The 72,089-nt window shown below is 32.3% G+C and overlaps 2 protein-coding genes across 3 annotated transcripts; both read left to right on the top strand.

Annotated features, from left to right (window-relative positions):
- The first annotated feature begins 17,723 nt into the window (after positions 1–17,723).
- LOC134722794 (macrophage-stimulating protein receptor-like) lies at positions 17,724–53,352 on the top strand. The gene is made up of 17 exons (XM_063586453.1): positions 17,724–18,005; positions 22,451–22,579; positions 24,085–24,252; positions 25,459–25,595; positions 27,727–27,859; positions 28,337–28,473; positions 29,485–29,703; positions 30,406–30,499; positions 30,886–31,116; positions 32,383–32,532; positions 38,846–39,089; positions 46,811–46,894; positions 48,049–48,227; positions 49,377–49,486; positions 50,375–50,534; positions 51,328–51,464; positions 52,917–53,352. The coding sequence occupies exons 1-17, from the start codon at positions 17,724–17,726 to the stop codon at positions 53,029–53,031; spliced, it is 2,709 nt and encodes a 902-aa protein (XP_063442523.1). The 3' UTR covers positions 53,032–53,352.
- Positions 53,353–57,917: 4,565 nt separating this feature from the next.
- Positions 57,918–68,544, top strand: LOC134726224 (uncharacterized). Of its 2 annotated transcripts, none has more exons than XM_063590635.1 (4): positions 57,918–58,020; positions 60,530–60,868; positions 63,626–63,736; positions 64,105–68,544. In XM_063590635.1, exons 1-4 carry the CDS (start codon positions 57,999–58,001, stop codon positions 66,771–66,773), a joined length of 3,141 nt encoding a protein of 1,046 aa, XP_063446705.1. In that variant the 5' UTR covers positions 57,918–57,998; the 3' UTR covers positions 66,774–68,544. The 2 variants fall into 2 exon arrangements, with proteins under 2 accessions (XP_063446705.1, XP_063446698.1); XM_063590628.1 differs by lacking the exon at positions 57,918–58,020 and adding an exon at positions 58,475–58,580.
- Positions 68,545–72,089: the final 3,545 nt, after the last annotated feature.

Below are 72,089 nucleotides of genomic sequence, written 5' to 3'. Positions count from 1 at the left end.
AAACCACGCTCGTTGTCCTAATATTCAACATACTCTTTTACCTAGAGGTTTATAACAACGTTTCAATGATGATTCGCTTAGATCACAAAAGCACTTGTAATTTTCGATTTATCAACGAGGAAACTACTCGAAACAATTGATTACAATATTTTCAAGTTATTTGATCGAAGGTGATTTATAAAACATTCATACATATATTGAGAAAAAGCAATTCGTGAATCAATATAGTTTCACATTTTGATCAGCGAGTAAATGTTACGAAATCTATACGTAGATAACCCGAAAGCGGATATACTCACTATATAACTGTTTCCCAAGAAAAAAAAACAGTGGAATAATGCTGCAAGGTGAGTTTATACAATCAATCTATACGACACTAAATTATGAGCCTTTTGTAGACGAAACGCTCGTGTTGCGTAAATACAAAATTTGTATATGGTATCTATGATGAGTTTCAAATCAAATGTCTGCCTCACTACACACCTTTGCTTTCATTGCAACTCATTATTTTTACTTTCCATGTAAAAATGCACTCATTGTCGCCCTTTATATCTTTTAATTCTGTATGGTATTTTCTTTGCATCATTTTTTATTCTGTATTAAAAACCAACGACTTTGAAATTGGTTTTTGGTCTAGATTGGCTTAAATAAATATGATAGTTAGTTATGGTCATTACTGACATATATATATAAAAAAAAAACATCTGTAGGATTCAAAGATCTATATAATAGTTATTTCGAATGTAAGTTCGTGAAATTGATTAAATTAGTGTACACGGCTGTTCCTTTATATATATATATATATATATATATAATTGATGATAATAATTAACTATGGTACCTTTACAAAATCAATCAAAGTACTGAAGTACTGAACAAAGGATGACCGCAAGTTCTTGTGGATGGTCCGACAAGCACTTGTCTCAGAAAAAAGTCACATCTCTTCACCTTAAAGTGAGGTTAATGTACAGATATGATTTTTTTCTGGGACAAGTTCGTGCGTGGATGATAAATTAATGACAGGGAATTCATCCTCACCGTAATGACTATTATATTGTAGTGATACAAATCAGTATACTCTGGTTTATTGTTATATATTATAATAATACTTGTATATTACAGTTACATGTATATATAATGTTCATGCATTTGTATATCATTCTATTCTACTATATTAATAATAGTACAGTGCAAGGGCATGGTGGACATGTCACTCTTTTTTAATATTAATTATTCGATTTTTCTAATAGAATGGATTTGAGTAGGCATTCGTATTTTCCCGCAGAAAATATTTGATCACCCATGCAGAGTTATCGTTCCTTAAGATTGCAAACGTCAGTTCCGCATGCGTGTGCATAGATATTAATGTTTTTTCATTTATATGTATATACATATAACAAAACATTTAAATATTATTAATTTATCTTCTTTAAAAAGTGTTTGGCGAGTATTCATTGAAAAAAATGAATTTATAACAAGCGATAAGGAATGTTTCTAGTTTGCACTTGATGATGTCTACGTATTCATCATGTGTATAGATCGGTTAAAAACCCAAAACGAATATTAGGCGATAGCAATACAACGGAATGTCCTTGCGGTCATCCACTGTAAAATTGATTCACACTTCCACCTTAACAAATCTAGTACTATGTCCTGTAAAATAAGATTTTCAAAAAATGTAATGTCTTGTTCATAATTATTCCGACATCCGTTATTTCCCCCATCTACTTGTTACTTTAGTTAACAATTGTTACGGTCAGAAATCACCTTGAAATTGTAGCCAACAAAAGACACAAATCGATAATAAAATTTAACAAGATTTTTTATACAATACTTTACAAAAAGTATTACACAAATATTACTGTCAACTTATCTGTCAAAATATGAGTCCAATCCTTTATTTTTATCTGTATCCGGAAATCTTTCGGAATCCAATCTGAATATTACATTCACTACTGAGGTCACAATCCAGTATGATGTTGTTTGTAGAATAAAAGTGTTAATCCAAATGCTGTGAATACTTATGTCTATCAATGTCTAAGTCTAAGTCTTTAACTTTAGTGTCTGTATATATATATAGTTGTCATGGAAAATTCTAGAACACTCTAGAATGGAACGTCCTAGAAAGTTACAACGAAAGTAACTGGTAAAATGTAGAAGTTTATATAACGCATCTTTTATTAGGTTCATTCTGGAATCATTATGTAAGTCAAATGGAAAGTTCCAATTATTCTGTGATTGTTCCAGTGATTTCTAAACTGCACAGTTCTAAGATTATTGTGTAAACAACTATCAGGCCATACAACACAAATTAGGCATTAATAAATATAATAATTACAATATCATAACACCCCCCCTCTTTAAAGAAGTTTTAGTGTGACAAAAACTTATCATGAATAATATGAACAAAAATACATAGTATATACAAAGTGTTTTAATAAGCTCTAGATAAAGCATCTGCTATTACATTATCTTTACCCTTAATATGTTTTACAATTACATCATATTCCTGTAACAATAAACTCCACCTAGTTAACCTCTGATTATTGTTTCTCATTTTATGTCTGAAGGTGAGAGGATTATGGTCAGTACAAACAAGAATAGGATATACAGTGGGATTCAAATATACATCAAAATGTTGAAGTGCTGACAACATTGCAAAACACTCTTTTTCAATAGTTGAATAATTTTTCTGATGTTTATCTAATTTCTTAGAAAAAATATGATATAGGTTTCTCAACATTATCATCTGTCTCTTGATATAAAACAGCTCCAATTCCTTCATCGCTTGCATCAACGGCAAGTTTAAATTGTTTTTCAAAGTCTGGAGTAATCAGAACTGGACTATTAATTAAAAGTGATTTGCTATTTTCAAAAGCGTTTTGACAATTTTCACTCCAGATAAATTTAGAATCTTTCTGTAAAAGATGAGTCAATGGTTGAACAACAGTAGCAAAATTTGAAAAAAAATTCTGTAAAATCCAATTATGCCTAAATGTCTCATAAGTTATTTTCTATTTGTAGGAGGAGGAAATTTGGAAATAGCTTCCACTTTAGACATAATAGGTTTCACTTGACCTTGGCCAACTGTATGCCCTAAATAATCAACAGTGGCCTGACAAAATTCACTTTTACCAAGATTAACAGTTAAATTTGATTGTGTCAATCTACCAAAAGTATCATACAAATGTGTTAAATGCTGTTCCCAGCTATCACTACATACAATGAGATCATCAATATAAGCATAACAACAGTCTAAGTCTTTTATAACATTATTGATCATTCTTTGAAATGTAGCTGGAGCACATTTCATGCCAAACGGCATTACAGTATATTGAAATAAGCCATTTGGTGTAACAAAAGCTGATATTTCACGAGATCTCTGTGTCAATGGTACTTGCCAGTAACCTTTCAACAAATCAAATTTGTTCACAAATTTTGCTTGACCAATGTTGTCAATACAATCGTCTATCCTTGGAATCGGAGAGGAATCAGATTTTGAAACTGAATTTACTATTCTGAAATCAGTCACAAAACGAAAGGTTTTATCTGGTTTTGGCACAAGGAGACAAGGAGAGCTCCATTCACTGTTACTCGGCTCAATAATATCATTGTCAAGCATATATTTAATTTCTTTTCTCATAATTTCAAGTTTGAGTGGATTGAGCCGGTAAGGATGTTGCTTAATTGGAGAAGCATCTCCTACATCAACATCATGACAAACAGCAGTTGTTTGGTTTGGCACATCTGGAAAAAGATTTTTAAAAGAAAATACCAAAGCTTTTATTTCTTCTCTACGATCAAAAGACAGATGTGCAAGTTTTGAATCTTAATTTGACAAAATTTCTGAATTTTTCAATCTAAATGTCTCTTCCATAGTTTTAGAATTCAAAGGTGGTTCAATTACATCTGGTTTGTCATGATTGTTCTCCAATTTAACCATGCCTAAAGTGGCAACTGGTTTACTCTCACATACATTAGTACGCTCAAAATATGGTTTAAACATATTAATATGACTCACTCTATTTTGTTTGCGCCGATTTTACAATATAATTACAATATAATTCAAATCATTAATTTTACTCTCTATTGTATCAGGACCACAATATTTAGCCTGTATAGGATGTCCAGGTACTGGCAAAAATACAAGTACTTTATCACCAGGCTCAAAAACTATGTCTCTGGCATCTTTATCATACATACCATATTTTCATCTTGTTCTGTTCCTTTCTTAAGTTTTTCTGAGCAATTTGACAAACAGTATACAATTTTTCTTTAAATCTAGATACATAGTCTTAAAGATTCAAGTCAGTATTTTCAGTAAGCCACTTTTCCTTAATCAATTTTAACGGTCCCCTTACAGTATGGCCAAATACCAACTCAAAGGGACTAAATCCAAGGGATTCTTGAACAGCCTCTCGGACTGCAAAAAGTAGAAAGTGAACTCCATCATCCCAGTCTCTGTCAAATTGAAGACAAAATGTTCTAATCATGTTTTTCAATGTTTGATGAAAACGTTCTAAGGCACCTTGAGATTCTGGATGGTACGCACTTGATCTATACTGAGCAATCCCTAATTGGTACACGACTTGCTGAAATAAACCCGACATGAAGTTTGATCCCTGGACGGACTGTATAGACTTAGGAAGTCCTACTAACGTGAAAAATTTGATAAGAGCTTTGACAATAGTAGGTATCTTGATATTTCTTAGCGGAATATCCTCAGGAAAGCGAGTAGATGTACACATGATCGTCAATAAATACGCATTTCCGGTCTTGGTCTTTGGTAAAGGCCCAACGCAGTCAATTAGTACTCTGCTGAAAAGTTCGTCATAGGCTGGAATAGACAGAAGTGGTGCTGGTGGTATTTTCTGGTTAGGCTTACCAACAACCTGGCATATATGGCATGATTTGCAGTATTCTGCGACATCATTTCGAAGTCTGGGCCAGTAGAAATGCTGCAAAATTTTAAGGCAAGTCTTCCTTATACCTAAGTGTCCAGCCAAGGGGGTGTCATTGGCAAGATCAATAATTTCTTGCCTATAAATTTTAGGCACCACCACTTGGTATACCACTCTCCACTCCTCATCTAGGGTAGCATCAGGAGGCCTCCACTCCCTCATTAAAATGCCGTCTTGATTGTAAAAGCATTCGGCCACTTTGTCTGCTTCCTCCTATGGTTGAGCCCTCTGGCTAAGCTGAAGAACCTCAGGGTGTTTATGTTGTTCTTCGAATAAATTCTTTCGGTCTAATGAATGACTGTTTACGTCTTGCCATGGCATAATAACATTCTTGTTAACACTAGGTGGTCTTATTATGGCCTTTTCTGAGCTACCAGGACCTTCAATGTCAGCTAGGAAAGTGTCAGAAAGGTCCATGTAATCAAACTGGTCTTCTTGCAAATTCTCATCTTGTTGTCTTCTTGCCATCGCCCTAGTAACAACACAAGCTGGATACAATTCAGCATCATCTTCAGGTGATTTAACATCCACCACCGGTTCACTGGTAATAATTGGTTCAGCAACCACTTTGTTCCTAGCTAGATCATTTCCTAGCAATAATGTAACACCCTCAACAGGGAGATAAGGACGAACACCCACAATAACTGGTCCAGTTATCAAATCTGACTTCAGATAAATACGATGGAGAGGAACATCTATACAACCTAACTCTACACCTTGTAACAAAACGGAGGCACCAACAGAAGTCTTCACGGACAAAGGCAACACACCTTCTAACAATAAAGACTGAGAAGCTCCAGTGTCCCGTAAAGTCTTAATAGGCTGAAGAGTAGTATCATCAACAATAGAAACAAACCCATCAGACATAAAGGGTTTATATTCCTCCATGTAATCACAAAAACTGGACTTAAAAGCCTGACTCGCAGGACATTCCAACGTACTGGTAATAAAAGGTGTCGTACAAGCACTGGACTTCGGCTTATTATCTCGTTCATTCTTCTTCTGGAGTCTAAAACAATCAGCCATCAGGTGACCATTCTTCTTACAATAAGCACAAATCAGTGACTTCTTCTCAAAAGTATCAAATTTTGGACTAGACATATTATAACTGGACTGACTCTTATTCTGTGCAACAGGCTTACTATCAGTACGCTTCAGTGCTTTGATTTTTGTAATTTCCACTGGATGTATTAACATTTTGACCCTTGAAACTTCTTTTATGTGAAAGAGTATAGTTATATGAAATAACAGTTTGTTTGTCTGGACTTATTTGTTGTAGAATGTTTATTTGAGTCAAAATTAATAAATAAAATAAAAATAAAAATGAAAAATAATCATTTAGCAATCTATTCAATATACTTTTACAGCTCTTTGTAAGAACCAGGCAGGGTACCATATACATGTGATTTATGAGGGTTTCAGATTTTTTTCTATAAATGGCCTAGAGGAAGCAGTAACTGAATACTGCTCAAAAAATAAATATGAGTGGGAAAATATGAGTGGTTGCCATGGTAACGGACACTCTATTTTTGGTTGTGAAGCATAGTAAAATCTTTCTAAAATCAGCTAAATCACTACAATTCGGAGCCTGATTAGGAAAAGAATCAAGCATTTTTCATTAATTTTCATATGTAACATTGATACAACTAGGTTTTAGCATCATTTTAGTTAAGATTGCATGTAAACCAAATTTGTAGATTTTTTGAAAATTTTTGCCAAAAACTGCATATTTTCGACTTTTCTGAATTTGAGATTTTTGCGATATTATCAAATTTTCTATGGTGTTTTTCAGAAAAGAGCAACTGTGTATAGCATAGTTAGCACTTTAGTTACGAAGTTTGGATACTACTTTACCAAATAAAATAGAAAAAAGCTTGGGACTTTCTTTAGTTTTATCACCATAGCAACCGATTTTTTCCTTAGAAACGGAGTTATTATTTGCAGAATATTGCAGTTTTAGAGCTTAAATGTACTAAATTGTTTCATAACTGTTAACAAAATTACATTTAAGCATGACCTTACTCTTAATTACCATCGTTAATAGTTGCTGACTTCAATAGTTACCATGGAAATACATATTAACCATAGCAACATCTATTTTAAAATGTATCAAATTTAGAAATTTAGGTAAAAATACATATATTACAAATATAGACGGTGTTAATATTCAAATTGGAATATGACTGCATGCTTTGCTTCACTCACGGTCTTGTCTGTTCTTTTCAGAAGGTTTAACAAATGTCATATATAATGAAACATTGGGATGAGAACAAAAGGTTAGGAAAAAAAGGGGGGGTAGATTTATTTAAAAAATCAAAAAAAAATCATACATGTAGATTCTTGAAAAGATGACGTTTGGTCAGAGAGCCTGATTATGAATAGAATCAATTTCATTTTCAGAAATTTCATATACGTGTTTAACATCGATATAACTTGCTTTTAGCTTCAGAGCTTAGTTGGTATTGCAGTTCAACCCAGAATTTTAGATTTTGTTAAAAAATACTAAAACACATTCATTTTTTCCGGAATCATAAAGTTTTGTTAAATTATCAAATTTCCTCGTGTGTTTTTTCCGAAAATTGAAAATATGTAAATCATAGCTAGCATTGTAGTAACAAAGTTTGAATACTACCTGACCAAAATAAACAAAACATTGCGTGGGGCTCTCTTAAATTATATCACCATGTTAACGTATTTTCTCCTTGGAGTTATTATTTGTTATTATTTGTTGAACTCTGTATTGGGAATTCAATGTTCTCAATTGTTTCCAAAGACCTGCATTGGAGCATATATAAGCTCTAAACTAGATCAGGATCATGCACAGCTAAGGTGTACATTAACTACCTCAGATATACTGCAAAGTTCAAATGTACTCTTAACTGATCCTAGACTTTGAAAGGGGTGCAATTCCATAAAATAAAAATAAAAACAGATGCGTCATGTTACGCTTGTCGATTTTGCAAAGAATAATTAAATTTTAATAACTTCTCAATGTCATATCACAAATTCATAAAAAAAAAACTAAAGGGGGGTTAAGTTAATAGATATAAACCCGTCACCAAAGTTCGTAACTGCTCAAAGCATTGTCTGAAAACTGGAATATTCCACCTTTTTAGCTCACATGGCCCAAAGGGCTAAGTGAGCTTTTCCCATCACTTTGCCTCCGGCGTGGTCGTCCGTCGTTGTTAACTTTTACAAAAATCTTCTCCTCTGAAACTGTTGGGTCAAATTAAACCAAACTTGGCCACAATCATTATTGGGGTATCTAAATTGAATAATTTGTCCGGTGATCCGGCCAACCAACCAAGATGGCCGCCGTGGCTAAAAATAGAACATAGGGGTAGAATGCAATTTTTGGCTTATAACTCAAAAACCAAAGCATTTACATCAAATCTGACTGGGGTAAAATTGTTTATCAGGTCAAGATCTATCTGCCCTGAAATGAATCGGACAACCCGTTGTTGGGTTGCTGACCCTAAATTGGTAATTTTAATGAAATTTTACTGTTTTTGGTTATTTAGGCAACATTTAGATTTCAACAGTAATAGTAGTTATAGGTGTCTACACAATATGTCAAATTCTAAATCATTACTAATTTATCTATATAAAGATTTTCTTGAGGATTAATTAATATATAGTTGGGATCCTGCTAACATATTTAAGTTAAATTGCACAGGCTAAAATATTTAAGCTAAATTGGGCCAGGCACATACATAGAGAATGTGGCGGGGTTAAAATTAACCCTGCCACATTCTCTATGAATGTGCCTGTCCTAAGTCAGGAGCATATAATTTAGTGGTTGTCGTCTGCTTATGTGTTACATATTTGTTTTTCGTTCCCTTTTTGTAAATAAATATGTTTTCTTGTTTGAAGTGATTTACATTGTCATTTCGGGATCTTTCATAGCTGACTATGCAGCATGGGCTTTGTTCAATATCGAAGGCTGTTTTGGTCTCTTGTATGTGAAGAGTTGTTTCAATTTGGCAATTATACCACATCTTCTTTTTTATATTAACAGAAATGATCAAAAATAAATACATGAAAGTCGAAAAATATTATATGGCATGTATGACAGAAAAAAAGGGCTCCAGAAACGTTTTCCTTAAAGGTCAAATGGTCCCTTTTAAAAAGGAGTAGGTGCGGTAAGGGCCGATTTTGGCCTCAAATTTCAGGTTCATCAAACGAAAGTTTTTGGACACTTTTTAAACACTCAAGAGTCTATTTCAATTGATTCGATTAGTTTAAGTGAAAGATTTTAACTGATTTATTCATTAAAAACGCTCTGATTCAAGCTTAAATATGAAAAATCTATCAAATATGCCAAAAAAACGTATTCATCCTCAACCTTTATATATGTTATATGTATTATCATCAAATACAACTTACATTTCAATATTATGAATGAACACGAATACGGCCACTTTTATTTTAGACGGAAACCGTCTATAGATTAACCAAAATGCTAAAATTTTGAAGATTTCAGTAATTTAGCATAACGTTATGATGCTAGATCGCGATATTTGTGCATTGTATTTTTAAAAACAGCTCATATTTATTTAGAAAAGGCATTTTTCTTTCCAAAATATAGCTTAAGGATTAAATTTTCACAATTTCCTAAAACTGCTATTTTTGGGCCAAAAAGGGGTCTTACTGAACCTACTCCTTTCTTCACTTAACCAGGTCATTTAAGGTAAACTATATATACAGTTCTAAACTCAGTGGCAGATCCAAAACTTTTTGTAAGGGCTGACACTGACATAAAGGGGGGCTGCTCCAGTCACACTTCAGTGATTCCCTATATAATCAACCAAATTTTTCACACGAAAGGGGGGGCGGGCCCCCCAGGATCCGTCTATGAAACTGATCTGGTTCTCGGTTTTAACAATTTTTAAAGTATCATACAAAGAAAAGTCTCGCAAAACGGGCATAACTCGGGAACAGTTAAATTGACATCAACTAAATTCAAACTTGATCTCTGTTTTGTGGTAATAAGCATTGTTTATATAATGTTTCATAACATTTGGTTGAGGCAAACTAAAATAAGAAAATAGAAACAAACTTCCTGACGACTAAAGTACTGACGGACATGGGTGAAACTTATGATATGAGACAAATCTTCACAAGAAACGAATTGAAACAGAAATAAATAACCATGTGTCACCCTACGACCTTCAACAGTAAGTAAAGCACATACCACACAGTACCATATGAAGGCTTTGTAAACAGATATCAAACTAGTTGAAAAGCAAATTACTTAGAATAAAAGATCATGATTTTTTAATCAGTAACTGTTGTTATGTTATTTGGCATCTGTCAATCAGTTCATTGATTTTTTTCCGCATATCAAAGAAAAACAGGCACATGTCTTAATGGTGTCTTCCTCCTATTCACACTTTTTAAAAATCACGATTTCTTCAATAAATGTTTTGATTATTTATAAATTGTTTTTATAACAATCAAGTTTAATTTAAAATTCACCTAAACGAAGTTTGATACACTGTTCATTTACAAACTGGGTTTACTGAGACTACACATCATCTAAAGGGATGGCAAAGCAAGTCGACGAAACATTCCAGCACCCGCGACCAAACATTTTAAACAAATAAAACTACTGAAACATGAGGAATCTAGGCCTCAACCATTATTCACTATGCAGCATTAATACTCCACCAAGAAGTAACAACAGTAGAGTTTGGCAATGCAGCCACCCACCTTATTCACGTTGAATAGAACTACTCAAGCTAGCGAACAATAAGCCAGCGATAGATTAAAAAACTTTAATAGACTAATATACGGTGAACTTCTGATGTGTGTGCTACAATATTAGTATTGTTTGTTTCATCTTATAATGCTTGTGTGACTTTACTTTTGAATTTGTGTTATAAAAGAAATATAAGATATTTTGCTACATTTCTTTATTTCGATTGTTTATGCTATATGGTCACGTTTCTATCTCTTTCACTTATTCATTATTTCCATTCTCAATTTTCTTCCATTTCTTTCATTTTTGTTTGAATTAAAAATACAAAATTCAAACATATACAAAATGACCTATTTCTTATCCCAAAAAACATTGGCCAATTAAAAGTTGATTAAGGATAATCCTTTGTTTGCATATGTTTTCCTCCTATTCCCACATGAAATTTTAAATTTTCTTACCAGATTTATAAAAAAGCGGGAATAGGAGGAATGAACCGTCTAAATAATGTTGAATATCTTATTTATTTATGATTATTTTTTTCTATAAAATTCGATTTTTTTGCATTAAATATCTATCTTTACCATAATATGTAAAAATAAAATATATAGCAGCACTCCTTCTAGTCTTTAGTGGCATTATATAGGTCTTTAGTGCACTAATGAGTCCTTAGCAGTGTTTAGACGTACCATTTACTTTTACGATTCTAGACCAAAATAAAATTTGAATTTTGAGATATTAAGAAAAATCCAGGAATACAAATTTTTAAGGAAACCATGCACCAAATTCAGCAGTCCTACATTATTAACTGTCTCTCCATCTAAAATGTCTATGCCATACTTAGTTATTACAATAACCAAATGACCCTTTCATGAAATCAAGAGATATGAGTTGAAAATATAGAGAAATATGATTGTTTGTTGAAAGAAGTCCATTTACAGGGCTGCAAAACAGATATTATAAAGTTCAAAATAGTTTGTATCAAATCTGAACTTTTTTGTTCCCATGGTAACCAAAAGCAGATCAATTGTAAATTAACTATTTAACTGTTGAGTATAAAATTCAAACTCCATTATTTATATGTATCTAATACCTAGAAAACCATGTATTTGATGCTGATTCTGAATTAATTCAGCAATTTCAGACCGGTTGCTAGGGCTTTTTTTGGTTGCTATTATCTTTCAGCCACTTAAATTAAAGCTTATATAATTTTTTATCATTTTCAAACAAATCATAAGTTTTATTGTATGTTAAATAACATTAATATAATAAAAATAGCAAACATTCAATGACATTTTGATAATGAACCAGTATTGTGTTTTGATATTTTTATGAATTTTACCAATTTTTGTTGCCATGGTAACAAAAAATTTCAAAAAAACCCAGATGTTTTTTTCCTGTTTTTTATTATTCAATGTATCAACTTTAAGATGCAGTCATAGTTTATAATGAACTTGTCTGCTCAATGTCATTTTTTTTTTAATTTAATATATGATATTAAAGCTATTTTCAGAAAATGTCAAAATACGGATTTTTGCACCTTTTTAAATACCATTTAAGCCCTATATCCAAAAAAAAATTTCACAACTTCAACATCAAAATATAAACTTCAAATAATGCCTAATAATATGTTGAAATTTTTTTCTTCTTGAAATTGTCATTACCATAAAATTCTTGCAACCAAAAAGTAGACATTTTCCAATTTTCATGTCTGATTTCATCAGAAATTCCTCAAAAAAATGGCTGCATGTTTCCATAGCAACCGTTCAACAAAATTTAAAAAAAAAGCTTGCAAACTTTATTTCAATCTTAGCTGCCTATTATATAAAATAATAAAGCAGTTCTGAGACATGACATGAATCATCCCCTGCCTGGATCTTACAAATAGCTGTACTTTAAAATAATAGTGTTTACAAAAATAGTTTCCAAGAACCGTAAAACTCGTGAGTGAGGACGTTCATTTTGTGTATCTCTAATGGTCATTTCTAATTTGCCAAATATATAATGAGACTTTAAAACAAATGGTTCCAAATGGTCAAGTTTAAACGTCCCTTCGTATATGTGTGGATGTCATCATGAGTTGATTGGCTGTAATGGCATATCTGTTCTATAGATGACGACGGATATGTTCCAATTGACGTAACCACAATCCCGCCCTCTTTTCCTCGAATATGATCTACCGAATTAAACTTCTCACGGGATTTGTACTTCCATGACCAACATGACGGGTGCCTAATGTGGAACAGGATCTGCTCACCATTCCGGGCACCTCAGATCACCCTTTTTTGGTGGGTTTCGTGTTATTCAGTCTTTCTATGTCGTGTTTTTTTATATTGTTGTTTGTCTTTTGGTCGTTTTCCTTTTTTTTTGTCATGACTAATCTTTGTCAGTTCGTTTTCGACTAATAAGTTTGATTGTCCCTTTGGTATCTTTCGCCTTTCTTTCACTTGGTTACTGGTCACTTTTGTCGCTATTTTTAAACGCAGTTATGACCAAACGCAACGCTTCGAAACCGGTATTTGCAGGAAGACTGTCCCTGTTTGTTTTTTGGTTTTTTTTTTATTTATAAGGCTTAAGTGATCAGTTATATTTACAAATCAATATAAAACCTGCTTATACAAAACATCAACATTCAGAGCTGTAACAAATTTTATTTTCTGAACTTTATAAAGCAATCTTTTTAAGTTGCAAAAATTAGGTATTGTCGTTTGTTGCTGTAGATATAAAATATTTGTTTTTAATTCATTATTTTGTACATAAATCAGGCCGTTAGTTTAATTTGTCGTTTGAATTGTTTTACATTTGTCATTTCGGGTCTATTTATAGCTGACTATGTGGTATGTGTTTTGCTCATTGTTGAAGGCCTTACGGTAACCTATATTGGTGTTTTTTTGAATTTAAGTTTGTTTGGAACCATCTGGATGTAAGTATTATCTAACTGTGTTTAGTGGTGTTATGATCAAATGTAATATTCATAATACTCATAAGAGGAAAGCTGATACATTTTTCTTTAGACATGTGAATAGAAAAAAGAAGATGTGGTACTATTAGTTACATAGTGTGCTAAATGACCTAATGCGGTATATTTGGGGGAAGTAAATGCCACATTGGGTGAGAGTGCAGCTCGAATCTCCATATCGAATTTACTGACTCCATATATACCGCATTACGTCACTAGTACAATATGTAACGAATTTATCTTACCGACTATTTTAACGTGTTATATTTAGACTATAGTAGTGATCTATTAAAATTAGCAAGTCTTCAATACCGTTACTAAAAGCAGTAAGAAACTACTTCTATTGATCATACAAAACAGATGCCAACAATAACAACTTGTTAGCTTTAAATGTGTTTTATAAATTTATTTCAATCTTCATTATCACTTTCTTCGTGTGTTGAAACCTTTGAATCTTTTCTCAGTCCCGTTATATTTTACAAAGGGACATAACACCACTACTTACCGTGTATTGAAATACGCCCCGCCTCCCTACTAACCTAATATGGCATTTACACGGTCTCCACGCGTACGCTTTAAACCAATTATATTCCTAGAAATGTATAGGAGGTAAGATAATAGTATTTACTAGTATGTGCACCACATTATTTATGTTATTTCGAATAGGCAGAAAAAATATTACAGTCATTTCTTATAATTTAATTCTTAATTCCATTTTAAACCGGGGTAAATCATGAAAAAAACGTTGATGACGTCACGATCACATGACAAAATTATGTCTGTGAGCTGATAAACAAAACGACGTCAGCCACGTTACATCCAATATTAAACTATTTGTAAATGTTCACCATATAATTATACGCTTTCCATATAAATCAAAATACAAATCAAATATAAAATTATTTTTTACGACTAGCCTGTCAAGTACGTTGGACGCCGAAAATTATTATTCAATATTCAACATATAATAATAAAAAATATGCATTGTTTGTGTAAACTTTCATACTTTAGTTCACTAATCATTTACAAACATTTAATAAAGCTCCTCGCCGTTCCAACAACTGAGGCACGCTCAGAAAAAAATCAGAGATAAAACCTTATAGAATGCAATGGTCATAAAAGCTATGGAAACCTGTGTTTACTATCAAGATACCTTTCGACACACTATCTCAGGAAGACACCGCGAGAACGTGCGTTGATTGTGAATAAGTATGCAAAAATATACACTTAGTATCTGGACTGGGTTGCACAAATGTCATTTAGTTAAACGTTATTTAAAAAATAAATGATACTTTAAAGTTGAAATTCGGAAATTAAAAATAGTCTACGCCTACAGCTTTGTAATATTAAATCTTTTATAAGAAATGTTATTTTGATGTGTACGCTTCAAAGGACTGCTAGAAATTAAATAACACGCACTTGTATACATTTTTATTTACAAAACTGTCCTGGTTGGACAAAAATCCTTCTTTACAAACCGTTAATACAGATATTTATCCGCCATTACTAGCCAAAACGCGGGAAAATTTATTTATATAATGAATGTACAAATATTAAAGTTGAAAAATTATTAGTTATACGGATCAATAGAGGGTTAGTAAAATACATAGGGGTTGAGTCCAAAGGGGTCAGTAGTGAACCGTATAACGAATTAATCGCACTCGGGACTTTTCCTGCTAAGTTATGTATAAAAATAAGCAATGAAATACAAAAACATTAATCGATAACTTTATATGGTTCGCTACTGACCCCCTACGGATCCATAGAACGTAAGTAAAATAAATAGGGTGTGAGGCCGGATTCCAAACCCCAAAGGATTTTATTCACCCTCTATGGATCCGTAGGGGTTAGTAGTTAACCGTATAACGAATTTATCGCACGCTGGACTTTTTCTGCTGCGTTTTGTTGAAAAAAAATAAAGGATGAAACTGAACAACATTAATAGATGACGTCACTATTAACGCGTCATGAAATTTACTAACCCCTACGGTCTCAATGGGGGTCACCACGTGACGGCGTTAAACCAATCACAACGTGATAATTTACCCGCGGTGCGATACTAATAGTTAACGTGACATAGGAGTCACCACGTGATGGCGTTAAACCAATCATAACGTAATAATTTATCAAAGGTGCGATAAAAGACAATATCATTATTTTCCCATTTATTATTCCAAAAGAGTAAGGTAAAATCGACGTGAAAACCACTAACTTCATTATGCATGGACCATAGTCTTATTAAATCTAGGTTTAAGTGATTCAATGTATGGCATGCAAACAACTGACTTGTTTCATGAGCGCGAGATCTTCTTGGATATAACGCATATTTATCTATATTGGGTATCGCATCTAGGTCTAATTTAATGAAGGTTGAAAAGAAAGGTCTAGCCAACGCCACCTTGTTCGCTTAACATTGTACCTAAGTCGATATTTATCAGCAACATGGAACTGTTATCCGCCCATATATCCGATAAATGTTATGAATATAATCCATTCTGTACATAAGCCTGAAACTCTAATGGTCATTTAAGCTGTCGCCGATACGTTTTCTGCCATTTATCTCGAATATCAAGGCTTTGTTTTGTCATTGTACACATCAAAGATCAAACATTTCTATAGATATGCTATCTTACTCTAGATCATATTTGATGAGGATTGAAGGTCTAGCTAACACCCTGGGTGATTTACTCTGTACGTTCGTCGATTTTAAACAGGAACGTGACATTTAAGACCCCCTTCCCCGTACATACCGAGAATATGCTTATTTTTAAAGTATCTGTATCTATTTCCATCCTAAGTGCAAGTGTTACGTTATAGACTTTGAACGATCCGGAAGGTATGATGGTTATTTCAGCTGTAACTGGTAGTCTTTTGCAATGTATTTTGAGTATCAGAGAAGATTGAAAATCTCTTATATCGTTATATATTGTTTAATATGTTACTAAATTGACCGTGTATTATTCTATGCATTTTTGGAGTGGTCATGTTGTTAAAATAGTATATTTGATTCTAGTTTTATTGATAAAGATTTATTTACTATAAAGAGAGATTTATTATCTTATTAACTTTAAAGAGAGATTCACAATGCGCACATAGACCATGGTGAAATATTTATAGAAAATAAAAAATGGTTGCTTATGTAGACAAAAACATTTGTAACATCATAACGGATTAACGCATGCATAATTACGTTTATTGCGCTGACGCTCGCCACTGAAAAGAAGACTTAATATATAACGTTGGAATTATTGTACAGGGATGCTGATTTAAATCAAGATAATGATTATTAGTGATAGTTTAAATGTAATGATTTTTTTCACTTTAGATGAATATTCGATTAGCAGTCACGTTTCTGATTGTCGGAAACCTAACAACGCATGTTTTTAACCAGGACTATACTCTTCCCACAAAATATGGTCCATTATCCAAAATTATTATAAATGAAGAAAGAAGAAGTTTATACATTGGAGGAAAAAACACTCTTCTCCACTTTGACTTGGACCTTAGACTCAAGAAACAAGATACCATAGGTCCTGTCAATGATAGTAAACAATGTAGACCTTATGATAATTCTTGTATCGACATGAGATACCGAACAGTCAATAACCATATTAGTATATTGAAGTCCTTTCGAAACTCCCTGATCGTCTGTGGAATAGCGCGTCAAGGTATATGTTACATGTACAATGCATCTGATATCAATCTTAAAAATCATTTTGGTGAAAGAAATGAGAGGAATTATCTTGGAAGTGTAAATTCATCCGTCATGCTCGTCACAAAGGACAAAGATGGTACTGATATGTTTTTCATTGGTCAAAGTTATGATGGCAGAAAAGAAGATTACTTTAACAATGAGTTTGCAACACTTTATATACCTGGAATATGGAATAATTGGATTTTTTATGATTATAGCGCTTATACTCGTCTCTCAGTATGTGATACCAAAAGAGAAAGCTTTACATTGAAGTTTTTGCAAATTTTTGAAGCTGAAAAATACATTTTTCATGTTTTCATTCGATCAATAAACGATTCGGGAAGCATTTCATATGAAACAAGAATATCAAAATTATGCAAAGAAAAAAACGATTACGGTTCGTATGAAGAAATGCCGATTTCCTGTAAAACTCCTTCGAAGTATGACATTGGAATAGCCGCTCACTACGACGTCGAGCGACAAAAACTGTATATGACGTTTGGTAAAAGGGCATACAATGTTGACCACATTCAAGCCGACAATACTCAAGGTTCAGTCGTTTGTGTCTACCCAATTGATGAAATGATAAAGAAGTTTGTAAATGAAGTGTTAGTAAAATGTTTTAAAGGAACACCAACATGGAGGACACCATCTTGGCAATGTAATATTAAAGCTTGCCCTATGGCCACTGCGGTAAGTTTATTTATATTTATAATATACATTATACATATTTATGCAATACTACCTTACCCTTGTAGAGCATTCAAAAGTGTGAGCTGATAAGAAAAGAAATTAATGGCCTTAGGCCAAACTGTGCACACGTTTGCCAATACGTTGTTGTCTTTGTATTAATTCAAACAATACAATAAAAATACAATAGATAATCAATTGTAAGTCCTTTGCATGAGGGAGTTTAAACCTTAGTTTCTTATTGTTGTCTACATTTAGAATGGTTTGTCATAAATCATGTCATACAGAAATGCAGACTACTTCTGAGGAGATTACTAGTATATCATCTGGGGCTTAGAGTCTCCAAGCAAGCGGTATCGACCCACAGCAGTAAAGAAATAAATTCCATTAATCTGAAGCTCTTTTCAGGATTTACCTTTATATATCAGGTGTCTCTTTCATTGTTCTGTACTTAAGACTCCTTTCAAACAAGTTGTTCATGGACCAGTAATATCTACAATTAAAGTACAGTAGAGCTGATTATTTTTGCGGGGTGTAGATTTTAAATTATTTTCGCGGATAGAACAAAATCGCCAAAATAATTTCACAAATTAAAAGTGTATATGCAAAAGTATAAAGGTTTTGAACCCGCCAAAATATTTCGTTAACATTATTCAAGGAGAATCTCGCAATTTTACACACGAGTAAATAACTTGCTAAACGGTAATTCATAGTTATGGCACTCTCAATGAAGTAAGTGGGACTTGTTATTTTTCTACGTTTCAATTTTATTTTTTTTTTGTCTTTTTGTTCCATTTTCTTTTGTCCAGCTTATATTTTTGGAATTTTATGAAACATTTGTTATGGAAATATACCATAATATTAACAAGCAGGTTCAGATTAGCAATTGAGGTATGGGATCGTAATGATGGCTGCCATTGTTATTTTTTTTATTTTCTTTTTAGACTTGAAATACATTTATTGAAAATCACCTGAATATAATTTACCGTGTATAACCCAGGGAAGTATACACAAGGGGCCCTGTGTTTTCAATGATCCATCGTCCAGGGATAAACGGTGGACTCTAGAAAAAAAATCTATTTTATATTTTGTGCATACATAAGTTATACACTCATATTAATTACACAGACAGAGTTTGCGTATAAAATATTAATAACATTCTACAGTAAATAGAATATATCAAAAGTCCCCAAAAGACACACTACAATCTACACAGTAATTTACTTTTACTTTTAATTGACATTTATTTTTTTGTACTTTTAACACCTGGATAACATTGTTATGTGTCGGTCAGTGATTTTATAGGTCACATGCTCGACATTGTAAATGCGTATATTTAATATTCCTATTGTTCGATGTATAATGTTGCCATTGTTATTGAAACTTCTAAAATGTGGAATAGCATGCAAATTCGAAATCGTTCGTCATAAATTTTTTTACAGAAATGTTACACTTTATTTATGGTTGAAAAACATTTTTTTTTTTGTATGTATGAGTGTCGGTTGAAAACAAAACTTTACGACAAAAGATGATTTCAGCTTTCCAATTGTGAACTTTCCATTTCTAAGTAGCAACATTCCAGCAGCACCTGCATACGGGGTATATATCTCCCAATTGTTACGTTATTCCCGTGCTTGTATTTCCTATCATGATTTTCTTGATATAGGGTTGCTGCTCACAAAGAAGCTATTAATCCAAGAGTTCCAAATGGTGAAGTTGAAATCATCCCTTCGTAAATTTTACGGTCGCCATTACGAGTTGGTTGACCGTTATGAAATAACAGTTTCACAAAATGTTCCTTACGTCGTAACTACAATCCCCTTCCCTTTCATGAATGTGACCTACCGAATTAGACTATTTAACGGATTTGTTATCCCATAAGCAACACGACGGGAGCCACATAGGGAGCAGGATCTGTTTACCCTGAGATCACCGTTAGCTTTTGGTGGGGTTCATTTTGTTTATTCTTTAGTTTTCTATGTAGTGTCATGTGTACTATTGTTTGTCTGTTTGTATTTTTCATTTTTTGCCATGGCGTTGTCAGTTTGTTTTAGATTTATGAGTTTGACTGTCCCTTTGGTATCTTTCGTCCCTCTTTTAATATTAATGATGATTTCTTTTTTTTTCTTTAAAATTTGAAATATTCTCTTGGTGCCAAATTAATTATCAAAATATCACCCCATTGAAACGTGAGCTACACTATCTCAGTACAGAGCTGAATACAATAAATAAGGTTTACTGGAAGATGAATTTCTAATGTGTGTAAACTTTTATGAGTCCTGCACCAATCCTATAAATTATCAAATGACTGAAACAATTGTCTTTCAGGGATTCTTAATTGACAAATAAAATGACAAAATGTTTGTTTTACTAAAACTCCTTTCAAGCGGCATACAGTTTCACAAACTTTACTCTCTTAAGGCACATTCCAAACCCGAATTATGCATTTACGCGCGTCTGGCGTATTAGCTTTTAAACCTGGTTCCTTTTGTTGGCTATTATCGTGTGTTTCTCTGTTCTTTATGTTAATCCATTAACAACCTACTATTTCTCTCTTAAAATGTCCTGTACCAAGTCAGGAAAATGTCCGTTGTTTTATTATTTTTGTGTTACATTTTAATGTTGCGTCATAGTTCTCCTATTATATTTGATGTGTTTCCTTCAGTTTTAGTTTATAACCCGTATTTGTTCTTTTTTTCAATCGATTTATGAATTTTGAACAGGGGTATACTACTGTTGCCTGTATTTGAGACACATGAGCTGATCTGAAATAGTTGCTACAATTTAAAGGTCAAGCAGATTTCGTACCAGATTTATTTAAATTCTTCCTTTGCAGGATGAACACAGATAGGTTACATCTTCATTTTACAAAGCTTTCTAATACTTATAAAATATGATTTCACGATGTAAATGTTCCTGAAACAACTAGCACTAGCATGGATTTTTATATATTTCAATTTAAACTTGTTTATATACACATAACTTAATTAACAATGAGAATGTAATACTAGAACTTGATATTTTAACTGTAAAAAAACTAAGTTTGTTCTTAAATATTGCCAATATTGTTACTAAAATACATGTTTATAGCAAAAACTAATATATTTATCAATAGACCATCTAGAAAATTAATTCAGCAAGCTGTAATTTGACTCTGTAATAGTTGTTCGTTGCATAGGATTTTTTTTTTTTTTATATACATACATTTAATCAAATTGAACCATTCTCATGTTCAAACGCTTTTTTGGAATTAGTGGAAATAAACATTATTTCAGATATAATTATAGACAAAATAAAAAGTTATGCAGTTTAAAAAAGTATCTTTTTTTCGTCATTGATCTTCGTTACAGCAACTAAACACTATATTTAAGGAAGAATATCAACACATGAACGAACTAACAGCACAATATAAATTGTTTTTTTATGAAACATACTTATTTTGTATCGTGATAACCGAAATTTAAAAAAAAACATTACTACTGTCAAAGTTAAAATGTACGTAACATGCTGCTGATAACAAAATCTTGCCTGTTTTGTGTATCTTACGGTTTTTCTGTGATTCGTAAGTATTTATTTTACTGGTAATAAACCTACAAAGACCTTGAAAAGAAAATGAAAAAAAAATCCATGGAGGTAAAATTATTTGCATTTCATTTCATTAACACAATGTTGTACCAAAGTTTAATTAATGAATCAATACATTTTTTAGAAAGAAATGATTAATTCATGTAACCAGAGGAAGATGGAAACAGGAATCGAAGCTCGTGGTGAAGGTTTCAGTAAAACAGCCGTTTATGAGATTTCTAATGAATTGTTAACCTCTGTTCTGCCTTTGAAGAACAGTTCTGCAGACATAATTCTTGCTGGAAGTTATACAGGATTTTAAAGAAAGGTATATGTCCTCAGCTGTGAGAATTGAATATGATAATTTTGAAGAGCGCACCATAAAATAAGAAACTCGAGTTAAAAAAAAAAATACTGTATTCAGTTTTAAAGAAAATACTGTTGCTATTTACTAATTGATTCCGTCGGATACATACAGTAAAAGAGGGACGAGAGATACCACTGAGATATTAAACTCATAAGTCAAAGACTAAATCACAACGCCATAGCAAAAAAACGACAATTCAAATAAATCGATGATCAGTCATGATGCGATATAATGTAAAGTCGCTTAAAATGTCGTCCTAATTTTTTTCACTATCAATATCCAGAATATCTGAAATGTTTTACATTTGTGGGAGAAGGAATGAGTTTTGGTTAATCCAAATAATTACTGAAAACAAATTTTCCACCACGAGACCAAGAAAAACAAAAAACAAAAAAGTTCTTTGTTCATTTTAAATTATGTCTTTTACACTTTTTTTTACAATGGAAATAGTTCGATAATTCTGTTATTTCAATTATGTATTTGTACTTTTTAAAATAATTTCTTATTGTGTTTCAAGATACTGGTAACTTCGTCACAGGGTAGATCGTACGCCAAATTTGACGTTAGTGGTGACAGAAATATTCCAGTTGCTAATGAAATGGTTCTAGATACACCCAGTAACCTTTACCTTTTGACTGGAAACAAGGTGACTAGCATATTTTCAATTTGAAATAGTAAATCACCAAATAGGATTTAAGAGGGTTCGCGGGTATAAATCTTTTTTTTTTAATATAGGATTTCGCTATTTTTTTCTGTAAATAAACATTATCCTATTCTTAAAAGAAAAAAATAAATAAAAACATGGGATCACCGTTCATTTAAGCTCACAATCAGTCTTTTAAAGATGCATGCATTTCTGGTAAAGTACATTTTTTTCTGTTGGCCTAATAGGAGAAAAATTGGTAAAATCGAAATAGTTTTTTTTTACAGAAATCGCTTAAACTTACAATAGTTTAGTTTAAAAAACAAAAATAAAAAAAATTAGTTAACCGATGATTTAAAAAAATTATTTCAATTTTTATGCAAAAATGGTATTTTTCACCAAAGGGAGATAATTTTGAGCATTTTCAATGATATAAACATTTTAAGAGCAATCTGGGGCCAAAATGAATTTATTTTTTGGGTTGATTTTTGTACCATATTACAAAGTTACGACTGATAGTGTAATAAATAAAATTTGAAATGAAAAACACGAATGTTTCAATTTTTGCTGATTTTTTGGGACCCTCGAGCCTCCTTAAAAGAATTGAACAGATTGAACGATTGCGATATACATGCTTGATTGCGAAATATTTAATACTCTGTGTTATGAATGAAACCAGTAGAATCTATCTAATCTTGTCCACTTTATAATTGTAATTGATTTTTAATAATGTTGAATATGTTTCATTACATAAGTTTAATTTTATCAGTAAATACAATAAGTAACAAAAACTAAAAGATGAAAATAAATTTCCAGTGCCAGATTTATCTTTGCGTTGAAGACTTGCATTGGTGACCTTGCTGTCTGACTCTCTTTGGTAGGGTTGTTGTCTATTTGACACATTCATCGTTTTAATTCTTAATTCTACGTTTCAAATGGCTTTAACTTTAAGCTATTTTGTAAATCTTTAAGAAAGTGTCAAACGACACGAAAACACAAAACTCCAAGGTAAATTAGATAATGTAAAAACTGACAAAATTAAATGTTATTAAGCAATAATTTAGTTTTGGATGTAACGCTTCTTCTGATTGGCTGACGTTGTTATGTTAATCAGCTCGTAGACACAATTTGGTCATGTGACCCTAAATGTCATCAACGTTTTGTCATGGTTTATTCCGGTTTAAAATGGAATTCAGAATTAAATTATAAAAAAATACTGTAATATTTTTCTGTCTTTTATAAATAACATAAAAAATAAGGTGCACACTTTAAAATAATTTATAATTAAAAATTATTCAGTGTTCACCACATTTTTTTTAATGTTTTTTCTGCATAGACAGACAAAATATTACAGTCATCTCTTTATGGATCAATTGTGAAAGAAATAACCAATGTTTTCAGAGTTATATTCATATTTGTTCCAGTATATGATTTTATAATTCCAATCGAGAGTTACGTGGTTTTTTTTATGAATAATTGCTTTTTAATGCTGTTTGGTTTCTTTCTAGGTTACAAAATTGTCAATGACGTCATGTAAATTACACAAAACGTGTGGAGAATGTGTAACCAGTAATGATCAACTTGGATGTGGATGGTGTTTCGATCATTGTTCCATACGTACTAAGTGTCAAGATGATATGTGGCATGATCAATCATGTCCGCCATTTGTTTGGGGTGTAAGTTATGATTTATATAGAAATATATCCTCCTATTTTCAGCATTCTAGCTTCGACACTTCGATGCGCCTTTTCTACACACTAAAGAGTAAAAAACATATATTATTTGCTGCTAATCACGTATGCTATCGACAGTAGCAATTTAAAAAAAAGTCAAAAAATTGTGTCAAAATTAAGTATGACGTCTTCTTACAAGTCTATTTCCTAGAAAAACCTGTATGTGAAATATACAAATAAACTCATCATAGATACCCGGATTGTAAGTTTGTATTTGCGCCAGAGGCGAGTTTTGTCTACAAAAGACTAAACAGTGAGGCTCGAATTAAAAAAAAATTAAAGGCAAAACAAGGTGCGATTTTCCAGTTGAAGAGCATTGAGGATCTAACGATCCTAAAAAATTGACAAATACAGCAAAGGTCATCCATTCATGAGGCAGAAACATCTCTAGTGCGTCGGTATGTACTGTTTGTATTACTTTTGTGATGCATTTTGTCAATTTAAGTTGACTATCTCTTTATTGCGAATGCAAACTCCTTCATCAAACTAGTTAACAGTAGATAATTCACACACATTTTTTTATGGACATGAAAGGATTTTGTGTTACATTAAATCGTACTAGAATTAGGGCTACGGTTGAGCACACACTAATAACTTTTACCCTGCCACATTTGGTATGAGCCTGTGCCAAGTCAGGAGCATTCAGTGGTTGTCATTTGTTACTGTTTTGCATATTTGATTCCGTTCATTATTTCGTACTTAAATTAGGCCGTGGATTTTTTAGTTTTGATTCTTTTAAAGTTGTGATTTCGGGGTCTTTTATAACTGATTATGCGGTGTCATGGGCTATGTCTATTCTTGAAGTATCTACGCTGACCTATATATGTTAATTTGTGTGGCATTTGTTCTAACTGAAAGAGTTGACTTATTTGCAAGAATATCACATAAGTTTCTTTTTTAAAAAGCAAACGCACAATAAAGCCTTCAACACGGAACAATAATTCACTATAGATACAGGAGGATACCACTTATCACTCCTGTAGACAAATAATCCCGCTGAACTTGTCAAGCAAATGAGCTCGCAGTAAATGAAGTAACGAGAAAGGGACATTCAATTATAACTCTAGAATGTTTTTTGTCTGATAGTCATTTCAGCTTTGATATTGAAATGTTGATATGTTATTGTGTATGTGGTCATTTGTTTTCTAGATCAGTCCATCAAATGGACCGCTTGAAGGGTCAACACAATTAACTATTACAGGAGAGAATTTCGGTTCGATGATAAACAACGCTACCGCATCCATTGGAAATGCATCATGTTCGATCCAGGACATAAATGACACAAGGTACACTTTATTTAATCTTCTTTAAAGTGTTTACTTTACATTTTTAGTGGATAGAACTAATGGAAGGAGCACGATTTTTAAAATCACTGGAATGTTTTTCAACTTTTCATTATTCGATTTTAAAATTGAATGAAACAATACTTTGTAACCCATGTTAACAAGATGGTGACAATAACAACACAAACAAGCTAGCATTAGAAAAGTTAAAATACATAATTAACACAAATCATACATTTGAATAATAATAAGATAGTTTTGTAATTTATTTATTATCAGAGTAAGTCAGTTTTTGTTACAGAAAAAATATGCCAATTTTATTATACAAATATGCAATTACGTGGGATAGAGTTTCGTCGATTTTTCCGAATTTTTAAAGAATGATAAGCATCATAACTATTTAAAGGGCATTTGTTGATGTATAAACTGGACCAAGTCATTTACAAACTTATTGTAAAAATCAAATGTTTAAACGGAATTGGTCCGGTTTATACATCATTAAATACCTTTAAAAGAAGGACGAAAGATACCAAAGGGACAATCAAACTCATAAATCGAAAATAAACTGACAACGCCATGGCTAAAAAATGAAAAAGACAAACAGACAAACAATAGTACACATGACACAAAATAGAAAAATAAAGAATAAACAAGACGAACCCCGTCAAAAACTAGGGGTGATCGCAGGTGCTCCGGAAGGGTAAGCAGATCCTGCTCAATATGTGGCACCCGTCGTTTTGCTTATTCGATAACAAATCCAGTAAATAGTCTAATTCGGTAAGTCACATTTATGAAAGGGAAGGTGCTTGTAGATACGACGTCAGGAACATGTCCGATATCATTTGTGAAACGGTTATTCCATAACGGTCAAGCAACTCGTGATGGCGTCCGTAAAATTTACAAAGGGATGATTTCAACTTCACCATTTGAAACTCTTGGTTTCATAGCTTCCGTGTAAGCAGCAACCCTCTATCAAGAAAATCATGATAGGAAATGCAAGCACGGGAATATCGTATCAATTGAGAGATGTATACCCTGTATGCAGGTGCTCCTGGAATGTTGCTACTTAGAAATGGAAAGTTCACAATTGAAAAACTGAAATCATCTCTTTTGTCGTAAAGTTTTGTTTTGTTTTCAACCGACCCTATTGTCAATTTCTGGATGTAGGTCAAGATATGAGGTCGATTTAACTGTATCTGTAGTATCCTTTATCTCTAGTTCGATGGGATAGATGCGTTCCGCATAGTCACCAAATTTTTGAATTATTTAGTGAAATAACATCATCTATAGCGGAAAGTAGAGTTAAAGGATATCGCTAACTTCTTATCTTTCTTCCTTAGAAGTTTCTGCATGAAGTCATACTAATAAAGAAACAAGTCGGCAAGTAGAGGGACACAACTTGTTCCCATTGGAATGCCAACAGTCTGTTGAAAAAAACGTCCTAAGAACGTAACAAATATGTTGTCAATCAAAAAATCCAGCATCCAGATAATATCAGTTTTAGAGAATGATTTGTATGAATCAGAGTGATCCTTTACAAAGTAGGATTTATCACTCCCTATGACAAGATACTTGTATCTAAGTTGGCCATTCTTTTTTATGAAGCAAAACAATACCAACTCTTTCAATTTGTCTTTTAGTTTGGAATGTGGAATACTTGTTTAAAGAGTAGAAAAGTCAAATGTGTTAATACAATTACAAGATGAAACAGAGTTAAATTGTATGTACTCTATAAGATCTTTGGAGTTTTTAAGTATCCACAAAAGTGCATTTATATACTATCCTTTTAATCTGTACCAAGTAAATCACAAACATACAATAAAAGTCCTGCGGACTGTTATTTATTTGTGAGTGAAATGGTCTGGTTTGTACACCAAAAAATTCTTAATTTTTATATAGGCGTTGAATCCTTTAATATCCTCGGCTGAAATAAGAACATTTTTTTCAACTGAGCATTTAGTTTTTTTGTCATTTTTTTTTAAGACAATATGGATTTAATAAATTAATTATTTCATCTTGTGGAAAATCTTTATAAATGATGATGATTATCATACAGGATTGACTTTGAAAAATGTATAAACACATTACGTTCTCGTTATTTATATCATGTTTTGTTCTCTTTATCAAACTTTAGAATAACTTGTCTGACAAGTCGAGAAGGATTCCCTGTCAATGCAACTGTTACGATGAACGTGACTGATTCGGCCTCCAAAACATTTAAAATTCATGGAATTTCTGAACAAGTGGACATATTATTTGAATATACGGTATGTGAGAACACTATAATGGATGTTTATGAAAAATTTTCTCTATTCAATTGAAGAAAAATTCGTTTATGTCATGAAAAAGGTCTTGTTTTAATATATGGCACTTGTATGTTCAATTTGTATATTATAGCTGTTTTACGTGTTACAACAGCTATAACTCAGGTACTGACATGAAATATATTTCCATTTTATAAATAAATGTTCTTAAAAATTCTAGAACAATCAAACTTCTATGGTTTTCATACCACAGAACTCAATGGTTATATTTTGAATATCGTTATATAGTATAAGCTGTTATAATGAACATGTGTTGGTACATACTTTGAAATGAAAGGCTGAAAATACTTTTATCGTCAAGCGGTAGTTATTCCACAGAAATACGGTTTCTTCTCATTTAAACGGTATAATTAATTTGTAATTTTGGTATCTTGACTTACTTATTTTATTTTCTTGTTTATATTTTGTATTATTTTTCAGCAATCTTGTATGAAGAGTATTTTCCCCACGAAGGGACCAATAGAAGGCAAAACATTGCTTACCATCAAGGGCGATAATTTTGAAATTGGATCTAACCTTTCTGTGAAGATTGGTAAGACTCATTGTGATATTCAAACGTAAGTTTACAATACAATACAATACACATATGTTTATTATAGTGACATTGTGTATAACAAAAGAGGGATGAAAGATACCAAAGGAACAGTCAAACTCATAAATCTAAAACAAACTGACAACGTCATGGCTAAAAATGAAAAAGAAAAACAGAAAAACAATAGTACACATGACACAACATAGAAAACTAAAGAATAAACAACACGAACCCCACCAAAAACTAGGGGTGATTTCAGGTGCTCCGGAAGGGCAAGCAGATCCTGCTCCACATGTGGCACCCGTTTCAATTAAATAACAATGGACCTATAAGTCACTGCAAATAGATACTATAGTATTATTTCAAGTTGGGATCAGGAATTTCAGTATATTTATTTTTCTGTATAATGAATTTATATAATCCGACAAAATGTGACAGTTTATTTTGTTTCATTCCTCTTTCAACTCGCGCGGGAAAAGATGACCGTGTTATGCTTTTTAATATTTTTAAAATTTAAAAAAAAGATCCTTTTTGGTCATGTTGCTTCTAATGTTTCTCTGCAATAATACACCGCAGCGGTCAAATACTTTGATTTAAACATAAAGTTGATGATTTTATCTATTTCGCTCAAAACTTATACATTGTAATTTTCATTTTAAAATTTTCATATTTACAAAAGGCATAAGTTAAATGTCCTCATTTATAGCATTGTGTCTCATCTTTTTTCTTTGAGACTTTAAATATGTTGCCTTTGATGTTTAACCCTCAAAAAAGTTGTATGCCAACATACCTAGTTTTTGAGGTCTTATTCTTAATCAAAATATAAGTAATATGAAATTGTTACGTATGTTTTGTTTCAAAAATGGTAACATATCAAAGAACCTGTTTTTATCAAAAACCATTGTAGTCGGTTGAATTGAGTTTGACGTGCCATTTATACAGGCATTTAAATATGAAGTTATGTATTTGTTTTCTGACAATCAAAACATCAAAATCTAGCATCAAAACTAATTATAACGAGCATTCTATATTTTAGAAAAAATGACACAGAAATTATGTGCCTCACACAATCTTGTGAAACATGTGAACAAGCGTTTGAAGGAGGAAATATTCAAATGTCTCAGTGTAGGTTGAGCGTAGATATTGTCGTAGCGATTGATGGTGCATCATATCAGTCAATAGAAGACAAGACGTTTTGTTACATGTCAAACCCGGAGATTATTCACAAACCATCAAGAAATAGTTCTATGATGAGGTATTTATATATTAATATGATTATAGTATTCAAAATATGAACTGACACTTACGCTGCGAGAGCTGAAGAAATAATGGTGGTCGTCAGAACCTGAAATAAAAAGTAGTAGCACAGAAAACAAAAATTTGGGATTGGAATGTACAATTTTTCTTTTTTTAACAAAACACTGCAAATATAAGGTGTAAAGCCTTTGATGTAAAGAAACTCATAGTAGATACCAGGACTAAATGTAGTATATACGCCAGACGCGCGTTTCGTCTACAAAAGACTCATCAGTGACGCTCGAATCCAACAAAAGTTAAAAATTCCAAATAAAGTACGAAGTTGAAGAGCATTGAAAAAAAAAGTGTTGCCAAATACAGCTAAAGTAATCCATGCCTGAGGTAGAAAAGCCTTAGTTAAAAAGAAAAAGAGACAATAAGAAACCCCTTTATCGAAAAGAACTCTTTTCAGGTTTGGGCAGTGATAATCATATGTCGGGAACATTTAACTTATGCGACTGAAGACTCAAAGATAAAGATAGAAACAATGAGAAATTATACTTAGAAATTCTTAAGTGTCAAAAATTCATTTGTTGATACAAATATAAAAACAAATCAAGTTAAAGCGGTACATGCAGTATGTGACGATTCCATTTTAAGAAAACCAATTGTCACTGTTCTTTTTATAAACCTTGATTTGTTCAACAATAATTTTTTTCAGCGGAGGTTTAACCATTAAAATTTTTGGAAATTGGTTTAATTCTGTTACCAACCATGGTATACTATTAAGTGTCGGTGACGTTAATATAAGTTCGGTAAGTGTATACATTAATCAGTTCATGATTGCTCTCAATTATAAAAAAAGTTTAGTGACAGCTAGGTATTCAGCATGTTCAGTTATGATTTTGTTTTTAAGTGTATAAGTTATAAGTGTATGCTTCCTGCTGATTTAATGAGTCAGGTCATTTTACCGCGCAATATTATCTAATATCCTGAGTCTTTAATGCAATAGTAAGTGTTGAATGCTGCCTGTCATATTGTCTTTGTTGTTAACGCTATGCGGCAAAGGGGAAATAACTATATTTTAGAATTTGTTTATTACAGTTGATGGTCAAATCTTCGTATTTTCTGTTGAATGGAATATTGAATAAACCATTGTGAAAATGAAATAAGTAGTAATGTGTATTGACATTCATTCCAGTCTTGTAGAATGAAGAATTCCGGACAACTGTTAGTGTGTTCAACTCCTGATTTGAAATCCGTATTGAACAAATCTGAAGAAGTTATCGAAGGCCGCTTGACTGTAATACTAGACAACAATCCAGTCAAATCGTTCTCACTCATGATTTATCCTGACCCAGAATTAGACTACCTAGATATGGACACACAACTTAAAGATATTGAAATGAAGGACAAAATGTTAGAGCTAAAGGTAACTGAAAACTCGTCAAATATATCTGGCCGTAAAGCCATAAAACCAGGTTCAATCTACCTTTCCTTCAATGTATTGTACCAAGTACAATTCTTATCAAAACTATATATTTTAAATCACGCATGTTGTCTGTTCGGTTTCTATAATACTATACAAATTAGAACAATCAAACTGATAAGTAGAAAATAAACTGATGACGCATTTGAACTTTAAACACAACATAGAAAACTAACGACTAAGTAAAACGAACTCCATCAACACTGGATATTATGGCAGGTGCTCCGGAATTGTAATCAGATCCAGCTCCATATTTGACACTTGTCGTGTTGCTCATGTTAGTAAACAATATCACATATTCCTTCTTTACTAGATATTTCTTTTTTGAAAGTCACGTATCATATATTGTTGATACATAGTCTAATATGTATTACAGTGATTAAAGAATGGGGTCCTTAAGGTTGGGCAGTTTATAAGAAAAGAAGTTGGCAGTATCCTTTAATTGTACTTTCCGCTATATATATGATGTTCTTTCACTAAATAATTCAAAATTTGGTGACCAGGTTGAACGCATCTATCCCATCGAACTAGAGATAAAGTATACAACAGATACATTTAAGTCTGTCTCATATCTTGACTTTGTTCTAGAAATTGACAATTATGGTCGGTTGAAAACAAAAGTAATCGACAAAAGTGATGATTTCAACTTTCCTATTGGGAACTTTCTATGTATATGTAGCATCATCCATGCGGCACCTGCATTGAGCGTATATATCTTCCAAATGATACAATATTCCCGGGCTTGTATTTCCTATCAATATTTCCTAGATTGAGGATTGCTGCTTACAAGAAAGTTATTAAACCAAGGGTTCCAAATGGTAAAGTTGAAATCATCCCTCTGTAAACTTTACGGACGCCATCGCGACGTTTTACAGATGATAGTGCAAATGTTCTTTATGTCTTTATATAACTACAATCCCTGTTAACGAATGTGACCTTCTAAATTTGACGTATTACCAGATTTGTACAAACATGAGCAACACAACGGGTGTTAGATACGGAGCAGAATCTGCCTATCATTCCGGGTACCTGATATTAACCCAAGTTGTTCGTGTTGCTTAGTCTTTATTTTTCAAAGTTACTTTTTGTGTACCATTGTTTGTTTGTCTTTTTTTAGCCATGGCGTTGTCAGTTTTTTTTCGATTTATGTTTGAATGTCTCTCTTGTATCTTTCGCCCCCTTTTATAGCATAACATATTGTTTTTTCAGGGGCGATATCTGAATTCTGCAGCAAGAAAGGAAGATTATATAATAAAAATAAATGGATCGAGTTGTCCTGTTATGGATCTTCATCAAACGTATCTGATATGTAACCTTTCTGACACAGTTCATATCAAAGATGTGTCACTACTTGTAGAGGTAAATATTATATCAAGATAATTTCAAGAACTCTGCTAGCCTTGTGATTATAATACAAGATGTCCTCATAAGAAAAGTTTACGAATTGGCGATAGAAAAGTTTTGTATTAAATTTTCTCCTGAAACATTGACCAGGGTTACTTTAAATAAAACAAGGATGTCCACTAGAAAAGAAATTCATTAACCAGATTAAAATATTTCCCTGAAAACATTTTTTGCTGTATCATTTTTATGTTTTTACATGTGATGTCTTTACAACTTAAGATGCTCGGATATTTTAGAACCATGATGCCGTTTCTGTGATTTTTCTCAAATTCCAGTCGCATGTGAACTGTGGAACTCAATTTTGATGCTTAGGAATACAGCTTTTCCAAAGATTTATATTCTAAAAAAAATTAAAAAAATAAAATAAATAAATATGACGTGATCTCGCAAATAGAAATACCATACACAATAGACCAAAGAACATGAGTGTAAGAAACTATTTGAAAACTTGCGACATTCAAGGATGAGTAAACAGTGGTGAGCTATATGAGTCCAACTATAAAAATGTAAAAAAAAAAAGGAATAAAACAAACGGTCATAATCATAAATTACAAACACACACAATTTTAACAGGTGTCAACATAGTTTAGAGCATTCATCCTTCCTCGTGCTTAAAACGGTTTCAAAATTCTATGTTTCTTGAAAACTATTAAAACATATTGAACGTCCTTAGTAAAACATCCATTTTGGACACTTTCCTGTTAGGTTTTTTAGACACTCAAATCAATCCATGTGTTCGTAGATAGTAGATGTTTTTGTGTCCTGTTAAATTGTTCCTTTTAAAAGTTTTGGATTTTCATAAATTCTATGTATAACTTTTGGACTAGTTTGAATCTCGGTCTATTTCTGTAATTTATTCTTACATACTTTTGATTTTTTAACCCTGTATGCGTACATTGCCTATGTAAATTTTAAAATTGTTTGTATGCACATTGAACGACAAATTTATGTGACGTATATAATTTTTCTGACGTCAGACACTCAAATCAATCCACGTGTTCGTAGATGAAGAAAAATGTGAGCTTTTGAACAAGTATTTTAATTTAATCTCCAAATTAAATGAAGAAAATATCAACTTACCACAATTTGAAACTAAATCTAACAATAAAATTGGTGACATACATGTCACTATTCAAGAAATTATAGATATGATTAATATTCTTGAACCAAATAAAGCCTCGGGACCAGATGTGATTAGCCACAGGATGCTCAATATCTGTCCAGATAAAGTTGCAATACCTCTTCAAATTATATTCAACAAGTCCCTAAGTCAATGTATATATCCAACCAGCTGGAAAATTGCAAATGTAATAGCTCTTTTCAAAAAGGGGGACTCTTCTTTGCCATCTAATTACAGACTAATATCTTTAATTAGTTGCGTGGGGAAAGTAATGGAACGAGTTGTGTTTAAACATGTATATAATCATCTATTTAATAACAAACTAATTTATGAATACCAATCAGGTTTTTTGCCAAAACATTCAACAGTGCATCAATTAATAGAAATCTATGATTGTATCTTAAATGCACTAGAAACAAAAGAAACTTGCTGTTTTGTTTTTTGTGATTTTTCGAAGGCCTTTGACAAAGGTTGGCATATTGGCTTACTACATAAAATGAAAGCATATGGCATTGAGGGAAATCTTTTAAATTGGTTCACTAGCTACCTATACCAAAGAAAACAAAAGGTTATCATTAATGAATCATCCTTTACTTTTTGCAATGTTTCAGCTGGTGTACCCCAAGGATCCGTTCTTGGTCCTTTATTGTTTATCATATATATTAACGATATTGCTGAACAGTTAACTTCTTTATGCAGACTATTTGCAGATGACACTTCGTTCAGCTACTCGGGTCATGACGAGGAACTTATACAGTCAGTTGTTAGTCGTGACCTAAGACAGCTGGATGAATGGTCAAGAAAGTGGCTTATGTCTTTCAATCCTGAAAAACAGAAATTATGATGTTCTCAAATAATGAGATAAAAGACCCTAATTTTACTATGAATAACAAAAAAATACCAATTGTGCGATCTCATAAGCATCTAGGGGTTACATTTAGAAGTGACGCAAAATGGAAAAACCATGTTGAAAACATATTAAATAGTGTTAAAAAAACATCTGAATATATTGCGAAAACTCAAATATCAACTTAGCCGACAAAATTTGGAAAAATTATATTTAGTATTTATTAGACCAATTTTTGAATATGCAACTGAAGTATGGGACAATTGCGGAAAAGGTTATTCAATTAAATTAGAACAGCTACAACTTGAAGCTGCACGAATTGTAACAGGTTTGCCTATTTACACACACTCTGAGACTGTCTTAAAAGAGGTTGGTTGGGAAACTTTAAAGGAACGAAGAAAGAGAAGAAAACTACAATTATTTTATAAAACTCAGAATAAAAATGCCCCTGAATATTTATGTAAACTTGTGCCCCCTAAAATTCAAAGTACAACACAATATCCCTTGCGAAATGGACAAGATATCATTTTACCATTTTGCAGGCTGACACTGACTTCCCAATCCTTTATCCCATCAACAATTAAACTTTGGAATAATTTGAACATATCAGTTCGAAATGTAGACTCGTTATCAAAATTCAAAGTAGAATTAAAAAACTACGAAATTCGAAATGAGAATCAATCTATTTTAAAACATTATTTATATGGTCCAAGAAAATTGAACATAATATTAACCCAATTTAGATGTTCGGCATCGTTCTTGAATTGTGACTTGTTTAGAGCTAACATTATATCTGATCCAACATGTAAATGTGGTTTGGATATTGAGGACATGCACCATTTTTTCTTCGATTGTCCTTTCTATTTAAATGAAAGGGCTATTCTGTTTAATGGTCTCAGCTGGCTTCCCGAAGGCTGCAATTTGGACATTACACTACTGGTTTTTGGAAAAGAAACTCTTTCCTATGATCAAAATGTGCAAATTCTTAAACATGTTTTCAATTTTATAAAGAGATCAAAACGATTCCTCGTAGTATAGTATCAACATAGGTAAAACGCACATCATCATCATTATCATCATCAACTTAATCTCTGTCGTTCTTTCCTCATTCCCTTTACTTTTTTCAGTAAAGATAAGTAATATGTATGTTGTTTATATTATATGATGCATGCTCATGTTCAATTTGTATTGTTATATATATTGTATTGTGGAGAAGACTTTATAAGTATGTTTTACTTGTGTCTGATCCTTTTTCGCTTTGAGCAAATAAAATATGTTTAAACTAAACTAAGAGATGAAGTTAATATTTTATTTTTACTAATGGTATCTTCACTTTTACAAATATACATTTTTTTTTAATAATTCCAATCAAAAATATTTGATGAAAATCTCTTTCTTAATTAAACAATTACCAAAGAGCTTAAATTAATCAGCAATGGTGAAAAGATAGATTTTAAAACAAGTTAATTAGTATTTTATGACAATGGTCAACTTTAATAATGACAAGGTATGCATTATGTGTTGACACCAATAACACACTTTTACAGTAAGGATTATGTTCTAAATTCATCCAAAAATCTTAAATTATTCTTTAGCTAAATTGCCAACAATCTGTGAACAATATATAGTATGTGAAAAAAGGAATGCCATGTAATGCAATGTAATGCAATAAATTACATAACTTTTTTCTCAAGCAATGCATTTAATTACAATTACATGTAATCCAAAATTTGCTGCATTAAACATTACATGCAAAACTTGGAAAAACAATAGTGTAATTTAAAAGTAAAATAACAAAAAATACTGACTCATATGAAAATAAGAAGAGGTCGACAATGAGAGGGTTCTTTCCTACAGGAATGTCGACAATTAATGGGAAAGGTCTACCTCCAAATCCAACAAATAGATTGTCAATACAAAACTTCAGAATACTAATTATTTGTTCCAGCTCGGTGTAGCATGTTTTACCTTTTTGTTCACTATAAACAAAAAAGGCCGTATGGTATTAACTTATTTCGGAGAAGGATCGAGATTTAAAACTATCCAGAAGTTCTTTAACGTATAGAAGAATCCAGATATGGTTAATACTACTTCGCGAGTAAACAGTATTTATGAATCCTACTTTCACTGCGGACAGAATTTAAGCCATAGTAGTCACAGTGGAGGAATTTATTACACATGAAATAGAAATGTTTATATTGTCATTCAACGTTTTATGTGCATTTAACACCGCATAAAAGGAAATACGTGACCTTAACTGAGAGGCAAACAATATCAACAAATTATTCGGATTTATCTTTTACTAAAATTACTATGACCGAAGCAATTACATGTCCTCGCGTAGTGTAGTTTATATAAAATCTCGTTTTTTCTTTATGACAAGAAAAGGTGGAACTGTAAAACGTTATTATATAAAAATAAGGATATGTGATATGATTGCCAATGAGACAACCATCGACAAAAGTTCAGATGGAGTGGATATAAGCAATCATAGTCATCTGTACGGCTATCAACAATGAGAAAAACCCATACCGTATGGTCGGCTATAAAATATTCCCGACCTGAAAAATAAGAAAAGATTCAAATGAGAAAACTTACGGCCTAATTTATGACAAAACAATTTACGAAAAACAAATAGAACAGAGATAAACCAACTACAACCATTAAACTACAGGCTCCTGACTTGGGACAGGCGCATAAAGAATGTGGCGGTGTTAAACATGTTTGTGAGCGCTAAACCCTACCCAAACCTGGGACAGTGGTGTAACAGTACAACATAAGAACAAGCTATAAAAATTAGCAGATGCATACAAAGAGAATTACATCTAACAAAACCACAAAGTGGACGTTGACGGATACTTATGCATCCATGCAACAAAAAGACTTTAAGTACACCATTATTGAATGCGAAACTCACAAAAATATGTTTACACATTAAACTATAGAATATTACATAAGGTATACTTTACATATTGAACAATACCATCATTTAAAAAAAGATGAAAATGTGTTCAACATGCAGACTTCTTATACGTTCAGGTATTTCACATCCAATTTTTTATGGAAATATTCTTTAAAAAGCACAAACGTGTAAGTATTCACCTCAGAAACTTACAAAACCTTTGAATAGACTTATCAAGAAGGGATATAATTACGATACTGTTGTCAAGTCATTAAAGATTGCATAGTTTGGTGTTAATATTGAGTCACTGATAAGGTCTTTGCGTCGGAACGAAACACATTTATTCTAAAAAAAACAGTTGTTGGCATGACACGGGTTATGTTCTTCTCATATATGTTATGATGGTATGATACTAAACCCCTAACGGGAAGGATTGTGCCTGATGTTCATATGATGAAATCATAATCTTTCAGTCAGTTTAATTGAAGTCTGGAGCTGGTATGTCAGTTATCTGCTAGTAGTCTGTTGTTATTTATGTATTATTGTCATTTGGTTTATTTTCTTTGGTTACATCTTCTGACATCAGACTCGGACTTCTCTTGAACTGAATTTTAATGTGCGTATTGTTATGCGTTTACTTTTCTACATTGGTTAGAGGTATAGGGGAGGGTTGAGATCTCACAAACATGTTTAACCCCGCCGCATTTTTGCGCCTGTCCCAAGTCAGGAGCCTCTGGCCTTTGTTAGTCTTGTATTATTTTAATTTTAGTTTCTTGTGTACAATTTGGAAATTGGTATGGCGTTCATTATCACTGAACTAGTATATATTTGTTTAGGGGCCAGCTGAAGGACGCCTCCGGGTGCGGGAATTTCTCGCTACATTGAAGACCTGTTGGTGACCTTCTGCTGTTGTTTTTTTATTTGGTCGGGTTGTTGTCTCTTTGACACATTCCCCATTTCCATTCTCAATTTTATTTCAGGATTGAGAATTGGTGTTCGCCTTATTTATAATGAGCAATGTGTTAATGATTAAAGATATGTAAAAAAAAAACTACCTATATATACCTTATCGTTCAGTAAAATAATATTTTCCTTAACATTATGTACATGTCTGAGCCTCATGCCCAAACAAAAATGAAATAAGTACAATTCACGTATATTATACTTTGCGATGTACGTGTACTACACATTAAAGGGTTAACAAAAATGAAAATAATCATAAAAATTAATTAGAACACATTTTTTTCTGTGTCGATGAATGCATTAAAGGATCTGCGGATTTTATATAGTAATAAACAAAAAAAAAACAAAAAATACATCATTGTTTTTATTAATATAAAGTACTTATTTAGTATTGTTACATATGTACATTTCTTATCGTTTATTTGTTCTCCTGAAGGTATCTGTTGGTGCTAATTGGAAGACTGTTCTTGGACACATAAAGATTTTCCATGTAAATTATCGTCAGAATCAATTAAAGAACACAGTTGTTGGGATTGCTTTGGGCATATCTGCTGTTTTGATGTTAGGTCTTATATTTGTCAAGCGCAGGTATCATTTAGGAGGGTTTCGTAAAAAGATTTCTGTTATGTATCTCAACAACCAAGAAGATAGAAATACGATAGGTCCACAGAATGAAACAGGTAATAAGATATATAGCTATTATAAGTTATTTTGTAAAGTACAAATCACGTTCATACTAGTTGGAGGTTTAGCATGCTAAAAATCAAGTTTAGTGAACCAGTTTCTTTCTTCTAGTTGGAAGCTACTATGAATTTACATCCGAATCCAACTGCTGTGACAGAAACTCACTATTGATTTCCCGGATTTGATAGCTTTGTATTATCTACAGATATTGAAGCGATTAATTTTGTACAAATAGTTACAAAATTTGTAACGGCCTTATTTAAAACGAAATTGGCTTTACATTATTCAATGGTGTATACTCTTGTCCAACCGGACACAAATGTTTTAAATTCATTCTGATTTATTTTTTTATGTATTAGGTAATTCGCCTGCACAAGTTACGCTAAGATACGACCAAATAGATAGCACTCCATCTGAAGAAGCACAATATCTTTATTGAACGCAATTTGATTAGACTTCGGCAAGATATTAGCCATGGAGAGCATGGTATGTTCTTTTTAAAAATATTGCTTCCTGATTTTGTTTCAATCATTTAATATTACTTTGAATAAACAAAACCATTAATAGGCGAGTGACTTATTTCAAAAAGACGCTTAGTTAACGACTTTAATGCACCCACCTAACACACGGCTGTATTATATATCATTCGAAAGCTAATAATTTGTACTTTCTGTTTTGCCCGGTCGTAAAAAAATCGTATGGTGCATTTTCTGTTAAATCAAGGTCATAGGTCATGAAAAAATATTCCAGTTTTTGCGATTACTTAACAAAAAGCCATTTTCTTATTCTTGTACCATAAAATTTTTCAAAAGATCATATTAATTTTATACAACAAGATACATCATTTCCAGGTTAAACAAAAAATAAAAGGTAAAATGCGCAATATTTCCCGAAAATTGAAACTCATTCCAAATCCTAAAAAAATGAAAAATTGTTCAAAAAGCAAAATATATCTTGGGGAATGATGTTTGTATGCTGAACAAAATAGATAAATGTATATGTTTTAGGTCAAGGAATGTTTGTTTTGTAATTTTAAGATGTAATTAATAATTATTGTTCATAAAACAGCCTTCTATTGAAGTGTTTGCAGTTGCCCCAAAATCTGCCATCTGCAAATTGCGATCATTTTGTCACTCTATGTAAAGATTGCACATCGCTAATTGTCAATACCAAGGATCGGAATGATTTTCCATAATAAAAGAAGGGGTGTTAAAGTTCGAAAAGAATATAAACGAGTTAATTGAGGTAAAAATATGTTTTTTTACGAAGTCAAACTTATTTACTTTTTGTTATCATGTTGGAATGCAAACATGAATTTGCGACTAAATCGTAGGCAACATTGAAATAAGTAACGTTGTATAAAAACACTTAGTGGTTGAAAACAGGCTTGTATTACCCAATCTTTAGTTTTATATATGTTGTGTTGAAAGCAGGATGTAAACGAACTAAATATAATGGTGCTGCTTCTTATTCAGTTTAAAATCGTGATAGACAGGTTATATGTGTTTAGAAGCTCAATATCTTTAATTAATATTTGAATAAAAGATACTTTAAGTTTTTTCAACATAACCTTTTAAAATACAGATGCATGTCATTGTGTTATGTAAAATACTATAAGCAGTTGTGAAATAAAAAATGAGAAAGTTAAATACCCTTCCTGACCTCATAAGATCATTCGCTGTTTTAGGCAGTTATCATGGCGATCGTTTTCGTGCTGTGCTGTGTTTTGCGGACTGTTGTTTGTTTCTTGGACTTAAAGTTTATTTAGTTCATGGTTTTGATTAAGTTAATTTGATTCATGGTTTGAGATATTGATTGTCCCTTAGGTATTATTTTACTTGGAAAAACATTAACTTGCAGTAACGAAGAAGATTATCGCAATAAGGTAAGTATCCGCGAACATAACTTAATGTGCTCACGGTGATGTTTATATATAGAACCAAATCGTTATCATGATAGATTTAACTACAATGATCTAAATTTTTAAAACTTTTCTACTTGAAGAGTGACGAAATATGTCAAAGGGACATCAAACTTATAATTGAAAACGAACTGACAAAGCCGGAAAAAACGAACAAGACAAGCAACAGTATACAAAACACAACATAAATAAAACTAAAGATTGGGTAATACAAGCCCCCAAACGATATTTGGTGTGAACGCAGGGGCTCCCAATGGGTAAAATATTATGTTCCACATCTGAAACCCGTCTTGTGGCTCATGTTATTCCTACGTCGGTGCCAAGCCTTTTTCGGTAGGTGACATTCAAGGGTGTGATGACAGTATGTTGGTTACGTCGATTTGAACTTATCACTCGTCATCTGGTGAAATAGATATTTCATAGTTGTCAACCAACTCGTAGTGACGTCCATTAAATTTTCAAGGGGTGATTTCAACTTTGCATTTGAACTCTGGTTTGAAGCCATGTCCAAACGTATTTTTTCTTCAAATGTCCTGTACCAAGTCATATGGCAGTTGGTATTGAATAATCTGTTTCTTTGTATGTTGGCGTTTGTTTTTGTAGCAGTTAACTGTTTTTGTTATTCCTTTGTGTTCCTCTTATAGTTGATGTCTTTCCCTCGGTTTTTGTTTGTGACCCGGATTTGTTTTAGTTACTAGTAAATCGATTGATGACTATTAAAAAGCGGTATGCTATAGATGCCTTTATCTAATATCTTCATTGTGAGCAGTTACGCACTACCACGACAATCGTGTAGTAAGTGCAACCTCTGGAATATTGTATCAACTTAGAGATATATACTCAATAAGAAGATGGCGCGAAACTGCGTTACAATTGGGCAAGTGTTTAAATAGTTAGATTTATTTGACTTCGCGAGCAGTACGTCAACTGAGAATGCAAAGACAAATTTAGGAAATACAAAACCCTACATTTATATGTCATATCATAAATATGTTTGACTTGTTATTGTTTAAGAGAAGTTAAGGCTAAATGAAATCGGTCTCCTCCTTTAGTAGTATAGATATGCAGGCGTTACTATAGTGTTGCTACATAGAAACGAAAAGTTTATAATTGAGTAGTAAGAGGTGTTTTATGGATTAATTTGTGCTCTCATCTTTTGTCGTAACTTGTTCTCAACCACTCATCGTCGATTTCCATATACGTGATAGGGTAAACTGTTGTTAACTAATATCTGTTAAGGCTGTTCGGGTTTTTATTCAATTTCAATAGAAAATACGAGTCCTGCATTGTCACAAATTTGGAACTTTCAGTGAGATACCATCATCTATATAGTGGAAGTGAAGTTTCAAGATAATGTTAGCTTCTTTTTAGTCGTCAAAAGTTGTTCTTACATGAAGTCATCCTAGTATGAAATAAGAACTAGTCATTCAAGTTATCCAGGAAGTCTAGTCGCAACTAGAATTGTTGTGTGTTAATTGATTTTTTCTTCAAAGTTATTCTTTTTTTTTATGAATTTATACATTTAAAACGCAATTTAAGCAATCAAAAAGTCAAGTTGAATAATGTATTAACAGGTTTTTTAATTCTTTGAAATTTCAATTTTCGTCAATTTATTTTGTATTTATTATTGTCAATTAATTTTTTATTGTTCACCTTAAATAAATAAAAGGTCTTTCCACTACATCAATATTTATAATGAAGCTACAAATCAAATAATTAGAAAAGTCGAAAGATGTTTATTTCAGTCTGGTAGTAACAATGCGGATTGTAATCTCTTAGTTTCGCATCCCCCTTTATTTCAAGCAAAAGTATGATTTGCCCACATATTTTTTTGTCCTAAATTTTACAGATTCTTAAGGATTTGTTTATTAAATCATATATTGACCACATACAATGTTCAAATAGAAAGAAATGCTTCATAACTGTTTCTTTCGCAGATGGTGGTATTTTGGGCAACTGTATGAGTTGTTATGTTTTGCTATTTTATTAGAAGTAAGTTCTATTTAAGAAAATTTATGTTGTCAAACACTTCTTTGATAGTTATTACAGGGTTTTACTTAGTTTTAAGTGATTAGCATTTGCATCAGAATGAAAAATTTGGATTTTCACACATTTTGTTAAATTTTACTCAAATTTCTGGAAACATGTGCTTTCTAACAAAAACATGCTTTCAGTATTAAAAAATGAATTTGATTAATGACTGTTGATATCTAACTCTCTTTCATCTTGTAACAGTATTAAAACATTTGACTTCTCTACTCTTTACACAAGTATTCCACATTCCAAACTAAAAGACAAATTAACAGAGTTGGTATTACTTTGCTTCATAAAAGAGAATGGTCAACGTAGATACAAGTATCTTGTCTTAGGGAGGGATAAATCCTACTTTGTAAAGAATCACTCTGATTCAAACAAAAAATTCTCTGAAACCGATATTATCAAGATGCTTGATTTCTTGATTGATAACATATTTGTTACGTTCGGAGGACGTGTTTTTCAACAGACTGTCGGCATCCCAATGGGAACAAACTGTGCCCGTCTACTTGCTGACTTGTTTCTTTATTATTATGAGGCTGACTTCAAGCAGGAACTTCTTAGGAAGAAAGATAAGAAGTTAGCAATATCCTTTAACTCTACTTTCCGCTATATAGATGGCGTTCTTTCACTAAACAATTCAAAATTTGGCGACTATGTGGAACGTATCTTTCCCATCGAATTGGAGATAAAGGATACTACAGATACAGTTAAGTCAGCTTCATATCTTGACTTACATCTAGAAATTGACAATGAGGGTCGGTTGAAGACAAAACTTTACGACAAAAGAGATGATTTCAGCTTTCCAATTGTGAACTTTCCATTTCTAAGTAGCAACATTCCAGCAGCACCTGCATACGGGGTATATGTCTCTCAATTGATACGATATTCCCGTGCTTGCATTTCCTATCATGATTTTCTTGATAGAGGGTTACTGCTCACAAGGAAGCTATTAAATCAAGAGTTCCAAATGGTGAAGTTGAAATCATCCCTTCGTAAATTTTACGGACGCCATCACGAGTTGGTTGACCGTTATGGAATAACCATTTCACAAATGATATCGGATATGTTCCTTACGTCGTAACTACAATCCCCTTCCCTTTCATGAATTTGACCTACCGAATTAGACTATTTACCGGATTTGTAATCACATAAGCAACACGACGGGTGCCGCATGTGGAGCAGGATCTGCTTACCCTTCCGGAGCACCTGAGATCACCCCTAGTTTTTGGTGGGGTTCGTGTTGTTTATTCTTTAGTTTTCTATGTTGTGTCATGTGTACTATTGTTTTTCTGTTTGTCTTTTTCATTTTTAGCCATGGCGTTGTCAGTTTGTTTTAGATTTATGAGTTTGACTGTCCCTTTGGTATCTTTCGTCCCTCTTTTGATATCTCTGCTAATTTTTTAAATTGTTTGCATATGAAAATTTAGTATATATAAGTCATATTATGCAATCAAGCTGAAGTCTTAGAAAATATGCACTTATTCGTCCTTGACCTTTGCTCTTGATTTGACGAAAATTGCACCGTACGATTTTTTTACGACCGGGCAAATCAGAAAGATCAGATATGTAGCTTTCAAATGATGTATAAATTAGCCGTGTGTTAGGTAGGTGCATTAAAAATTTAATGTTATGGTTTAAGTCACTCGCCTATAAATACTGTACAAGCACAGAACAAAATGTAATCCAAAAGGTATAACCTTATGAAAAGATTTGTTCTAATTCTCTGAAATATGATGCAATTTTTATCAAAAGCTTTATCTCAGAATAGACAAAAAGAAAAACGTTATTTTACTTAATTCAATTCCACTATATCTATGATGTCCAAAAACTGAGAATTCCTTACTTATGGGTGTAATTACATCTCATGTGTACTGGAAAACAAGAAATTTAATATGCTATTTAGACTTTTATGGTAATATCATAAACACGATCACGTCATTCATCTTAAAAGCTAATCAAACCTTTAAACAGACTAATAAAGAAGGGATATAGTTACGATACTATTGTCACGTCATAAAACATGGCATTTTTTGAAATAATGTAATTCACAAATAGAGTTATTGCTTCGGAAATTACCACATTTATTCTCAATCCAGCTGTTGGTATGATACGGGTTATGTTTTTTTCGTGTATGTTATTATGGAATGATGCTAAACCACTTATTGGAGGGACTATGCTTGATTGTCATATGATGAAGACATAATCTTTTTTATCAGATTGATTAGGGCCGCGTCTAATGATGGGTCGCCCTATAGTGAGCATTATGTCTGTCCGTCCGTAATACATTTTGTCCGATCATAATTAGAGAACAGTTATAATTTCATACTTTATACTTGATATGTATATAAACAACGCCAGAGGGTGTGGCTTAATGTTTGTACAGCTTGCTATGTCAAAGATCAAGGTCAAAATCTGTGGTTTCAGTTGACAACCCATGTCCTATGGTAAAGATCGTGTCCGCTTTATATCTTAAGAACTGTTATGATTTCAAAGTTTATATAGCAACCCATATATTCAGAAGTCACCTTGTGGTTAACAATGAATTCACACCATGCAGTCATATCACTCTTATACTATAAAAGTAAGTTTAGGATATTTATCAGTTTAATTAAATTGCTAAATATAACACTTTAACACATAGAATAAAATCACTCTTAGCACAACGAGACTATATAATAACTTTTTAAAAAAGGCCTTCATATCAGCTTATCCACATCATTTTTTTACAGCACGTTATTTACAGCGGACCCACAGAGATGGGTCCCATCTCAATGATGTCTTGTTGAGGTCTAGAGCAGCCATGCCAGTAACTGCTAGTAGTTTTTGTAAATTTATATTCATCGATGTCATTTTTGTGTATTGCTGGGTTTTTTTTATTTCACATTGGCTTGAGAAATAGGGGAGAGTTGGAGAGCTTACAAAACATGTTGCCACCTGCCACATTTCTGCGCCTGTCCTAAGTCAGGAACCTCTGGCTTTTTTAGTCTTGTATGTTTGGGGTTTTTTTTAAATAAATTTTGGTTCATTTATATGTTTCAGAGTTTAATGTGACGTCCATTTACGCTGAACTAGTACACAATGTTTAAGGGGTCAGCTGAATTCTGTCACCGAGTACGGGATATTTTCGCTGTGTGGAAGACTAATGTTGGCTTTCAGCTGCATGTTTTTGCTCATTGGTCGGGTTGTTTTCTCTTTGACACATGCCCCGTTTCCATTCTCAATTTTAATTCAAAATACTGCATATGAAATATATGACAAACGCAGTTTCCCTGTTGTCAAATTCATAGAATGTTTTAAAAAATAGTTCACTAGTCATTCAGTTTATACGGTACGGTATGCCATAGTGTGTTTTGAAATACACAACCTTGACTTCTTCTTAAACTAAATATTTCTCATTCAAGTTTGTAGGGAAGAAAGACATTATCACACTCTCTCAACAAACTGAAACGTGTGTTTCTGTAATAACTTTCTTTCGACCACTTCAATTCATCGCTGGTTATTGATGGTCAATTGAGGTCTCAGTTAACTTTCAAATCAATGGCATAAAAGCTATTGCGTGCCTATAGATAGCAGGAGATACTAGCACTGTCAATGCATCTTGCCTGACTCTATTATAAGCTGACCATGATCTAGACTTATGATATTATGATTTGCAGCAGTATACTGCTTCTACATTTTAGAAAGAAAATCAGCATATGAAAATGCAGCTAGTTATTATTCAAATTATTTTATTATTTTTTCCTCTGATTTTATTTACAGGGAGTTTGGTATGTGTACACAAGGGGTATCTTTCATCAATGGAAGATAGGGAAAAACAACTTGTTGCCGTCAAAACCGTTCTGAGTAGGTATCAAATATATCAGACAAAAGCTATACGTTACAAAATGTTTGTCAGTTTTGTTTCTTTTGTGTTACATCTTAAAGTGTATAGTTATTTGATATACAATTTTTCTATTTCTCAGAAAGTAAGTGGTATTGACTTTTTTTAAATACAACACTTCATCCCAAATACAGAGGGAAAGGACTAGTGCAGATAGAAACAGACCTGTCACCCCTTCCCCTATTTGTACACTACACAAAAAATGAATTTAAATAACCACATTTAGATCAGCCAAAATAATTCTAAAATGAAATAGAAACAAAAAATTACAAAATCAAAACCTGATACGGAAAAAAGGTTCTAACATTGAGCATTTAAATGATCTTTGCTAAATAGTCCATGCTAATGTTTTATTCATGGTTTGCACTGACAACAAAAGTTGTTAACTGTTTATTTTTTTCAAACATGATCAACGTAAAAATATATTTAGCGAATAATTCTACCAATGCATTCATCAAATGATTAATTGACAATTGGTTATTATGTTTATCTTATTCTGGACAAATATTGTTTCAGATAAAATTGTATGATCTCTGACGAACCGACGAAAAACCTGCTTTTTTTACTTGAACAAGTATTGGATGCTATTGAATTCATGATTTTCTGATTGAATTATCTACATCTATTTCGGTCATAACGTTTCTTAATACATCCTTTGTTTTGAATTCCTTCGTTTTCAACATACAATAGAAAAGAACTATTTGATAACAACTGCCATATTCCTGAATTCATACAAGACATTTTAAGAAAAAATGGTGGGTTGAAAATGGTTTATGGTTAGTCAAACCTCCGCATATAATACATGTAATAGTATCATTAAAATTGAATAGACTGAATGTATTCCTCCACGTCAGAAAAGGTTATCATTGTATAGACGTGGCGACATATATATCTCTATCGATCACAATTACCCTGAATGTCAAGCAAGGGTATGAATGTCATTCTTAACTCAAGGTAGCCATATTGCTCTACTTCCTTTATTATTTAACAACCGAGGCAAGACTTTCTTTTTTATAAACTCATTTGCATTTTTGAGTTTACACATTTATATAGAGTTCTGATTTTAAATATATCCAATCATTTTTCCTCCAATGCTGATAATGATCTATAATTGTAGAATCTAGAAAACAGGACATTAATGCCCTCCTGGATGAAGCTATGATCATGAAAGATTTTGATCATCCAAATGTGTTGTCACTACTTGGCATTTCCGTCGCTCCTGATAAATTCCCGTTGATTATTTTTTCATTCTTGGTGAATGGCAATCTTCTGTCTTATATTCAAAGAGATGATAATGTAAGTTAGAACTCATTTTATTTTAATTCTTGGTGTTGTTAAATGCTGCAAGAGTCATAGATAAACGTATTAATGCTTTGTAGATCTCAATTCATTATAATGGTACATCATTCATTTTAACTTGATGTTTCATGTTTTACTTTTATTTAGAAATAAGTATATAAGTTTAAGTGCTGAAAGTATTATGACCTCAGGCGTTGAATTTAATGTAGAAATATGGGTATACTAAAACTGTCCATCAGCTTGGCGCCCCTTTGGTTGCGTTATAAATATAAACGCAGACACGTCTAGAAGGATGATATGAAAAATTATTAAAAAATAAATCAAAGCACAATTTTTAAGAAAAAAAAACACTTCTCAAGATAACAATTGATGCGAGGCCAGAATAGTTATTATTTGTACCTTATACTTTTCTATCAATATACTATCAAAATACATGTATTCATAAAAGAACAAACAATGAAAATTAGCACAGAAAAAACCTTTAACATAATAGTATAATATATAACTAAGCACAGAATGAATGACAAATTTCTTCACACATCATACCAAACATGTTCGCAGCTATCGAAAACAAGTTCACACTATTTTTGTTATCTTACTTTTTTTCGTATACTATTGGATATCAAATTCCGATTCACATATCAGTTTTAGGAAAATATCTTTCGAACAAATGAAATGTATGCTAGAATCATCACACTCTGAGTTTCCGTTTTGCCGTCCGACGTGAATTTTGAGAAGATCTTCTCAAATAAATAAAATATGTTTGCGCTTTATCTGACAAAATTATCAAAATTATGTCATGGAAAAACTTCTTAACTGTACGACATATAAATTTGTTATAAAAGAGAGATACTGAACGTAATGAATTTATTTTTAAACCACAAAATAAGGCTAATACATGAAACAAAACCACCTGATCCTTATGAGATTAGCAGGCCAGATGTGCATTCCACATGGGAATATAGTCTATACAAAAATAAAAGAAAACAAAGTAAATTTTAGTAAAAAGAATATTTTAGTTTCAATGAGATCTGAGTAGCAAACGATTATAAAGTGTAGTTTGGATAAAAGGAATAAATACACTTTTCGTTTGTTTTTTATCTAATCTTATCAAAAATGCTTTAATTTTATTGACATTCTCTACAGGTGCAATCTTGCAAAGACCTGATGACCTTTGGACTAGATGTTGCTATGGGTATGGAATATCTTTGCAGCTTAAAATTTGTGCATAGAGATTTAGCAGCAAGAAACTGCATGTAAGATGTACTACATACATTTCACATCACTCTCAAACCCTCGATGTAGTTGAAATTGTAAAAATATATAATATGAATTATCTTATGTGTGTTGCCTGTTATCTACTTCTTTAATGACGAAATATTTCTCGTATCACGTTAAAGATAGTATGATACAAAAAAGTGATACGAAAACTGCGTTTATTTGATTGGCTTATCCAGCTTCAATCGGCGATATAATGACATTTTTATTATCTATTCGTCTTGTATGTCATGAAAATTTCGTCAATGGCAACAAGCCTATGTGATTTTTTCAATAATATACAAACACTCAAGCTTATCACCTTGAAAACTTCTTTTTGACAAATTTACGTTCTGAAGCGTACCAAAGTTTTAAAATGTCTGAAGTTAAAGTTGGACGCCGAAACATATCACATCATGCTGGTATGTGCAACAGGCTATATCAACGATTCGCAGATTTTTTATTGTACACAATGAAAGTGTTAACCATAAGAGAAATAGGTATAACAACATGAATAACTCGTTCGAATTTGATATCGCTTGCTATTAACTCGCGTCATGCTCGTTATTTAATTTAAATGGTAATAGTAAACTCGACGAAGGCTCGTTTATAATTATATTGAAATTAACCAAATCGAGTTGATAGCAAGCTATATCATATTCTTACTCGTTATAAAACTCGTGACTTAGTAAGCAGTTGGCAGGTAATGGATGAAATGTAACTGATTATAAAGATGATATTTTGGAACACTCTTCCCACTTTCCTAGAATTGCCTTTAAAGAATAAGCTTGAAGCATAAAGTTAAAAAAAAAAGAAGGTTATAAATCCAGAAATCATAAAGACCAGAAGGGCCTATATAGAACATACACTGTTAGTGTACCTTACAGGGTGGATGACAACTTACAGATTAAAGTAGCAAACTTTGGGCTGGCTAGAGATGTATATACACAAAACGTATATAGCAGTGATAACAAGCAAACGTTACCAGTTAAATGGATGGCTCCTGAAAGTTTAAAAAACGGGATCTATAGTACCCAATCAGACATCGTATGTATATGAACATTTTTTTCTGATTCAATTACTAACGTTATTCACATTTGTTTACAAGCTGTATAGATATAATGTTCTATGATAAGGCACATGTATTATCGATACATATATAATAGAAAGGCATTTTATATTTTGGCGCGATTGGTCTGCATCATATGAAACTACCAATCGTTTACAATCATTCCGCATTTTTGTTAATTGTGGTATTGCAACTGACATTTGTTTAAGAATTGTTAAATATATATATATGTATAACTGAACATAAAAAAAATATTAAACAAACGTATGTTCGAGCCTCGTCATTGACATGGACAGCTTTGTCAAACCAGAGAACAGATGAGCAAACCGTTAATATAGTTTATCCTCATTAGATCAATGGGGAACAATTCGAAACTACTACTGACTACGTTAAAAAAAATATAATTTCACATGGATGGCATATCTCACAATAAAATATTATTTTAAAACAAAAGTTTGCGACTCTAAAAAGGGACATCGGGTCTTCAACAAAAAAATATATAACAGCAGTATATAACTTTTAATAAGTGAGTATATCATTTTATTCAAGAACTTACAATACAGAGCTAAACATCTAACAAATATCTATAAGTCTAACCATTTCAAACTTTGGGATTCTTCTTTAAACACTTTCTCGTTTTAATAACTAAAAAGATTTCATTAAATATGCAAATGAAGACATTTTATTGATATATAAATATGTTGCATCACTGTGATTCGATTTTGTGATATACTACAAATAACTAATTTTAAAATTATTTATGTTTTGTAGTGGTCGTTCGGTGTAGTTGTTTGGGAAATAATGGCAAGAGGTTCCGCTCCTTATTGCGACATTAATGATTTTGACATGCGTAATTACTTACAATCTGGCGAGCGCCTGAAAAGAACTGATTTCTGCCCACCACTATTGTAAGTTAATGGATACATTACTTATTGATAAGACAACAATCTGCAATGTATGCAAGTTTTACGTGCCACATTTGGAGCAGGATCCGCTTACCCTTCCGGATCACCTGAGAGCGCCCCTAGTTTTTGGTAGGGTTCATGTCGCTTATTCTTTAGTTTTATATGTTGTGTCATGTGTACTATTGTTTGTCTTTTTGTCTTTTTCATGTTTACGAATGGCGTTGTCAGATTATTTTCGATTTATGACTTTGACTATATATATATATATGACTCTGGCCTCACGGTCATAAAACTTTCGAGCATGATTTTTGTATTCAGACTCGAAAAATCAACCAATCAAATTGCTGGATTTCATGTTTCGAGCATGATTTTTGTGCTTAGAGCACTGAGCAAAGATTTATGCCTTCAAGGCCTGGTATATATCGTCCCTCTTTTTTAACACTCATTAAAGAAAGGTGTTTGTTAGAGATTGATGTATACCATTAATTTCGTACAAGTGAGATGTCAAGCTAGTTATAAAACCAGGTTTACAGTTGATTCCTTATTTAAGGACTTACAGAATGATAACCGAAAAGTTTCTTGGCGACTTTCTCCCCAATCAGAGGAATTCCCTCATTAGTAGTATAAATAAACGTTATAAATTTGATTGCGCAGACACATTATTTGTAATGAATCAAATGTCCAAATGTATGTGAAGTTATGATAATAGAGCAAAAGAAAAACTTACAGAGTGCCATCAAACCAACTGTTTTGGTCTAATTATCTACTACTTAGATTCGTCATTTGTTCATTTGAGACTAGTTGAATGAAATCACATTGGAATAACATTGATAATGTGTGTTCCAATCTTAATTTACAAGATGTGCATTTTGACAAATAATGTCTTTTCATTGATTTTTGAGGTCATAATATTGAAAATCCTACACCTTGTAAGACTACAAAAGACTCATCAGTGACGCTCTAATCCACAAAAGTTAAAAGGCTAAATAAAATACAAAGTTGAAGGCATTGAAGATCAAAATTCCTAAACGTTTAGCCAAATACATCTAAGGTTATAAATATCATTAAACAGTTTCAAGTATACTGCACTTAATGAGAAATTCGACAAATAATGACTCTTCCGTGATGATCGATCCAAGTTATTTGAAACTCTTGCAAACCACGAACAAACAAAATGGGACAGATACATTTCATAATTTAAAAAGATTTATAAAAATACATACCACCAAATTTTAATGAACAATATCCGTAAGTAACAACGTCTACTCTATCCGGCTGACGATACTTTCTGAGACAAACAGTCCACCAGCAGATATATTGACCAAATGGTATGCGTAGAACGTGACATTAAACGGTACACAATCTACTGCACCAGATGCATAGCTCTTTTTAATTTAGTATTTTACACTTGAATTTGTTTATTCACATGTGTTGTGATTTTTTCTTTTTGACTAGATATGATTTAATGCTGAGATGCTGGGAATCAGACCCTGACGACAGACCAACTTTTCATGAGATAAATCAGAGGATCACTGGATTATTAGAACAGAGATTGAACAATGTTAAATGACAGAGAATTTATAAACAAATATCTGTAAACACTAGAATATAATTTTCATTTCGAGAGTCTGTTTCCAAAGGTTCAATGTAAATATTTTCTCACTTATTTTTCAATTGGTCTGACAAAAATGATGCCCCTGCAGAAAAAAAACTAATGATATATTTTACACTATGTTTGATGATCTATCTTTTATTTTTATTCAGAGTTCTACACTTGTAGAACTGAATGCCGAGCACTCTAGTTTTAGTTTTCACTAAGTTCAACTTTATATTTCCAGTGGTCTCGAAGTTGAAATTCCTGGTATTGAATAAATATTTGACAATTCTGAAATATCTTATCTATTGCATTGTGCACATTTTGAAATATTTGAAATTTGTAAAGGGGCTTATTTTTTTAGTGTTAAAGGGACCCCACCAAAACTCAAACGTGATCTGTGTTATGTGGTATTTAGCATTTTTAATAAGTTTCATAACATTTGGATACGGAAAATTAAAGTAAGAGAACAGAAACAAACTTTGGAACGTATGGAAAAGTGTAAAACTGTATGCCTTTCTACAGCGGGCATAAACACTAACAATAACCAAGACCATTTTTGTCAGAATGGTTATTGAAGGAATGTAGTGCCCACAAATGATAGTCTAGTTGATAACAATTGCAACAAGTGTCTGTCAGAGGAACAGCTAATATGATTTTTTTTAAATATTTTGAAGTCAGGAGCCTCTGGCCTTTGTTAGTCTTGTATTATTTTTAATTTTAGTTCTTGTGCACAATTTAAAGTTTGGTATGGTGTTAATTATCACTGAACTAGTATATATTTTTGTTTATGGGCCAGCTAAAAGACGCCTCCGGGTGCGGGAATATCTCGCTGCATTGAAGACCTGTTGGTGACCTTCCGCTGTTGTCTTCTCTGTGGTCGGGTTGTTGTCTCTTTGACACATTCCCAATCCCAATTTCCATTCTCAATTTTATTATTCGTATATCTGTTACTGTTCATATAATCAAGAACGAAAATAAGGAATGTGTTAAAAGGATAACAACCTGGCCAAAGAGCAGAAAGCATACAAGACTGCTAGAGGCTCCGAACTTTAAACAGGCGCAAAACTGCGGCGGGGTTTAACATGTTTTTGTAGATCTCAACCACCCCTATACCTATAGCCAATGAAGAATAAACAAAAACACAGATATACGCAAATGAAAACTCAGTTAAAAAGAAGCCTGTGTAAGATGTCAGAATAGGTTACAGAAGAAACTAAGTAACATGACAGTGATATATCAATTAACAAGGGTCTATTAGCAGTTACTGACATGCCAGCTCCAGACTTCAATTAAACAGATTATTCGTGATTACTAGTTTTCCTTGATAAAGGAAAACTTGCATGTTCTTTGATATGTAAATTCGTGGTTTTTTTTTAAGTCTGCATATAAGACTGTATATGAATTGTTATTCGTTGAACATCTAATTTCGTGGCTCACCTGTAACCACGAAATCCACGAACATAGGTAATCCAACTAATTATAATGGATCCACAGTAAGTGAGATACTTATATTCCCGAATATCATATGATTAATACACATCTTTAACTGTAAGTTTACTTGAACAATATCCGTACATTCTTGCCAGTACAGTAGTAATGATCTATTGATCATACTCTAGATGATTATCAGACCGCCAGCAAATGTATCGACTAAATTGTAGTATTAATATTCAACTGTACCATCTTTAATACACCAGATGCATAATCTTATATCCCTAACACATTTTACACATAAATAAAATATAGAAATAAAATCAGTTCATAGGATGATACAAATAAAGACAACAGTAGTATACCGGTGTCAAAAGTCATAAATCGATCGAGAAAAACAAATATAATGCTTTCCTTTTGGAAATTTAACAAAGACAAAACGCTAACATTTCAAACACAAAAATTAGTCGAAATAAAAGGACGGAGAAACACCTTTATATAATTCTTATTTTGAGCAGTCTTTTCAAAGAAGTCAAGAGATGACGTACTTATTTTTGGTATTCAAGCTTGAGTTTATTGCAAATTTGGCACAGATAATTGTATTTCTTTTTAAAGTTTATAGTTTGATATAAATCTCTTGAAACAAAAATGTTTTAAAAGGGAAGTGAAATACATTTGGTATCCAATGAAAATCAGAAAAAAAGATAAATACGACATTTAGTAATTCTTCTTCCTGTATAGTGATGATTAAATTCTAGATTGTTTTTAATGATAACATACTCAATTCAGAAAAACTCGAACATACCTTATAATTTCCTTTCTTTCTCGTTGTTACACATGTGCTTCTAGAACGAAGAAAATAACTCGGCGAAGAAGAAGACACTGATGATTAAAAAAATTCTCAGTGGTGCTCCTTTGGAGTATTTCTTTTTTTTCTCAAAATATGATATTTACATTGATGCTTTATATCTCTGTGATATTTACATTGACAATTGTCTAAACTTACTAGGCCTAAAATGTGTTTAAAGGTGCACTAGCTACGAGATATATCAAAAATCTAATCATTTTTTTTTTGGCTCAATCATTAATGAAATGCAAATATTGAAATAATAATTCGCTTTAAGCAGCTATTATGATTCAATTTTGTCAAAATAAGTTTTAAAAAAATTTGATTATGAATTATTCACTTGCAAGTGAATAATTCGACCTTATTGAATCGTACGCATGTAAACTGTAATTTAACCCCTTAACTTGAAATGGATATGAAGTGAATTGTATGTGTAAAACTATTTAAAGGAAAAGAATGTCAACATTGAAAGTGAAATAAAGGTAAATTATTTGATTGACTGATTCGATCCACACAATATCATTCTAAAACAGGTAAAGACGATAATAAACATTTATTTTTCATCTATAATATAAAATTAAATAGACCTAAAATAATCTATATATCTAGGTTAATATTTACATCGCTTATATGGTAATCGGATGATTTTCGAGATCAACTCGATAATTGATAAGATGGCGTCTGATTTGAAATACACACGAAACGAAGCTACGTATTTTAATTCCCAAGTCCTGGTAATTGTGTATTTTAGACTTTTGATAGTTTGAATAAATGTTTTACATTGTTATAAATCAAACATATGAATCTGATTAAAATCGGTGAACATGAACTTGACAGCTAGTGCCCCTTTAACAATGTGTAGCGATTTATCAAACCAGAAATATGACAGTTGTTTTACATTCAATCCTTTGGTTGAAATAGTCGAATGTTTGTTATGCCCCACCTACGATAGTAGAGGGGCATTGTGTTTTCTCATCTGTACGTCCGTTCGTCCGTCCGTATGTGCGTCCTTTCGCGAGGATTCAGGTTAAAGTTTTTGGTCAAGGTCGTTTTTGAACAAGTTGAAGTCCAATCAACTTTAAACTTAGTACACATGTTCCCCATAATATGATCTTTCTAATTTTAATGCCAAATTAAAGTTTTGATCCCAATTTCACGGTTCAGTGATAATAGAAGATGATAGTGCGAAGTTCAGGTTAAAGTTTTTGGTCAAGGTAGTTTTTGATTAAGTTGAAGTCCAATCAACTTGAAACTAAGTAACACATGTTCCCAATTATATGATCTTTCTAATTTAAATGCCAAACTAGTATTTTGACCCCCATTTCACGGTCCACTGTACATGGAAAATGATAGTGCGAGTGGGGCATCCGTGTACTATGGACACATTCTTGTTTTCTCATGTTTTATCAACTATCTTACCCTTTTGCATTTACCTTGGAGTTCCACATGTGGAGCAATATCTGTTTATCGTCCCAGAAAACCTAATATCACCCTAAGATTTTGGTAGGGATTGTGTTGATTAGTCCTTTATTTTCTAGGTTGTGTTTTCTGAGTTTGCAAGCTGTTCTATTATATCCCATGGTAGAATAAGCTAATATATTTCCTGCAAATATATAGGTTTCGTAAATCATCATGTTAAAAAAAATCACAAAAAGAATTGTTTAATTCCGATTAAAAAACCTATGCATTTTTCTTTTTCGATGGTTTCTGTTTACCTTCAAATAACTCAACATAGATACCAGGATTGAACTTTTGTATATACCCCAGACGCACGTTTTGTCCCCAAAAGACTAATCAGTGACTCTCATATCCAAACCAACAATTAAAAGGCCAAATAAGGTACGAAGTTGAAGAGCGTTGAGGACCTAAAATTCTTAAAAGTTTTGCCAAATACAGCTAAGGTTATCTATTCCTGAGGTAGAAAATCCTGAGTATTTCAAACTTTCTGCAAAGTATTTTAATGACCATAGCAATGATAACTGATGTCAACACAGAAGTACTGACTATTGGGCTGGTGATATCTTCGGAGAAGAAAAACTCAGCCAGCATCCATAGTATTGATGTAATAAATATACTTTGTATGTAATTTTAAAAAATGCATGAATTGCAAAATATTGTTTTTAGTACTTTTTACTCTTCCATACGAACATTTTTGCATATGTCTTCAAAAACTATAACTGTACTTTGACGCATTCTTAAAATTTAACAAAAATATTTGTCAAATTATAAATAGATTAAACTCAAGTGATTTGAGCTTGTTTGTCTGAATTTGTTGAAATTCTTATAACTTATTAATTTTGGATTTTCACTGTTTTCTTTTTAGATTGTCCCATATCTTAAACGTAACTACATAAAATATGTCCAGTTTATGATTGAGTATTTCTGTTGCTTGATGCAGAATAAATTATTTCAACCTTCGAATAAATGTACATTATATAAATTGTTCATTTACTAAACTACATTAAGTCCAGTATAGTTTAAATTTCAAATACACAAGTAAAACTTTAAAGAATATAGTAAATTAGGGCCAAATAAATGAAATTAAAGATTTAGATCTTCACCCTCCGCAGATGTGAATTCATTCATGGAAACATAATACACTTCTACGTACGGTATGTACGTATATAAGACGGAAGTAAACTAGGACATTCTTAAATGATGGATGTTAAATATGGAGTCTAAAAGTAAGCAGATTTTTTTTTATTTCTTTTATTTGATGCAATTGTTTTTATCACAATCCTTAACTAATACGATGACTCTGACAAATTTATATTTTTAAACAGCAAGATAATATTTAAGGGATAATTTTACAAATCAGGAAGCCTTATCTTTAACAAACTCGTAGTTCATTTTTAAAAAAACAAAGAAAAATATCACAGATTCAATTAAATATCATAAGTTGCTTATTCTTTAGTTTTCTATGTTTTGTCATGTGTACTATTATTTGTCTGGTTTTTTGTTGTTGTTTTTTTTCAATTTTAGTCATTGCGTTGTCAGTTTATTTTTGATTTATGAGTTTGACTCTGGTATTTTTCGTCCCTCTTTTAAAGTTGTAACTCCGGCAGGGATAAGTGACCCTATATGGTTGGGGTTGATTTGATTAGTTCAAGTACTTTCATCTTAACCCTCGCATATGTATGTGAATCTGTCCATAAACAACATTAAACACTCCTACCTATCGCATATGATTCGGAAATCAACTATGACGCTCTTTAATGATGGATGTTAAAAATGGATTCAAAATGTAAGCTGACTCTTTTTCTTTACACCTTTAAATAATTGCAATTATCATTTTCACATTACTAATGAATACGATGACTTTAAACTAAAGTTTTCATCTAGAGGGAGGCTTTTTCAAAAGTAGCAAAACAAGGATTATTCGTCCTTTAAACACTGATCCTGCCAGTCCAGTCAATGAAAACTTTTCATGGCATTGATCCTAAAATTTGCTCAAGTTTGACAACTCTCACAAGCAAAGTTGTCTTACACGGTTTTGTTTGTCCTCTTAAAATAATGTCAATGGTGTGCTCTCCGATATTGTTTTAATTGTTTGCTTGGGATTATTTTTTATTTTTTTTTACCTTTTACTTTTTGCTTCTTTTTTTTTCTCAATCATTGTACATCAGTATAATACTGGTGTTGGTATAGTCGAAAGTAGTGGACATACCTCTCTTCTTCCCACAAAAAAAGAAACTTAAAGTATGGGCTGCATGTGGATAACGATAATTCTTGCGGGATTCATCCTTTTGGGACCCCTCTCTAAAAACCCTCACTGCAATATTCATGCTTTACTATAAAGTTGTAAACTTTTGAATCGCCTGGCATTGATTTTCGTTTTGTTTATATGCTTCAAGGAACTGAGAAAGACAACTTTCAGGAAAAAATTTACATATTGTATATAAGAAATAAAAATATTTGACTAAACTTATATGTTTTTAAATGCTACATTAATTAATAATTTGATAACGCATTATGTTTACATGTAAACGTGTTACTTTACGCACTTCTTTTCAGACAGGCGGAAGTAAACACTTGTGAATGATTTAAATCATTAAAATTGGCCTTGGTCTTTCCGTTGTCATAAGGAAATTGAAACTATATAATTGAAAAACAAGACGTTCGGATGAGTCTCAATCTTTTCGCTTTTCTTTGATGATTTTTATCATATCTCACTCCCTCAAACCTCATAATTCAAAATTGGCATTCTGTGTACTTGAGTTATATTTGCTATTTTGTTAAACACTTCTAAAAGGTTACATTTTAAATCTCTTAGAAATCTTGATTATTATTTCTATATGAAAAAAAGAATTTTCAGGTTTGCTTGAATGTTCATTGTTTGAAAATTAAAACCACAATCGAAATTGTAATGTTAAAAAAAATGAAAACAACACATCTAATAATTTCATGCGTCCGAAGCGCTTTTCTGGATTTATCTTCATCAGGAATGCCCAAAGCCAAATATTTGAAATCCAAAGATGTATAAGTACCAAAACCGTTGAAGAGCTACATGCCAAAAAAACCTAAAATAAATAGCCAAATTCGTCTAAAGTCAACTTTGCCTGAGGGAGTTGAAACCTTAGTTTCATTATAATTTCAAAATTTATAAACGAACAGTTTAAGAAAGGTTTGTTAAATCCTGTCAGTACCGAAGTACTTACTCCTGTGCTGATGATACCCTCAGGGACTGATAGTCCACCAGCAGAGGTGTCGACCCAGTTATGTAAAAAATTACAAACAACACGTTTAATAATTGCATGCGTCCAAAGCGCTTTTCTGGATTAACCTTTATCAGGAACGCTCAAAGCTAAACATTTGAAATCCATAGATGTATAAGTACTGAAACCGTTGAAGAGCTCTATGTCAAAAATACCTAAAATAAATAGCCAAGTTCATCTAAAGTCATTTTTGCCTGAGGGAGTTGAACCTGCAAGAGGTTATATAAAAAGAACAACCTCTTCATCTAGTAGTTTAATTTCTGTACAACGTGTTAATAAATTTTCACTCTTTGGTTTTTATGCAGTTTCTATGAAAATATAAAGAGAAAATTCGTTCAAGCTTTGAAAAAGTTTCTGTTCACAACGATGCCACCTGCATAAAATTTTACACTAGAATCTGTATTGCATTTTTCTCCTTTTATAGCCATATATATAGTGATTTGAAATGAAAGAAAACGTACATTTATATATGTTTCAGATCTTGGAAAACTTTGTACGAAGATAGGTTTAGAATGGCAGCTACTTGGGGTGCATCTAGGTTTCAACACCGTCCAGATGGAACAGTTGCGTGCAGCGTACCCCTCGAGTATTTTACAATGTGTGTCTGTAATGTTAAGTCATTGGAAAATTGTCACAGAGCAGCATAAAGTCAATTATACTTCGGTATTGTCTAATTCTTTAAGAGAAATTGGAAGGGCAGACCTTGCAGATGACATTAATGGCTCAGTGCAACGGCTATCTTGTGATTTTTCAGTAAAAGAGAAAACCTGTTCGATATCAAGCACAGACGGAGAGGACGAACTTGATGGTTTTGCAGGTAAAACCAATTCATCTATTTCCTATCTTTTCTTTTAAGTCCTGTTATTTTAAGTGTGATTCACCTCTTTTATTGAAATTGGATATATCATCACAGAGAGGAATGGATATGTAATTTTGGTCATTGTTTTTCCTCTGAATTATATCGATGATCTTAAGTGCTTTGTAAGAATCAGGCAATTATGGAAAAAAATCAAAACATGACCGAAAAAAAACTACTGACAGAACCATCTCATTTTGAATTATCCTATCTTGAATTAGAAATGGGTGATCTTCCGTTTCTACCTGACGAACCAGAACACGAAAAAAAACCTGAAAGTTGTTTTCATTCACCAATACACAATTTGAACATAACTACTATCAAATTGTTTTTTGTCATGCTTTTATCATTGTCTGATTCTAAGGCAAACTGGTTGGTACTTCATAACATTTAAAACTGTGTTCAGATAAAGAATATATCCGTGTTAAAGAATGGGTTATTATTATATTCCTTTTGAATCTTAACAGCATAGAAGAGAGTTATAATATAAGGATCAGTGAAAATATGCAACTACTTAGTATAAGCCATAGTACGTCCTTCAACAATATTTTCGATACTGATCAGGTGCAGACCAATTTTACCTATTATGTCTGTTTGTTTTATTCACATATCATTTTCAATATAATGGAATGTGATGCAATGACATACAAGTGAGAGGTTTAGCTAGCTTTGAAACCATGTTTAATACTCCTTTTCTACAGAGGAAAATGCCTGTACCAAGTCAGGATTATGACAGTTGTTATCCATTTATTTATTTGTTTTAGCTTTTGATTTTGCCATTTGATTAGAGACTATCCTTTTTGAATTTTCAGTATTTTCGTGATTTGGTTTTTTTTTCAAGACATGAATTAAATGCATTGGTAGACCTTAAACTGATCATTTATTTATATGGATGAGTAATTTTCGGTTTTAAAATTTTGTATTTGTACCTTAACATGTATCATTCTTCCGGAAAAGGTTGAAAAGTTTTCCTTTCACACTTGGATCTGTTTTAGTATACAATTTTAATGTGTACTTTTAAGTCTACAATAAAAGCAGTAAACAATCAATAAAGATTTATCGCTTGAAAAAGATAAGTTATTGCTTAGGCCACACCAGAAATGATGAAATTTATAACTTAATTTAGAAGATAGGGACTGTACATATTAACATAAAAAATTCTAGATTTAAAGAAGATATGAAATATCATTATGTCGTTTTAACAACAACATTTGAAAAAAAAATAAGTAAAAGATATACAATTTCGTTATGTGATTGAGGCTCCATATGTGTAAACAATTATAGTGCCTAACAAGATTGTGTGAGGTGGACGAAATTGACTTTAAAACGATCGTATTGACTTTTGATGTGCATAAATAGGCAGATCGGACATAGTTAGACTTTATTTACTTACTTCTTAAGTTTGGGATTAATTGTTATCATCATATTCCAATGAGACGGAAAAATGCGTTTTTTGGTTTTGATAAATAATGATTTTACCTGCCGTAGTCGTGCGTAAAATATATTTCGGCATTTTTTATTAGAAAATGACTTGTTTTATGGAACAAAACGTCTCATTTGTAAACTTTCTCTTTTATCTCCACAATAGGCTTTAAAAAAATAGAAGAAGTGGCAATTCTAACCTTTCATACCTTAACTTTCATTGATAAAACATAGTATTGACTCGTCCAGTGTCTAGTTTGAAGGTCATTTTAGTTACCGTACACATCCATGCACGTTCTATTAATCAATAGTGATGTATGAAAAGCAAAAACAAGTTTGAAGGTAAACTAATAACAACTTAATCCAATCAAATTGCATACGATTCAATAACAATGACCAGTCCACATCATAAAAATGTATAGGGAAAAACTGGGTAGGGAGAAAATGTTAGATATTTAAAGTTCATTGTTTTGCATGTACGAATAAAAAAAATTTGCCAATAGATTTGCTATAATTTTATAAACATGCCGTTATATATTGGTATAGTTTTTGGATCTTTTATTTGTGTATGTAAGGCTGTAGAAAGTTTGGCCTTCAAAAGTCAACATAATCATCGACTTTATACAGAAAATTTGCCTTTTTAAAACATTGAATGTTTCACGAATAATACGCGACAACAAAGTAAAATCATTTCTCAAAACACTGCAAAAAAAGTCATTCTGATTGATGCAGTGGTATTGTCATAAATTGCGCTGGAGTAGACAGTGGTACAGCAAACATCGAATTTCCTCACACAATGTTATCACACACTATAACAAAATTTAATTCGCAAACTTATCACCGATTAAGAAGAGTTGCCTTGGATAGGCGCGTATTTAATCTAAAATTTTAAGTCTCAAGTCCTATACAGTGATTATTATAACTATACGTAAATCTTTTATCTGAATCCTATCCCCTTTCTCAGATGAGGGAACAAATAAAATACAAAGGTTTATACTTATGGAATATAAAATTTGGTACATTTGAAAGTGTTTTTTTTTTTATTTACCTTCATCGGTAACGCTTAACCCAAACATAACGCGAAAAGTTATAGTAGAGGGGATATTGGTTTAAAGGGGGTAAACAAAAGAATCTCCGACTTAATCTGGGGTTAAGATTGCCTTTTGAAACCTTGGTTTCTTTATAATTACAATAAATAGAATCATACAAGAAGAACTAATTAAGTTTTATTTACGAAATACAATCATAACAACCTCACATTACATAAAACAAATACACTATGTTTAATATTTTTAGACAATAGCCGTCAACATGTAATGCTAAATGGTGACAGTAGGAGGTATAAAGATGAATTAAAAACTATAGTCTTTGAGAACAGGACTAGTGATCCATTGTACAGATACTTAGGTAAGACCATTAAACGTAAAAAAGAATTCTCTCTCTCCTTTTTATATACTTTGTTAACTGAATAAAGTAGTTTTAATTTTACACATATATTTATATTTATACATTTGTCACATCATGGAAAATTTATTTAAATAAATATCCAAAGCTTTAAATTATACGGCTAATGCAATCTTTAACTTTTTTCTAATTATATGCCTTGAAGTTAAGATAGAAAAGTCAACTGTTCATGATTTCATTATTATTTTTCAAAGTCTAAACTGTTGTAAGTAGAATATTATTTCAAAATATAGACGTCGAACTGTTGAAATGTCAAAACATAAAACAATGTGTTTAGATTCAATTTATATAATCTTGCAACACTTTTACAGAACAGACAAAGGTATTCATGGAGCATAAAAATCAAAACATTGATTTATTTGTGAAAACAAGAGCATTTGAGAAAACAATGGAACGATTGTTGATGAATGGCATTGTTATAATCATTGGTAATGCCGGGGATGGGAAAACTACGCTTGCCGTTAATGTTCTAAATAATTTACAGAAAAAAGGATATACGCCCCTCATATTTTCTGACCCACATTGTCTTGAACAAGCAATAGATCCAAGTAGACAAATAGTATACTTCGTCGATGATGCCTTTGGAACCCCAACATTAAACAAAAGGTTCATTGAAATTTGGTCAAGGCTTTATGATAAAATTGACAGCATCGTATCAAAACAAAAAATGTCATTAATTCTTACCTCAAGAAAAATGGTGGCTCAACAAGCAAAAAATATGCTGCGTTCCTGTGAACGTTACTTTAATTCACTCCTCGATATTACCGACGAAAGCTTATGTATGAATAATGTCGAAAAGCGAATGTTAGTTGCCCGCCACTGCCAAGGTCATGGCCTTTTCCCAACGCAACTTGTAAAAGATATGTCAGGATATACTCCCGGGTTCCCTTTGATTTGCAAATTATATGCAAAAAATCATCGTTTGAGAAATAATGCAAATTTCTTTGAAAACCCATTGTCGGTGTTACAAAAAGACATTTCAGAACTTCTTGATTATGATATTCACTCATTTTGTATCATGGTTCTAATTGTTCTCCACGACGGGCGCCTTCCAGTTGAATATCTGGACGACGACTTTGAAGACGATGGTATGGACGAAGAAAAACTAAACACAGTCATCAAGGCATTTGATATGAACAAAAGGACAGCTTTGCATCAGATGGAGAAATCTGTAGAGGCAATATTAGGGGTATATGTGGAAGAAGTAGATGACGTGTATATATTTTTACACGACTCATTTTTTGATGCCGTTTGTTTAGTTTTTGGACAAAAGCACCCGAAAGAAATAATAAGATTAGCATCAGCTCACTTTATTGAGCAGCGTGTAAGAACCAAAAATTCAGTTTTATCAGAAAATAGTGATGAGTTAGATGTTATCGTTTTGAAAAAATCGCATTTAAAATGTCTGTCAAAACGGTGGATTTCAGATATACAGACAGGAAATATAAGAAATGTCATGAATAACCCGTCTATTCAAGACGATGTCATGTTGTCGAAATTTATTGAAGGCATAGAACACTTGTCGGCAGTTCAATTTGAAAGTTTTATCGAGAGCATGGATGGTCAAAGATCCTTAGCCGAATTTATATTAGACGATGGTCATACTAAATTAGCTATGCATTTGCTTCATAAGATAAAAGACACAAATAACTTATTTTTTGAAATACCAATCAAAAGTCTCCATTCAGTTATAAATAGGAGAGATGCTACACTAGTTAAGATTTTGTTAGATTTTGGAATGGATACGAGTAGTATCACACGTCCATACAAATTGAATGGTGTGCATTGTGCAGCTCGATCAGGAGATGTTGAAATCTTACGTCTGGTATTGGAAAAAACTGGAAATGATGTCGTAAATAGAATAGACAATTCAGGCATGCAGCCAATACATTACGCATGCCAAAGTTCAAGTGATTCATGCGTTGAACTTCTTTTGAAAAATGGAAGTATCGCTGATAATGCAGATGGTGCCGGAAAGCAACCTATTCACTATGCATCATACGCTGGTAGCATTAAATGCGTAAGCCTTCTCAGCAACGCCGGTGCATGTTTAAATGAAAAAGACTGGATGGAAAGAACATCTCTTCATTTTGCTGCTATGAGTGATAATGTAGATCTTGTATGCTTTCTTCTAGAACATAGCTGCGATCCCAATGCAAAAGATAGCGATTTTTGTGCGCCGTTATTCTATGCTTGTAAAAATGGGCGCTGGAGAACAGTTGAAGCTTTAATTCAGAATGGCGCTGACATTAATATTTGCGACAAGTATAATAGATTACCTATACATTCAACTACAGAAGGGTGTCACTCTGATCATGAGGGTGCATACTCATGTTTGAAACTACTGTTAGATGTAAAAACCGACATCAATGCTGTAGATGACCAAGGCAAATCCGCTTTACATTACGCATGCGCTTGGTCATATGATCACAGATTTGACAGTGTGCAAATGCTTGTGGCATCAGAAGCTGATGTCAATATAACAGATGGTTTTAAGATGACCCCATTGTTGTACGCATGCAATAGTGGAAGTTTTCAGTGCGCGTCACTTTTACTTCATTATGGTGCAAATCCAAATTGTGACGGAAAACGACAAACTAAACCGATACACCTTGCATGTGCGGATGGTAATATTGAAATAGTCAAACTTCTGATAAGTAAGTCAGCCGATGTTAAATCAACAAATGCCGATGGTCGCCAACCAATTCATTTTGCTAGTCAATATGGAAATAATGATGTTATTTGCTTTCTTGTTTGGAATGGAGCTAGCGTAAATGTTCAAGACAGTACGGGAAAGACTCCGCTCCACTATGCATGCAAATGGGGACGAAGAAAATCGGTTAAATGTTTGATGAAACTCGATAGTAATCTACACGTCAAAGATAATGACGGATTGTATCCACAGGACTTAATTCCGCAGTGGGCAGAAAGCAGTAAATTTATAAGACAATGTTTATCTAGTACTTCTAATTCTTTGTAGCACCCGTTCGAAGAACATTAGGTCGATCATGCATGCAAACCTTGACTTGAGGTTCTTCTGTGAAGGGAGACACTCATGCAAGCTAAACTAGTGTACATATGGTTATAATTACACACGTGTAATTACTTTAGATGTGTTTCATTATAATGCGTTATTCTGGTTGGCTACATTGCAATCTCGTGTTTTTTCTTATTCAACTTCATTACACAATAAAAAAAATCATTCGTGATGACTCAAGGTCCCACAATAAAGTGCACAGGTAAATTAAATAAAAACTTGGTAAAAATCGTGTCTTCATTATCCTAACTAAAAAATGTAATTATAAGTATAGAATGCTTATTTTTGTAACTGCATAGGGTTATAAAAGCGTTGACCGTGCGCACATTTTTAGAATGAAGCGCTTCCGCGCTTCATACAAAATGTAATTTTGTTAACGCTTTTACACCCCAACGAAGTTACAAAAAGAAGCATTCAGTTCTTAAGTATCAAATAATGGCTTCTGAAGTTTCCAATGAAGATAAATCCAGTAAAGCGCTTCGGGCTTTCCTTGTGTATATAAGCAAGTTCATTCACTTTTAGATAAAGTGTATTGCAATACATGTGTATTTGTTTCTCTAAATCTTATTGTTATTTAAGGGTGTTTTCGGGGGAAATTTAAAAATCTCAAATTTAAAAATGATACTTTCAGTCAGTAGAGAATTAAGGAACACAATAAGTGAAAAATATTGATAGGCTATGGAATTCCTTTTCGAGATCATTGATTTACAAAAACTATCTTTAAAAAAGATATCCGACGTATTTAAATTTGAGTATATATATTTAAAACTATCATTTCGATAACCTTCAGAAGCACAATGACTTAATGATGCATAACCTCTTTAATTTTAAAATCTCCATATGAATAACGTTTTCTCTGTTTGTGTTCAGTATGCTGGGTCCTCGTATTTTTGTAAAATGATGTTTATATTCACCAAAACCCCGCGGAAATCTCACATGCGTAGGTGCGTTCTAAAATTCATGTACGTTAGTACAATAAAGTTTACATTAAGAATTATATAATTGTCCCAAATAAACAGCTGTCATGGATGCAAAGAGCTATTGGAGAAACAATTATTTTAATAAAAATATAAATCTTTGTAAGATCTAGTTCAAATATTTATAGTTTTACACTTGCTTTCCATCACGATATAATTAACGAGACGCTTTTTCAAACACAACCAAATCACCCACCATGACAGCATTTTGTCCAATCACAGAAAGGATTTTCGAGCATGCGTATTCTGTTGCCATAGTTAAGCGTCCTTAAGTTCAAAGGGCACAAACCGAAACTATACCGACTACGTCAGGAAAAAAATGGCGGACAAAAGTTGTCTCTGACTTTACCTTATATGTTGCATTGCCATTATTAGGGTGCTTAAATAGTTATGAAAGTAATCTACGAGCCTTGTTTATCAAATTTGAAAAAAATAACTGTCTCGATGGAGAAATGTCGTATCACACTCTATGAAATGGTAGAACTTGAAAAAAAAAGTCCGGAAAGATTTACCATTCATCATTACAAAAATAAAAGGATTCTTTAATCATGTTAATGTAGTTTATTCAAGAAGCAGCGATCAAATAATTGACTTGGAATCATTGTTTGAATATAATTATTATCATTTTTATAATTTAAATCATATCCATTTTCTTGTTAGATTATGAAATGTGCAATAATTAGTGTAGTTGTTTGAAAGAATGAATGATGTATTTTGCTATTAAATAATATACTGTGTGTGGGTATTTGTATTCCTTTGAAGGTCTAAATAAAAATAAGGTAAGTTGTCTTACAGATTCAGAAAGCTTATTTGATTGTAGTATAAGACAACAAACCATCAGAGACCAATTTGCTAGAATCTAGCAACTACATGTCACCAAAATTACCTTTATCAATGAGCAAATTCCATACCATGAAGCAAGCTATAAAAGGCCCTGACATTAAAATTCAAAGAAAAAACAAACAGCCTGAAACAACGGAAAATAAATGAAAAAGAGTTAAAATATGCAGCAACAAAAAACAATCACTGAATAAGAGCTCTTGACTTGGGATCACATACACTAAATATATAGTGTGTTAAAAAAATAATATGACATAGAGCAACAAACTACAACCACTGCGGACTTTGTACAGGCACATACAGAATGTTGCAGGGCTTCCTGATAAAGAACTTTAAATCGCTCACGATACAACTGGTTCATAAAAGTTTTTTTTATAGAGGCAGCGTTAATGGCATGATACGAGTTATGTTCGATCACTTTCACTGAGGCTTGGCGCTGGCAGGACAGTAACTGCTAGTAGCACTATATCTATTATTTTAGCTTGAAAATGTAATTGTGTTTAGTTTCTTATCCTACCCACAGGCACTCTAACATTCCTCGTTTCCAATCTCAACTGTAAAAGTTGTCGGGTTTCCACAATGTCATGTCCAATTCTATTTTTGAACGATATATTATGTAGTAACATAAAACTGGTTTTGAAATAAAACAAAGCAAACAAACAAACAAACAAACAATTATAGGCAAACAAACAAAAACAAAAACACCTTTTTCGATTTTGGCCATGGTATCGTCGGTTTCTTTAAAGGAATTTTATGTATTGTACTTTTGTTCTTTTAACATACCTTCTGATCTTCTATATTTCACGACCTTTATGACGGTTGACCGCTGTTTGCCACTGGACTAAATAAAAAAAAATGCTGCGGTTCGAGATTGTTTTCAACATGACAAGACATTTAAGTGGGCAACTAATTGATAATGCATTCGATTGAACGGTAATAGTTCAAATTGACAAAATTGACTAACAATCAGGAAAAGTGCGATTTGTAAAACGTTTAATATATATATTAAAAAAAGATGTGGTGAAATTGCCAATGAGACACCTGTTCACAATAGACAAAATGCCACAAATATTCACAACTATAGGTTTCTCGACGGCCTCCAACAATGAGCAAAGCCAATACCGCAGTCGGCCATAGAAGACCACGAAATGACAAATTTAAAAAAAAGATCAAACGAGTAAACGAACAACCCAATTTATTTACAAAAAAATTACTGAACAACACATAGGTAATAAAGTGCTCAAAGGACGACAACAACTTAATTATAGGCCCTAGCTGACTTGGGACGGGCACATACATACACGTGGCATGAAACGTGTTAGCTTGATTCCAACACCCCCTAACCTGGGACAGTGGTGTACAACATAAGAACAAACTACAAAAAATCAGTATAAAAAGTCTTAGCTCATCAGATTGATACAAATAGAAATACATCACAGAGTGTACTTGGCCACAAATAGACACTAAATACAGATCTTAGTCAGAGAGTACTCGAAATTACTGACAGCTAGTTCAAAGCAACCGTAACAACTAATAAAAACAATCATGCATCTAAGACTTAAAAGTCAATCAGGAAGCGTCCAACATCCAATGTATTAGGTTTAAATACGTCATAAGCAGTCAGAGAAAAACATGACCTTTTGCAATGACAATATACAGGTATCGACAGATGGAAGATGCATGCATGTGCATATGTATATTACAATGATATTTATTTTGCTTTTAATTTACTGATAACAAATTCAATGTTTTTTTTAAGTTGAATTCGATCAATATGTACATGAAGGCTGGGACTATTATACTAATGATAATAGTCCCAGATGAATGTTATTTCTCTCGTTTGAATTGTTTCACATTTAAAAATCAAGCCTTTTTGAAGCTTGCTAAGCAGTATAGGTTTTGCTCTTAATTGAAGGGCTCGTACGTTGACCTATACTTGCTTACCGCTTCGCCATTTGGTCTCTTGCAGAAAGTTGTCTTCTTTACTATCATATTGTACATATATTTACATATCATTTTCATAAGATATATCTCTTGTTGACAGTTAAAGAACGGTATTTTACCATAATTTCTCCAAAAATAATATAACTACTTAGTATTTAACAATGCATTTGGTTCAGTACATCTGCAACTCCTCAAAGCTAAACAAATATGAACCGAGAATGATCCTCAACAGAATGCTAAGCATTGCAATATTACAATGTTTGTGGTTTCTGTTTGGCAGCTGATGAAGGATTCAGTATTATTCATAGACAGTTACGCATATCCCTCGTGCAAATCCTTCATTGACCTAATAAACAAAAGAAAGCGTATTGTAAATAATTTCAAAATAAATTACTGAAGTACTCACCATATAACATTATTGCATAGCAATATAATATTTCCCACAGAGAGTAACCAAAAGTTAGCGTGCAATAAATTTCAATATTGCAGTAGTCACTGTGTATCATCGCCACAGGAAATTGGGTACTAACGAAGCGGAGAGAAATAGAAAAAAAGTAAACAAGTTAAGAATTCATTCAATTTAAAGCATTTCCACTATTTTGATGAGGGTGCCGCTTAAAGAATGATTTTCTCATATATAATTCTTTAAATTATTAGGCCGATAAGTACAAAATTAATACAAGATATTGTGTAATACTCCAAAACTTGTCACTTAGTACCGGAAAATTTCGAGATCGATCGTCCTCTGTCGCCCCATTCTCAAGATATTGAACTGTTTTTCATTATTTTTCCAGACACGTTTTTAGAATATTATAGTGTGGCATCATATTTACTGAAATTTGTTGCCACAAAGATGTATTTTAAAGAATATAGACCATGCAAAATAAAGTATAGGGTACGGCAACTTGTTCGTGTTGACAAATTTACTGTATGGCAACTTGTTTTCAACTGTATGGCAACTTGCTAATTTTAGAATATTTATTTACCGTCCTTTCAAAGAAAATAAAGCATGAAGTTTAAATATCTAAAGGGAGGGGGTGCCTTTTTATGTTACACTGCTTTTGTACTTTTCAAGGTTTTTGTTAAAACTGTTATTTGAGATAAATTTAAACTGTTAACTGTTTTCGAGACACTGTCTGTAATATGTTCTGTTAAAATTTGCAATGTTGTTAACTGTTTATTTGAAATTGGGATTCATTTCATCTGTTACTTTTAACACTGGTTTGACATCATTTTCTCTGTTAACTGATGTTCACTGTTATTTACAAGAATTACATTAAAATTTGCTGTCCATCTCTTTCTTTACGTTGCTTCCACAAAGGAGTGACATAAACAGCATGTACATGAATGTAACTGTCTTTAAAAATCTTTGAGTTTAGTAACTCCTTGATAAAATGGAGAATGGAAATGAGGAAAATGTCAAAGAAACAGAATCCCGACCAAAAAGCAGAAAACAACCCAACGCAGCGAGAAAATTGTGCACTAGGGTGGGAGTGGC

Source organism: Mytilus trossulus, chromosome 1, assembly GCF_036588685.1.
Source record: "Mytilus trossulus isolate FHL-02 chromosome 1, PNRI_Mtr1.1.1.hap1, whole genome shotgun sequence".
Classification (NCBI taxonomy): Eukaryota; Metazoa; Mollusca; class Bivalvia; order Mytilida; family Mytilidae; genus Mytilus; species Mytilus trossulus.
The sequence above is the reverse complement of the archived record's forward strand: the minus strand, read 5'-3'. Positions and strand labels throughout refer to the sequence as shown.

Bases quoted from the DNA above. Each gene is read 5' to 3' on its own strand.
- LOC134722794 (XM_063586453.1), top strand. From the start codon at position 17,724: ATGCCGATTTCCTGTAAAACTCCTTCGAAGTATGACATTGGAATAGCC. The intron at 27,860-28,336 runs GTATGTGAGAAC...ATTATTTTTCAG, and splicing joins ACATATTATTTGAATATACG to CAATCTTGTATGAAGAGTAT. The intron at 29,704-30,405 runs GTATTTATATAT...AATTTTTTTCAG, and splicing joins AGAAATAGTTCTATGATGAG to CGGAGGTTTAACCATTAAAA.
- LOC134726224 (XM_063590635.1), top strand. From the start codon at position 57,999: ATGTTAAATATGGAGTCTAAAA. The intron at 60,869-63,625 runs GTAAAACCAATT...TAATATTTTTAG, and splicing joins CGAACTTGATGGTTTTGCAG to ACAATAGCCGTCAACATGTA. The intron at 63,737-64,104 runs GTAAGACCATTA...ACACTTTTACAG, and splicing joins TCCATTGTACAGATACTTAG to AACAGACAAAGGTATTCATG.